Raw genomic sequence first — 68,687 nt, 5'->3', positions numbered from 1 at the left:
AAGTGTCAAGGCTTCCTTTGCTTGAGGAGATAAGGAAAGGTGTTTGGCCTAATATGTGAATACTTTCCAAGGGACATCACGAGGGCGTCTCTCTCACTGTGGGTTCCCAGAATGGGAATCACCTCACCCTGTGGTGATATTTCAGGAGCATGAAGATCACACATGAAGATCAGCCACTTATGAAGGTCTACTGTTACTGCACTGTCAAGGAGAAAGAGGAGATTTCCAATGGATGGTTCATGTGGGTTACACCCTCACACCTCTCTCCCCTCCTCTGGTCAGGGCCTGTTGCAGGCATGTCCTAGGAACCAGCTGGGGATGGTCAGGAACCTTCCTCACTGTCCCAGCCTTCCCAGGATGACAGAAGCAGCCACACTCTGGCTACTTTACCAGCACCCTTGGCTGCCACTTTTCACGTCACATATGAGTGAGAGTCACGTATGACCAATCAGCTCCCTGACACTCCCTCCACAGGTCCTTGGTCTCGAGGCACCCTGCCCCACTCAGCAGTGAGACCACAAGTTTTTGCCTTCCTCTGGCTTCCAACACTCTTGGAAGCCCTTCCTGCCACCCTCTGCATCACCCAAGCAGTGCCCAGCCTGGGGGAAGCTCTGCCCTGTGCGTGAGGAGGGTGGAGGGACGAGGAGCAGGGAAAGCTGGAAGGAGACAGGACAGCTCTGTGAAAGGCCAAGGGGGAAGACATTGCTGAAGGTGGGGCTTGACCCTGGGGGTCATCAGTGTAAGGCTCTTTCAGCTGAGCTCCATCTGTCCCTCCCCAGGAGCCCTTGTCTCGGTGCCAGCCCTGTTTCAGCTCAGAAAGGAGCACAAGAGGTGTGCTCCTCAGGGAGGTACCTGTGACCAGTCCCAGCCCAACCCCACTCCTGGGACCTGTCCTCTCCCTGCCCAGGCCTGGCTGTGCCAAGAGCCCACCCCCGGCCACCCCACCTCAGCCCATTCCTGAAAGGCTTGGGCACAGCCCTCGTTAGGAGCTGGAGCTGCCTTGGCTTTACAGGCAGGCTGGGGGCAAGACGGTGGCATGTGGAGAGGGCACAGCAGTGCTGGGAGCGGGGGCACCGGGGGGGAACAGGGCTGGGACCTATGGCTGCACACAGGGGCGTTGGGGAGCTAGTGCCTCCATGGCCAGACAGGTTATGGGACCGGGGGGATGCCAGCTCAAGGGCAGGAGCACTGGGATTTTCTTGGACTTCCAGTGCAAGCGTGACTGTGGCGAAGGCGAGTGGGCAGGCTCAGGAACAGGCAACTGCAGTGACCAGGCTGGAAAAGAAAGCGTTCTGGCCTCCTGCCTCCCGCTCCACTTCATCCATATAAAAGCCTGGACGGTCCTTGTGTCTCAACCAGGTTATCTTTGAAGATGAAAGAGTTGTCCGAGGCTCCTTTGTCCTCCAGGACAGTTTCCCATGATATCCAGCCCAGGAGCTACCTAAAAAAATTCACACTGACTTACTACACGGCACCCTAAATCAACATATATGTATGGATATATGCCTAATCACCAAACATACAAAGACACACCATCCAAGGAGCCACACACACACCACCCCGGTCTGTAATTGCAAGGACCGGAGTCCTTTCGCAGGGGGCGACTCCATGAGCCGATGGGCGCCCATTTGACTCCTCACACACAGACAGACATGCAGAAATATGTGAATCCAGTGAAATGTAAAGATACCCAGGCTCTTCCTGCCTTGCTGAGAGCCACTCCCAGGTGACCAACAGCCTCCGTAAGAGTGGCTGTAGGGCAGAGGGAAGGGAGGCATGGAGAGTCGCACTGACCTTATGCCAGCAGGAGTTGTTGTCTTTGTATCAACCCTTAGGAAGCCTGACCAAAGCCTCTCCCAGATTCACTGTTGGCAGAAGGATCTCCTCTAGATCCCTGTGGTCTGAGCCTCCTCCTGACCTCAGTCTGCACCCCTGGGCTAGCTGCTCTGCCTGGCACTGGAGGATCAGGCCACTCTCCTAAGCAGAGGCAGAGCTCCCTGGCACACTTCTACACCCAACCATCTCCCCCTCCTGCCCTGTCTCTCTTTGCAAAGAAACACCACTCAGATTTGTAGAGGTGCTTCAGGCCTGCTCGTTGCTGTCACTCGCGCTCCTCTGGGTATCCAGAGAGCCCTGAGCAGTGCTTGGCTCCTCTTTAAGGACAGAACCAGAGTGTCCTCCTTTAAGACATAACCAGAGTGTTCACAGATGTCTCAGGACAACGAGTGACCCCATCCATGCCCCACGCTCACCTGCTGCAGGTGCACACCCTCCTGCCTGGTGGTGATTGGGGTAAGGAGCAACTGTCACTGCCAACTGTACCGCTCAGGGCTGTGGTCACACCATCAGATAACGTAGCTCCAGCTTCCCACCTGGCTCCTGCTTCCTGCATTGCCTTCATTGCAAGGCTGCCACACAGCCTCATGAAGCAAGCACGTATTGCTCAGGCTCCTGAACCCCCCCACAGCGCGCAGGATGCCTTTACGTGAGCTGGGTGAAACAGCTGAGCTCCTGGGATTCAGCAGTCACCTTGAGCTTCAGGCCCCTCTCTTCCTGCTCTTCCAAGTGATCCGCACCATCATCCTGGCTACACACCTCTCCATTAAAACATCCCAACAAAGGAGAAGTCAGGCAAAAAAAGCCAGGAAGCCTGCATGGATGGACGGGGAGCTCCTGGACAAGGTCTAGCAGAAAAAGGAAGCCTACAGAGGGTGGATGCAAGGACAGGGAGCCTGGGAGGAATACAGAGAAACTGTCCCAGTGGCCAGGAACCAAATTAGGGAAGGTAAAGCTCAGGTGAAATCAAATCTGGCCAGAGACATCAAGGGCAACAAGAAAAGCTTCTATAAGTATGTCAGGGATAAAGGGAAGACTAGGGAAGATGCTGGCCCTCTCCAGAGGGAAAGAGGAGACCTGGCCACCCAGGATATGGAGAATGACTTTTTTGCCTTGGTCTTCACCGGCAAGGGCTCTAACGACACCACCCAAGTCACAGAAGGCAAAGCCAGGGGCTTTGAGAATGAAGAACCGGCCACTCTGGGAGAACCATCTAAGTGTGAGACCATCTAAGGAACCTAATGGTGCATATTGCCCCTGAAGGTTCAATTAGATCAGTGATTCCTTCAGCCCGTGTCACAGCAGGTTCACCTGGAGCCCCAGAGACATCTCTGGGAAGCCCAGAGGGGGCAGAGAAAGTCACAGTTTGGGTTTGTGGGAGCCATGGGTGAGAGCTGAGTTCACTTCCAACCCAGGACTACAAACCAGGGATGAGATGCCTCGACTGACAAAGCTGACTCCCTTTGCTCAGCGGGGGCAAGTGAGATCTGTCCCTGTCCAGGTTTCCTGTCTCATCCCAGAAGTGACAAGACATTTCTCACGAGTAACTCCCTGACAGGAGAACTGGCACGGCTGGAAAGAAGTGTCTCTCCAGAGGTGCAAGAGAGACCGCACATTGTCACTTCAGTCTCGTTCCCAGCAGGATCCCCTGGAGGCACAGGGACACCTCGAGGGAGCCCAGAGGGGGCAGAGAAAGTGAGGTCTTGGGCTGTTCCTCTGCTGCTGAGCTGGGCCGGGCTCCTGGGACGGAGGGAGCTCATGGCCATGGGGCAGCGCTGCAGAGAGACAGCTCTGCCCAGGAGCAGCTCCTCTGCCAAGCGCAGCAGGGCTGAGGGCACTGCCTGCAGGCATCGAGGGGAAACGTGTGAGGCCAGGGGAGCTGAAAAGCCTTCAGGAATGGGAGAAAGCTGAGAGCTCTCTGTGGGAGAAACCTTCACAGCCTTTGAGACAGTAAGATTCTGGCTGCAGGGCATTGACTCTGCAGTCGCTGGAGGCATCTCCAGAAGCTGGCACGACCCACAGCCCATGGGATCTGTAAGTACCACTCTCAGAGTTTCTCTAGTGCAGAGGAGAAGGAGAACCTGTGGAGCAGGGCTTCCCTGCTGCCGGGGCAGAGGGACAGGGCACGATGTGATCTCCTCGATGTGCAGTATAATGCAGAGAGGCTTCCTGGAGCAGTCTCCTAAAGCTGGCATAGCCCATGTCTAATGGGATCTGTCAGGAAGGCTCTTGAGGATCAGCTGGTGTTGAGAAGGATGTGTCGAGAGCAGGGCATCCCCACCACATCATCAAAGGGACAGGCCTTCTCCCCAGGATGGCTGCAGGGCTGTGAAGGTGGGTGTTCACCAGGGGTGCCCAGGGCTGTCCTTCAGAGCAGGGTCCCTGTGTCCCAGGGAACTGTGTGCCACGGCAGAGACTCTGCCGCCTGCCAGGGTCGGCTCTCAGCCTGCCCGGGGAGCTGCCCATGGCAGTGCAGGGAGAAGCTGTGGAGGGAAGGAGTGACCCCAGTCAGGGCACAGAAGGGTCCTTCTGCAGTCAAGAGGATGCTGCGGGGGTCAGGTGTGCTCAGAGCTCCACATCACCCCCAGGACATTGGCAGAGGGTCCTTCTGAAGAAGTGCACAGAGGCAGCATTTACATGGAGGAAACAGAGTCTGTGCTTTGAGTTTTCCACTCTTGGTGGGCTGGATGGGTAGTGGGAGATAGGAATTTACACCCCTGTTCTAGAAAAGGCAACGAGACCACAGGTCTAGTGCGAAGGATTTTGAGCTGCTCCTTGGCCCGTGCACACCCAGAGATGCCCCTGGGCAAGAAACAGCCCCCGGCAGGGACAATGCAGGCAGCAGAGACACGGGCAGGGAGTGAGAGGGAGCTGCTACAGGAAAGGTGATGGGAGGGGGGATTCCCGCACCTCCCTGCCGTCCCCTGCAGCGCAGATGTCTTCCCTGGAGCAACTCCCTGGTCTCCCTCTCCCACACAGCAGAGTCCCCAACCCCTTCATATCCCGTGGACTTAGTCCTGAGTTGCCTTCCCAGCAGCCCAACCACCAAAGAGGAGAAATGCTGGAGTGTGTGACTGTGTCTCCCTGTCCTGACTCTCTTGGCAGGAGAATTTTGGCATGTTCCCCCCTTGGCCCTGCTGCCCTTGTTCTTCCCTTTTTTCCCTGTGCTGGAGGGTGAGAATTCAGGTGCAGCTCAGACACTGATGCTGCATGTCCTGTCATGCAGGTGTGTCCATGGAGGAAAAGCATCCAGATGCCCCTAATATCTGGGGCTCTGGGGACTGCAGTGTGTGGGGCTGGGAGTAAGCTGACCCTCCTGTCAGGATACCCCATCTTTAGGATATTTGACTGTTTCCCTGGGGGGTTCTGCTGGGCTTCACGCTGCCCTCCAGAAGGGCACAGCTCTCCGGTGCTGTCTCTGTGTTTTCTAGGAGCCTCACGGAGTAGACATGACAGTGCCAAGGCCACCTAAGTCCTGCTGGAGGTCTGGATGTAGGCATCTGCAATGAGCCTTCTGTGTCCCTGGCTGGGAGGGGAGAGCTGAGATCCTCCTCGTGTCCGGTGAGATGAGGTGAGGGCTTGGGAGAGCTGCACTTGTAAATTGGACTCCTCTGCTCCCACAAGGTTTCCCTGGCAGCCCAGCAGAAATGCCAAGGCGTTCTGCCTTAAAAACTCTCCTCAGGTGTGGTGGGGAAACTAGAACAGAACACACAAATAAAGAAGTGCCCCCAGCTCTGCTCTACAGTGGGGTGAATTGGGAGAGACAAAGCTGGGAAGCCCTTTGATGCCATGAGTGGATTTAATCTGAGATCACTCCATGTTCCTATTGCTGTAGGGCAGGACTGAATCCTGCAGAGCTCCCAGCTCCCTTGTCGACCGTCAGCCAGCACCAACCAGAGTGTACGAGAAGGACCTGCCAAAGGTCTTCCCGAAAGGGGAGAGGCAGTTTGGTGGGTCTCTGAGAGCAACTGAATACTTCTATTTGAGAAAAGTCTGCCCTATCTTCTCACTGACTTTCCTTCCATAAACAGGTCTCCAAGACCAGGGGAAGCAAATGCCCAACAGCAGCTCCATCACTGAGTTCCTCCTCCTGGCATTCGCAGACACACGGGAGCTGCAGCTCTTGCACTTCTGGCTCTTCCTGGGCATCTACCTGGCTGCCCTCCTGGGCAACGGCCTCATCATCACTGCCATAGCCTGTGACCACCGCCTCCACACCCCCATGTACTTCTTCCTCCTCAACCTCTCCGTTCTTGACCTGGGCTCCATCTCCACCACTCTCCCCAAAGCCATGGCTAATTCTCTCTGGGAGACCAGGACTATTTCCTACTGGGGATGTGCTGTACAGCTCTTTCTGTTTTCCTTCTTTATCGTAGCAGAGTTTTGTCTTCTAACAGTCATGGCCTATGACCACTGCATTGCCATCTGCAAACCCCTGCACTACGGGACCCTCCTGGGCAGCAGAGCTTGTGTCCACATGGCAGCAGCTGCCTGGGGCAGTGGGTTTCTCTATGCTCTGATAAACACGACCAATACATTTTCAATACCCCTCTGCCAGGGCAATGGCATAGCCCAGTTCTTCTGTGAATTCCCCCAGATCCTCAAGCTCTCCTGCTCACACTCCTACCTCAGAGAAGCCGGGCTCATTGTGGTCAGTGCCTGTATTGCATTTGGCTGTTTTGTTTTCATCATGCTGTCCTATGTGCAGATCTTCCAGGCTGTGCTGAGGATCCCCTCTGAGCAGGGACGGCACAAAGCCTTTTCCACGTGCCTCCCTCACCTGGCTGCGGTCTCTCTGACTGTCAGCACTGGATTCTTTGCCTACCTGAAGCCCCCCTCCATCTCCTCCCCATCACTTGACCTGCTGTTGGCAGTTCTGTACACGGTGATGCCTCCAGCAGTGAACCCCCTCATCTACAGCATGAGGAACCAGGAGCTCAAGGATGCCATTAGGAGTCTGATTTCATGGATGTTTGTCAAGAGTGAGAAATTTTCCAGCTCTCTTCACCAATGACTCCCACGGTATCTGATTACATCCTTTTTTTTTTTTTATGTTTTGTTTTGATCCATTGTATTTTTTGCTATCTCTTTTTTCATTCTTGTTCATGTTTATTTTATTTCTACAGAAATGTCTGCATTTGCATCACAGCACCTGAGGCATGTACCTACTTGGTGTCACCCGGTTCCCTTATAAAAGTGTTTTTAACAGTGGCTCAGAGCTGGCCTTTCTCCTAGCATCTCTGGAATAAAACGGGATCTCCACAGCGCTGTGCTTTCATACTGGGCTCTTTCTCCACACAGGTTTGAGGAACTGCAAAATGCATCCCTGCAGTTCCTCTTCCTCCATGTGTTCAGGAATGAAAAGCTCAGAGCTTTTAGAGACACAGGAGTGGATTTAGGAGTCACCAGTTCCTGTTTGGGGACAGGTAAAATGGTGAGTGTGAGTGAGGGATGTACCCAGGGCTTTCACCCAGGTGACGTTAAGGCCATCCATCCCCTGGAAGGGGAATGTGGAGCCGTCTGGAGAGCATGGAGCCTTGCTCCTCCTAATAAATCCCCCTTTGCAGCTGGCCTTGCTCATGGAGACCATGCACCACTGGCTCCTATGGTGTCCTTCATCATGCCCAGGCCATTCTTCTCAGGGTCACTGCTCATCCTTTTAGGTTCCCTGATATATGGGTTTATTCTTCCCCTCCCCAACACAGGACTGGCCACTTTTGTAAAATTTAAGAGGTTTCTGTTTCATTCAAGGTACAGGTTAGGGGTTGGTTGACCTGCTGGAAAGCAGCTCTGCAGGGAGGAACCTGGGAGTCCTGGTGGACAACAAGTTGTCCATGAGCCAGCGATGTGCCCTTGTGGCCACGAAGGCCTATAGTCTCCTGGGGTGCATTAAAACGAGTGTGGCCAGCAGGTCGAAGGGGGTTATTCTCCTTCTGTACTCTGCCCTGGTGAGGCCACATCTGGAGCACAGTTCTGGTCTCCCCAGTTCAAGACAGACAAGGAACTACACAAAAGAGTTCAGCAGGAGAGGGCTACAAGGATGATCAGGGGACTGGAGCACCTCTCTGATGAGGAAAGGCTGAAAGACCTGGGTCTCTTTTGCCTGGAGAAGAGAAGACTGAGAGGGGACCTCATCAATGCTTATAACTATCTAAAGGGCAGGTGTCAAGAGGATGGCGTCAGGCTCTTCTCAGTGGAGCCCGGTGACAGGAAAAGGGGCAACAGACACAAGCTGGAACACAGGAAGTTCCATCTGAACATGAAGAAGAGCCCTGGAACAGGCTGCCCAGAGAGGTTTGTGGAGTCTCCTTCTCTGGAGACATTCCTAACCCGCTCGGATGCGTTCCTGTGCAACCTGCTCTGGGTGACCCTGCTCTGGCAGGGGCTTGGACTCGATGTTCTCCAAAGGTCCCTTCCAAACGTTACAATACTGTAATTCTGTGATTCTGTTGGCCCAATCCCAGAGTTTCTCAAGGTCCCTCTGGACTGAAGCTCCATTTGGTCAGTTCTTGTTTTCATGCAGACACCTCACATTGGTTAGAGTGAGCCATCACTACAAGAGAACTACATGAGCAGTTGCAGGATACGGTGTCTAATTAAAGGAGTTGCTAGTTTTGTGCTGACCAGCATAGGATTCAGCACGACAACCCTCTTAGAAACACAATACAAGGGCACAAAACAAGCCAAGGCCAGGCCAGTGGGGAAAGAGCAGAGTTGGGCTGTTTGCGGGGGGAATCTGTGAGGGTGATTAAAGAGAAGAACTTGGGAGGGGGCAAGAGGGAAAAGGAAACCCAAAACTTCAGCTCCAGATATGATGACGCCTGTTTGGGGTGACCTGCCAACCAGCCTTGAGTCACTGACTTGAGTGGGACACAGACATTGCAGATGGGTGAACCAAACTTATGTCTGCTCACTTCTGTGGTCATGGGGAACCTGAGTGCTCTCCCTGACACCATCAAGGGAAGAGCCCTGGTGGAAGGACATGCACAATCACTTATCCTGGAAGGCACCTCGGGAGGTCTCCAGGCCGAAACAATCCACAGTCTGTGGAGAAAGGGAACTGAGGGCTGGGCTGTTTGCACCCTTGGTCACGTTAGTGGGAGATGTTACCTGTACAGATACACAGCACGGATCCGTCCAGGAGCTGGTCTTAGGCCCTCCATCTGTCCAGGAGCTGGCCTTGGGATTCCATCATCCCTCCAGTTCCCCCGTGCACAGACAAGCAGACACACATACAAATGGCCCTCTCCACAGAACCCTTGAGGTTGGAAGGCGCCAGCTTCCACCTTCTCTGTGCTTCCTCTTCTTGCTTGATGTCAGTAAGGAGCTCCTCTCTCATCCATGCCAGCCTCCTGCCGCCTTGGCGTGACTTCCTGCACTTTGGGATGGATCATTGTGGCTCATGAACAGATGATCCTTGACCAACAAAGGGCTCTCTGCAGAACCCACCTGGTCACCACAGACATCCCTTGGGTCAAGGTTATCAAAATTTACCTCCCTAGCTCTTATGCCAATCAGTCTTTAGAGTATGACAATGTATTCATTTTCTGAAGATATGTATCTGTATAGCTCACGTTGTGTCCTGATTTATCGTGCTTGAGTGAGTGAACTAACGGACACCAGCTCATCACAAGGAGCAGAAGAACAGCCCTGCCCTCGAAATAAGGACTTTGCTTCTCAGAATCACAGAGCTGTCCATGAAGGATAAAAGATACCCCCGGAGATCCAAGATACCACCAGTGTCCTGGTCCCTCTAACACATCTTTGAAACTCTCCCAGCATCCAGCATCACAGATCAGTAACTCCCAAGAGACCAACTCCAGGGACGTCTGGAGCAATAGACAAGCAGCGAGAATGCTGATGGATGATGGTGCTGCAGAATTAAAGTTGTTTTGCAAAGTTTTACTGTGATTAGGAATTGGTACTCTTTATGTTAATCAGTGATTAGTCAAATCATGTGGTACCTGAATGCTTGAACGGTGTAAGAGCCCTGCGTAAAACCACATTTGAGGTACCCCAATGTAGCTCGGATACAAAAGAATAAATATTTACCCTTGCAATTCTGTACTTTGTGTCCTTGTCCCTCTCCTCGGGCAGCACAAGCCGGTTTCAGATTTTCATAACACAAGTGACTGATTGGCACTGCAGGGTGGCAAGGTCTCTCCCTTCTCTGTGCAGTAGATGTGGGGCAGTCCAGAACACAAGACACATCACGGTGGGGTCTCCACTCATGTGGAACCTCATCCCAGGACACCTGGACATTCTCCAGGCTCATGGATGTTTCCTGAGCTCCATCCGAGCCTGGAAGTGAAGGAGGAAAAGAGGGCAAGGTCCTTCCTGCCAGATTCCCGGGACAAGCATTCTCCTTGTCTCCTCTGCAAAGCAACATCAACTGCCTTCCCTTTCTGGGTTCTGACACGGTTGTGAGGATTTGCTAAAGCCATCAGCCACCCCTTTGATTCTCTCTGATGTGCCCCGACTCTCTGTCCCAGACCTCCACAGGGGCAATCACTGCTGCTCAAGGCCGCTTAGCCTTCAGAAGAGGCCTTGAGCTTACTGGATCTCCCTGGATCTCCCTGGTCCTTATTAACTATCTTTCCGACTCCCTCCAGAGTTCATGGTGCACTTTCTTGTCCATGACAGGACCTTTATGACCATCATTTATGGAAGCATTGCCTTTTTCTGCTCTTCTGTGCAGATTTGTCCAGAAAAACACTAAGTACATCAAAACAGATGCTGAGTGAAGTGCCAGGAAATACCAGGTGAGAAACACCCACAGCAGTGGCTTCCTTGCAGGGAGTCCTTCCTCAGAGGGGGATCCAGCCTCTGCCCCTCCTGGGAGGGAAATCAGCAGTGGCCACGTCACCTGGGAACACAAAGGGGTGACTTTTGCAGGGCTGCCCTTCATCTGAACCGCTTTAGATACGTACCTTTGGATTGGGCATCATGCTGTGTATTGCAAATACTGATTTAATTGGCATTGCCCAAAGTGGGTACCACAGATGCAGACTGCTCCACTGCAGATACTTGTATTTAGTCAGAATAATGCTGCGTCTGTGGTTGTTGTTGTTGCAGATACTGCTGTTGTTGGGTAAATTCCACAAACACATGAAGGCTAATGGAAGGATGACCATCTTAGTGGCCCTCAGTGAAGAGGCTCCTGTTTGCAAATGTCTCACTGTCCTTGAGCAGGGTCTAAACCTGGGCAAGTATTATGGATGTGGTGTCAAAAGTGCTGAGCAGAGGGGGAGAATCACTTCTTCTGGCTGCGGTCCTGCTCATACAGCCCGGGATGCTCTTGGCCGCATTTTCTGCTAGCTCATGTTTTGTTTCATGAAACTCAAGGACCACCGGAGCCTTTTCCACAGAGCTGCTGCCCAGCCACACAGCCCCTGGCCTCTGTCACTGCAGCCTGTAATTCCCCTGCTTGGACCTTGGGCCTTTTGAGAAGATGCATGCAAGATTTGCCTTTGGCTTTCTCCAGTCATGATGACCTTCCAACAAGTATCAGAGCAGCCCTGGCATTAGCCTGGTCTCTTGACATCCTTGGATTCATCCCGTCGGATCCTCTGGAATACTAAGGGCTGACTTTACCTAAGTAACCCCTGACTTGATCTCCATCCACTGCTGGATTTCACCGGGGGTTCTATCTTGTAGGAACATGGAACTGGAAGACCTTACTGGGAAACACAAAGGCCAAAAGTACGTCACACCCATCTTCACCTACTCTTACTCAATTCAGCACTGGCCACACATTCCCTTCATTTCTTCTTGAACTGTTCGTGAAGTAGTGACAGCTACACATTGTGCCCCTGAACTCCCTTGCAAGTGCCAACTCCATGGGAGCCCCGCCTTTCCTAAAACTAACTATGTTTTTGAATTAGTCCTTTCTTTCAGTCCTTGCATCTATTTCTTGGATACTCCCTTTTTTTTCTGTGGAGCTTCTCCAGGAGTTTCCTGTTTCCCCAAGTTTCTCTCCTGACAGCTCTGTTTGTTTTCCCGACTATGGGAATGCACAATCTCATACTTGAAAGACACTGTCCTTGAAGACCAACTCTACTGAGCTCTGCTGCCCTTCTGTGCTGCTCACATGGGCTCCCCCACTCAAAGTCCCAAGACTTGCCCCAAGTCTGCTCCTCTGAGCTCTGGCATCTGCACTCTTCTATTGTTCTTCCCCTTGGGAGGTGAGACCCCACTATTTCATGGTCATGACAGCCAAGGCTGACACTAGTTTTCACATCCATGTCCAACGCTTCCTTCTTTGGGACAAACAGATGCCGATGAGCGTCCCCATCACTGGCCCATCTGGCAGTTGTGCTCTAAAGACCTGTGTCCCAAGCTGCGTACTAGGTACCCGTGTACCAAGACCCTCCAGAAACCTCCAGGACTGTTTGAATGCTGTTGTGGACCCTTTCCAGTAAATGCCAGGAAACTAAAGTCTGCAGGGGGACTTGAATGGTTTCTTTGTCTCCCACCACAACGTCACCCTTACCAGTCTCTCCTCTCACCCTCACCAACAAGGGCTCATGCAACTTGTTCGTCCCATAGAGGAGCTCCGCGCATCTCAGCAGCTCCTTCACATGGAGGATACCTCCCTCATGATCTTTCTGGCCCATGTCTCCTTGTCATCCTCTACCAACCCATCACAGCACCAATCATGTAAGGTGTCCCAGCATGCCTCAGCTGCTATTCCCCCAAAGTGGAATGAAGAGAGACAAGGGGCTCCAGCTCCTCCTGTCTGTGCCCCAGCCTGAGGGACAGGGTGCACGTCTGGGCTGAAGCACCTCAGCTGTGACCCCAGAGCTGAGAGAAGACTTGCAGTGGGAAAAGCTGCTGCCACACACCCAAGACTCCTGCGTGCAAAGGCTTTGCTTCAGAGCAGGGACATGCTGCAGTGGATGGCAGATGGTCATGTAAAGACATGAGAGTCTCCCAAAGGCAGCACACCCTGCTCTCCCCAAGGCCAGAGAGAAACCGAGCTGGGCAGTGCAGTCCCAGCAGCAGAGAGGTTTGCTGTCTGATGTCTCTTTGCAGTCCCGAGGGCCTGTGGTGAAGGCGAAGCTGATCTCGGGAAGGGAGAGATGATGCTGGAAATGTCCTTTGGTGTGGACACCCTGTGATACAGGGACGCTGCGAAAATCGTTGTGCTGATCCATGATTTCAGTTGCAGGCAGTGACATTGGAAGGAACATATGCTCTCAGTCCACAAGTTTTCAACACCCAGACAGATAAAGCCCCTCGGTGACCCGGTGTGACCCTGCTTGGAGCAGGAAGTTCATTTACATACCACCCTAATTCCCTCCCAATCTGAACGATGCTGTTTTCCCTTCTCCCTCCTATTGCCAACGTTAAGGAATGTCCTCAGGATCTCCTTGACTGTGGAAGTCATTCCCACCCGGTACAAGGCTGCCTCACAGGTACCCCCAGACAGCCCTGATCCCCTGCTTTGCTTCACCTTTCATGTCCTGGTTCCCTCTTACCCTCCTCAAAAGTTCTGTATTTTAACCATCCTCATACCGTCCAAAAAGAACAGCCTAGCCCGTTAACCCTTCCTGCATTGGCTGTTCTCTTCTGGTTTTGTGCCCTCCTTTGTTGTTTCTGATGTGGGTTTGTGATGCTTTCTACCCTGGGCAGCAACTCCAGTCAACAAGCACTGCTTGGTCCGTACCTGTAGTGTCCTGCAATTCCTCACGCTGTTATCCTGGTAGAAGCACAAATGAGGATGAGCCATCTGCAAACATCCCATAAATGCTGGCACAACAGAGCTCCAGTAAAGAAGGACCCAGACACTTGGCAATTTGGCCACCCCCCGAATCCTCCACCCCCTGCCAAATCCTCCCAAAGACAGACAAGGAGAAGGAACAAGCTCTGTACCAGGGACAGAATCCCCCTGTGCAGCCCCGTGGGCTGCGACCTGACTGGGTGAGGAGTGTCCCTGAGAGAAAGGGCCCGGACATGACAATGGATGCCATACAAGCCAGTGGTCTCCCAGTTCTGGAGGAATGGGCAGAAGCTGGAGAGGATCCAGAGAAAGGCAACAAGGATGGTGTTGGGGGCCTAATAACATGAGCAGTGTGGAGACGGTGAGGGAATTGAGCCTCCTTAGCCTGCTGCTGAAGGGGATGCTGAGGAAAACCAACAGCATCCTACATCCACCGGGAGAGATGATGGAAAAAACCTCTCTTCTGCCACGAGAAATGGTGTGGCACAGGCAACAGCCCCAAACGGCCTCTTGGGAGCTTCACACAGGGCAACAGGAAAAGTGATAAAAACCTGGGAGTGAGGTGCTGCTGTGCAGCAGGAACCCCAGAGTGTCTCTGGGAGCCCCGTCCTGGGAGGTTTTCAGGTCTCGGCTCCAAAAAGTGCCCCCAACCTGACCACGGGGTTGGTGGTAGTTACCATTTGGGCAGGAGGTCAGGCTGGAGACCCCCAGCAGTCCCTTACCACCCACACTTCCAGCAGCCTGTGTCTCGCAGCTCATGTCCTAGAAGAAAGGATTCGGCTGAAGGGGAGGGTATCTCTGTCACAGGCTCACGGGAAAATTCAGAGAGGGAAGCAGCTCCAGAGATCTCTAGTCCATTGCGCAGCTCAAAGCAAGGCCAGCTCTGAGGTCAGACCAGGTTGCTCCATAAATTTTCAGGAAATTTATTCAGGAAAAAACTCTCAACAGGAGCCAGGTGTCTGAGCCGCTGCTACAGAATCCAAGACAAGGCATTTGGCCAGCTCCCTGAAGACAGGTCTTGGGAACCCCTCACCTTTTGGTCCTCTGCTGGGTTTGGTTGGCACAGAGTTAATTTTGATCGTAGTAGCTCATATGGTACCATGTTTTGGATTTGTGATGAAAAGAGCCTTGATAACACGATGATGTTTTAGCGATTGCTGAACTCTGCTCACACGGTGTCAAGGCCACTTCTGTTTTCCAGGCTGCCCCACCAATGAGTAGGCTGGGGGGGAAGGTAAGTAGTTTAGAGGGGACACAGCCAAGGCACGTGGGGGAATCTCAACTTAAACGCTGAAAAGAGGTTCTCTGTCGCACATTTAAGTTTTCAGAGAAAAGATCTGAAGAGAACAGGCTTGAACTATCCAAACTTCTACATCTTTTTGCACGTGCTGCCTCAATTCCCTGCTTACAGTCATTGGCAGCCAGAAGCATCGCCATCTTTAATTTTCTCTCCTCTAAAATATGACCAAGCGATGGGAAGAAAGGAAGAAGAAGGAGAGAGGAGGTCATTACCACTTTTTCAGTCCATGTACAGCTGAATTTCACACATAGAATTCAAGTTAATTTTGCTACAAACCTTGATTGTTTGAAAGCTTTCAAGGGCCTCCCCTCCAGCTGCCCACCTCTGGCCCTGGCACGGTGAGCACCTCCAGGGCCCGGCTGTACAAGCACTGCAGTGACGGGGCTGTGCTGGGCCTTTGTGTATCTGCCGGAGTCTGAGACTTGGAGGGACCGGGGGTTGTGCCTTTGTGCATCCAGCGTGGACCAAGCTGGGAAATGAGCCTGCGGGTCAGAACCGTTGGTGAAGATGTAGAAAACACAACTGATGGAGAGGGGAAACACAGGCTGAGCTCGCGCTATAGCCCATGACTCCATTTGGGCAGATGAATCCTTCTATCGGCTGCCCTGAGAATACTGAGGAAGGACACGTTGAGTTGTCCTAAATGTGATCATCTTCTGTCATTTCAGTTGCCCAAAGGGATTCCCCACCAGCGCCCAGGATGATGCCCCCACATGCTGCCCTGTCTCTCACAATCGCTCCCTTAGAGCTTGCAGTTCCCTGCACGTGCCCTGCACCACCTCTGGCACCTCCAATGTCACCAAGGGTTTGCATCGGAAAAGCTCCCCCTGGCCTCTATCTCCATGAGTAACGCAGCAGCTCGGAGAAGGAGCTCCCATCGATATTGTGCAGCTGAGCTGAGGCAAGAGGAATCCCACCCCCTGTGGGTCTGTGGGGGGCACTGGAGAAGCTGGGGATGCCCCTCCGGCCTCAGCAACACTGATGACAGCTGAGATGCCTCCATTGACTTGGCCCAATCCTTGCCCTGCCCGGGTGGAAATGATCCCCTGCCTGTCACTGCCTCCATGCCCTGCCTGACCATGGGAGAGGAACGGGGCTTTCTAGAGGGGAACACTGACACCTCCTGTAGATCCGCACACCCTGGTAGAGCAATTGCCACTGCAGGGATCCGTCTGCCCAGTGCTTAGAGGGGGACAGTTGGTGATTGCTTCAGTTGACTTTGAATTCCGTTCCCCGGGAGAGACCCTGCTGCCTTTGAGGAGCTCTCAGCCCTGGAGGCCCAGGGACAACTCCAGGGACCCAGGGGAGGCAGGGAGGAGGCACAGAGAGTTACTCCGGTCTTGTGCTGCCCAGCTGGGCTGGGCTGCTGGGATGGAGTGAGCTCATGGGAAGTGGGCAGCGCTGATGAGAGGAAAGAGGAACAGCTCCTCTGCAAAACACAGCAGGGCTGAGGGCACTGTCTGCAGGCACCGAGGGGAGAGGAGTGGGGCGGAGAGAGGTTAAAGGATGTCTGGAGAGGGAGGATGCTGAGAGTTAATGGGGGGAAGAAATCTTCACAAGGAAAGCAGCTGTAGTTCCTGAAGAGATCTCCAAAAGCTGGCACATCCCACAGCCTGTGGGCTCTTTCGGGAGGACTCTCACAACTCCTCTGATGTGGAGTAGGAGGACATGCTGGTGAGCTGGGCTTTCCTGTGGAACCATCAAAGGCACAGGGCATGACGGCTGCCTTCTTCCATGACCCCAGGGCTGTGAAGGTGAGAGTGCAGCCAGGGTTGGCCAGGGCTGTCCTTCAGAGCAGGGTCCCTGCACCCCGGTGGCTTTGTGTGCTGGGGCAGGGACTCTGCCGCCTGCCAGGGTCAGCTCTCAGGCTGCCCGGGGAGAAGCTGTGGGTGGAAGGAGTAACCTCTGGTAGGGGAGGCTCCTGCTGTTGGGAGGTCGCTGTGTGTGTTGGAGCTGCTCACAGCTCCAGATCACCTCCGGGTGTTCCTGAGGGGACTTTCCAAAATGGAGTTCCCTGGAAGCAAAGTGTCTCTCTTTTGATACCTCTCACCTTGGTTGGCTGTGTGAGCAGTGGCACATTTTCAAGGGGATTTTTCAATTGAAAGGCCAAAGGAAGGGTTCTGCATAGATTAGGAGCTTTCCTGAGTCTGTGTTTAGTTTCCATTTTTACGTTTTTTTCTGGGAACTACAGACAGCACCAGCATCCCCTTTCCAGTCTCATCAGGGTTTGTGGGACCTGCTCTTTAGCCCCCGCACACACGGAGAGGCTGCAGGGCAGAGCTGGGCACACAGGGGCTGGGCTGGGGTCTGTGAGCCCTGGCAGGGAAGAGACACGGGGCCAGAGAAACAGCTGCTGGCAGGGAGAGCTCCAGGCAGCAGAGACCGGTAGAGATGGGCAGGGAAGGAGGGAACTGTCACTGGAAACCCTGCTGCAGGGGAGACGTGGGCACCTCCCGGCCACCCCTGCAGTGCAGATGCCTTCCCTGAGAAACCCAGCCCAGCCCTTGGCCCTCACGGCCATGGGGTCTCGGGCAGGAGTCAGCTCCGTGTCCAGCAGAGCAGCAGAAGAGGCAAAGGGCATCCCTCCTGCCACGAGCCCATTTCTGGTGACCAGCAATGGGGTTGAGGGCATCTGTCCTGCTTTATCCCTGTCTGGGAGGTGACAGGCACAGCTGGGTGAGGGTAACGCTGTGCTGAGTGTCCGGCTGCCTCTCTCCTTCCCTCTCTCAGACAGACCCTCACTGCATTTTCACTTGTTTCTCCACGTGTCTGTTTTAAAGTTCTCTTTTCGTTGCTGTCAGACACCCCGGGGAGGAGAATCTCAGCTGCAGAGTCACACGCTGATCCTGTTCATCCATTCCTGCAGGTGGGTCCGTGGGAACAAGGGTCCCAGCATTCCTCTAAGCTGTGGGGCTGTGGGCATCTCCCTGGTCATCTGCCCAAGCTGTGAGCTGTCCTCCAGGATGCAAACCTGTCCCACAGCAGCACTGTGTTATCTGAAAGCCCCACGGAGACACACAGAGACTCTGTGATGGAGGAAATGCTGATGGGTTGGTGAAATGAGCCCTGTGTGTCCTTGGCTGGAAGTGGGGTGCTGAGACCTTGAGGAAGGGTGAGACATTTAGTGGTCGGAGGTGGGTCCCTCTGCTCTCAGCACTGTCTGCTTGACCCACATCAGAGTGTGATCGCTCTCCATCTCATGAAGGCGCAAGCTCTTGTCAGTCAGGTGGGAACAAGGCAGAGGGACAAAGCAGCTCCCCCAAGCCCCAGGCATTCCTCTTGCCTCGCAGGACTCGCTCTGCTCTCCCTGAGTGCAGCAGAAATGCTGAGAGCTTCTGACATCCAAGAACACTCTCCAGGTGAGATGGGGGGAGCTGTGAGCAACCCCAAACCTCCTGACATTGCCTTCTGCCACCTCAGTTCCTTTGCATGGGGAGTGCAGATGCTGACAAGCCCTTTTGCATTAGGGACAACTTCATCCAACAAAGTCAACCACCAGGACTGACCCCTGCCCTCACTGTTCCCATGACCCCACTGCTGCAGAGCAGCGCTGGCTCCTCAGCAGCCGGCACGCAGGGACCCTGCTCCTCACGACACACTCGGCCAGCACCAACCAGAGCTCATGGAATGGAGCTGAGGAAGGTCTCCTGGAAGAAGAAAAAGGGGGTGTTCATCAGGGGCAGAGTCCTTGGGACATGGGTTGACATTGCTTGGAGAAGTCTCCACTCGCTCACTCACTGTATTTTTGTCTTTGAGCAGGTCCCCATTCCCAGAGGCAGCAAATGTCCAACGGCAGCTCCATCAGTGAGTTCCTCCTCCTGGCATTCCCAGACACACGGGAGCTGCAGCTCTTGCACTTCGGGCTCTTCCTGGGCATCTACCTGGCTGCCCTCCTGGGAAACGGGCTCATCATCACTGCCATAGTCTGTGACCACCGCCTCCACACCCCCATGTACTTCTTCCTCCTCAACCTCTCTGTTCTTGACCTGGGCTCCATCTCCACCACTCTCCCCAAAGCCATGGCCAATTCTCTTTGCGACACCAGAGCCATCTCCTTCTCAGGCTGTGCTGCCCAGGTTTTTTTCTTTGCCTTCTTGATCTCAGCAGAGTTTTATCTTCTGACAGTCATGTCCTATGACCGCTACATTGCCATCTGCAAACCCCTGCACTACGGGACCCTCCTGGGCAGCAGAGCTTGTGTCCACATGGCAGCAGCTGCCTGGGGCAGTGGGTTTCTCAATGCTCTCCTGCACACGGCCAGTACATTTTCAATAAATCTCTGCCAGGGCAATGTCCTGGACCAATTCTTCTGTGAAATCCCCCAGATCCTCAAGCTCTCCTGCTCAGACATGGACTACCTCAGAGAAATTGGGCTTCTTGTGGTCAGTGGCTGTTTAGTCTTTGGATGCTTTGTTTTCATTGTGGTGTCCTATGTGCAGATCTTCAGGGCCGTGCTGAGGATCCCCTCTGAGCAGGGACGGCACAAAGCCTTTTCCACATGCCTCCCTCACCTGGCCGTGGTCTCCCTGTTTGTCAGTACTGGCATATTTGCCCATCTGAAGCCCCCCTCCATCTCCTCCCCATTTCTAGACCTAGTGGTTTCAGTTCTGTACTCGGTGGTGCCTCCAGCAGTGAACCCCCTCATCTACAGCATGAGGAACCAGGAGCTCAAGGATGCCCTATGGAAAGTGGCCCAGTGGATGCTCTTTCACTGACAATAACCTGCCTCTGCTTCTCTGCACATTTCCCAGAGTTCATCTTAGGCCATGAGTCTGCTTGTTTCTCTTCTGATAATCCTACTTACTGGTAATTTTCTGGAATTATGCTACTTGTCCTGAGGCTTGATCCTATTGTGTCTGACTGTTGCACAACACTGTGTCAGATCTGGCCCTTCAGATAACAGCTCTTCAATAACACAGCATCTCCCAGGTTTTTATGGCTCATCTTTTGCCGGCAACTAGGACAACAGAATCTTAGTGGTTGGAAGGGACCTTTGAGATCATCGAGTCCAACCACATTAAAAAAAAAAACAAAAAAAAAAAAAAAAAAAAAAAAAAACAAAAAAAACCCACAAAAACACACAAACAAACAAAAAAACACAACACAAAACCAAACAAACAACAACACCCCCCCCAAAAAAAAAAAAAAAAAAAAAAGCAAGCAGCATCCATCAACTAAACCCCACACACAACACCCCACCACAAACCAACAATCCCGGGCACTAGAGCATGCCCTGAAGAGCCACGTCTACACGTTTCTTAAATACCTCCAGGGATGGTGACTCCACCACCTCCCTGGGCAGGCTGTTCCAGTGCTTGACCACTCTCTCAGTAAAGTAATTCTTCCTAATATCTAATCTAAACCTCCCCTGCCGCAACTTCAGACCATTTCCTCTGGTCCTGTCGTTATTCCCTTGGGAGAAGAGGCCAACCCCCGCCTCTCTACAGTTTCCTTTCAGGTAGTTGTAGAGGGCAATGAGGTCTCCCCTCAGCCTCCTCTTCTCCAAACTAAACATGCCCAGTTCCCTCAGCCTCTCCTCATAGGACTTGTTCTCCAGACCCCTCACCAGCTTGGTGGCTCTCCTCTGGACATGCTCCAGCACTTCAATGTCTTTCCTGTAGTGAGGGGCCCAAAACTGAACACAGTACTCTAGGTGAGGCCTCACCAGTGCCGAGTACAGAGGCACGATGACTTCCCTGCTCCTGCTGGCCACGCTATTCCTGATACAGGCCAGGATGCCGTTGGCCTTCTTGGCTGCCTGGGCACACTGCTGGCTCATGTTAAGCCGGCTGTCCACTAACACTCCCAGGTCCTTTTCTGCCAGGCAGCTTTCCAGCCACTCTTCCCCAAGCCTGTAGCATTGCCTGGGGTTGTTGTGGCCGAAATGCAGAACCCGGCACTTGGCCTTATTAAACCTCATCCCATTGGCCTTGGCCCATTGGTCCAACCTGTCCAGGTCCCTCTGTAGAGCCTGCCGACCCTCAAGCAGATCAACACTCCCACCTAGTTTGGTGTCATCCGCAAACTTACTGAGGGTGCACTCAATCCCCTTATCTAGATCATCAATGAAGATGCCACACAGCCCTTCACTCGCTCCTCACCCCCCTGCTCCACAGTAGCATAGGGGGAAGAGGCAGAAAAATTAAAAAAAACCTCATAGGTTGAGATAAAACAGATTAATAGAATCATAATGGAAAATGATGATGATGATGATAATAATAACGGCAAAAGAATATAGAAAATAATAGATGCAACACAAACTGCTCTCACCACCCAATGATCGATTGCCCAGCCTGTCCTGAGCTGCGATCGTGGATCCCCATCCCCCAGCCAACCCCCATTTCGATACTGAGCATGATGTCTATGGTATGGAGTATTCCTTTGGCCAGCTTGTCCTGTCTGTGCTCTCTCTCAGCTTCTTCGGGAAGCAGAAAAAAGTCCTTGACTTATTACAGATATTACTTAGCAACAACAATCTATCATCAACATCAACAATCTATCATCAACTGAGCAGCCATTAGGAAGAAAATTAACTCTATCCCAGCTGAAACCAGGACAGCACCCACCCCTTATCCTATACCATCTACATCATGCTCAGGTCTTACAACTTTCAATAAATCATATATACACACACAGAGCTATCACTCCCTTAGTCTATCGGCCCTCCCTCCGAAATGCCCATTGAGTTCATTTAGTCCATGGCTTTGGGCTTCATCGGTCAGAACAGTCTTTCAGGGCAGGAGAGATGGGCTGTGGTGCAGAATTGTTGCACGCTGCATTGGGAGCTCACGGGTGGTATATCTGGCACGGCCCATGCTCATGGTCTGTGGGTTGAACATGTCAATCTCGAGAAATCTCAGTTTCATCAAAGTCCATTGCTCATAAATTTAGGCAATTCTCACTATTTTATTCCCTTTCTCAAAAACTTCTTCTGCTGTTTTGACCCTTACTATGATGTCATCAATGTGCATCCGGAACTGCAGATGTTCCGGAGCTTCACCCTGTCCCAGTGCAGTCTGGATCAGGCCATGGCAAACGGTGGGGCTGTTTCCAACCCTGGGACAGTCGGTTCCAGGTGCACTGGACGCCCCTCCAAGTGAAAGCAAACTGTGGCCTGCACTCTGCTGCCAAAGGGACTGAAGAAAACACAGTAGCAATTCTCCACAGACGCAATGAGGGGGGAAAGAGAGACTTTCTTCATATCGCTGGAGTTGGCACCACCTCATCCACCGTTGGCCCCTCTTCGCCTATCCACTCCATCACTGCCAACAAGTTGGCTTATGACGATGGTGCGTTCCATACAAACTTCTGCCACGTGGGCCTTGGGCAGTGGACGTCATCGGGATCTGTGGGAAACTGTGCATTGTCCGGGTCATAATAAATCATCTCCCGCACGGCTAATTCTCTCAGGTAGTGGATACCTCTCTCCATGGTGGTCCACTTGCTTGGATGACATACAACATCTTCACTGAAGGGGCACTTTCCCTCACACCTGACAGGAGTTGCCTCCAGAGGCTGAGGGTTTGTGTCTTTTTCCCAATTGCCTTGTCAATGCCCCCTTCCCGAGACAGGGATCCCAGCTACCTGGCTTCCCTACCCTCTAATTCCAGGTCCGTTGTGGGACGAGGCCTGAAGAGCAGAACCCCGAGTGCTGCTCAGTTGGCAAGCCGGGACATGTTGGAACTTGTAGGCCATAAACTGAGGGTGGTCCTGACCATAAAGGGTTAGACAAGAACCTGAAAACAGGTACTTGACAAATGTTGCCACACTGAGATGGACAGCATTGAGATGGGCAAGATTCCTGGCGCCTACCTAAAAAGGCCTTAAGGACTGAGTCGTTAAGTTAAGTCCTCAAGATAAGCTATGGTTGTTGGTATGATAATATATCACTGACCAATCAGATGCAGCTGTGCGAGCAGTGTGTGTTCAAAAAGACCAATCAGTTTAAAACACGCAGCCAAAGTAAGCATATATAAAGAAATGATGTTATACAATAAATGAACATTTTGCTTGCATCAAGCTGTGTCCCGTCTCTCAATCGCCGCAGTCCGTATCCCAGTATCAGAGACCCTGGGTGACAATGTGCTCACCCAGAAGTCGGCTGAATTCCTTTCGTATCTCCCACAGCTCAGTTGGCGATAGGGATGGGGTGATTACCTCCGGTTCTGCCTCCTCCTCCTGCTCTGGTGATGGCCCTGGTTCATCGTCATCCCTCACTGAGACAACTGATTTCTTGGTGTATTTCATCTTCTATAAAAGGGCCAACTGATACAGGAACGGTTGGATTTCTAGTTCAGCTGCAGTGTCTGCCACCAGGATTGGAGTAGCCACAGCAGGGGTTGGAGTAGCCACATTGACTTTCACTGGGGTTGGAGTAGCCTCAGTGTCTGTCGCACGGGTGGCAGTAGTTGCAGTGTCTGTCCATCTGGTTTCCCCCTCTTTCTCCTGAGGATGCTGCACAATATCAAGCAGTGTCTGGTAGATACTGGCCAGGGCCCAGCACAGTGCGGTGAGTTGTGCCTCTCTGGAACAGCCACAGCGTTTTCCTTTCAAATATTCTATCACTTTTTCAGGGTCCTGTAGTTTTTCAGGAGTGAAGTCCCAAACTTCACTCCCAAGCTCTCTAGATACCTGCCCATATTCTCCCACGTGCCATGCCACCAATGACTATCCACCCTCGGGAGGGATGTCTGGGTGATAGTCTTAAATAGTTGTTTAACACTAAACAAGACCTGGAACACCTTCAGGAGACATAATGATAGGACCAGGCTGGTTTGAACGTCCCAAGGATGTTCAAAATTCTCAAAAGCTGTCATACCTGGCCGAAAGGAGAAAAGGGAGGTGAAAGAGCTGGGGAAAGTATCTCCCCCTGCTTCCCCCATAGATTGGGTATAATTATTAATAAATTGCAAGAGACAGCGCCCAAGGTACAGGAAGGACAACACCCCCCCCATAACCATCTGAACAGTGATATCATCATATCATCAGCTGATATCACACAGGACAGCAAAATGATAACCCTGATCCCTCTCCCAGAGGTGATAAACATCATCGCGGGGAGGACACAGAGCACATAAGGATTTACATAGCAGAGCCACGAGAACAAACAAATGGTGACTGGAGGCTATTTAACTCATACAATAAAGTTACACGACAAATTTGTTTTAAGAATCTCTGGTTGGGTTTGTGTTATCTCAACCCATCGAGCCCCACGTTGGGCACCAAAAAGGACTGTAGTGGCTTAGCCTCAGATGGCAACAAAGAACCAGGCGGCCGCTCTCTCAACCCCCCACCGCTGTGGGCAGAATGGGAAGAAAAAGGCAAAACTCATGGGTTGAGACAAAAGCAGTTTGACAGAAGAGCAAAGGGAACAGGAAAACAACAGCAGTAACACTGACAGAGGGATGTACAAACACAATGACAGTAGCATGCTCACCGACCGGACCCAGGACACCCCAGCCCCCTCCCAAGCGGAGATGTCCCCTGGCCCGCTGCCCCCTGGCCCTCAGCCCCCTCCCCTGGCCAGCTCTGGCTATAGACTGGCCATGGCTGACATGGGATGGAATACCTGTGTCCCTGCCAGAGCCTGGGGAGAATTAACCCTGTCCCTGATGGAACCAGGACAGGGCGATATCACAGCAATGCTCCTCCCAGTCCATTTTGTTTCTCTTAATGCTCCATCTAAAGCTCCCAAGAGGCAGTTTGTGGCTGTTGCCTCTCTCATATCATTCACCACTGCAGAAGAGAGCTTGGCTCTGTCACCTCTCCAGGTAGGTGTAGGCTCTTCTATAGGTCACCCCAGGCCACCACTTCAGCAGGCTAGAGAGGCCCAGCTCCCTCAGACTCTCCTCACAGCTCAGGCTTTAGGGTCCTCACCCTCTTGTCAGACCTCCCCGGACCCTCTCCTGTCTCTCCAGTTTTCTTTTGAAACGCAAAGCCCACTGGCTCATAGGGCCGTTATTGTGACTCAAAGGCCCGTCTCCTCAGGGCACTCCTTGGATGGTGTGGTCACTGCCCGCGCTGCTGCATGGAGCTGCTGTGCACCCATTCCTTCTAAACCTTCAGGTTTATGTTGGCCAATTCCCCAGGTGTGTCAAGGTCCCTCTGGACATAAGCTCCAGCAGTCAAGCCTTGAAAGTACATGTGCTGATGTTCATCCTGAGTCATGGTGCCTCTAGCAAGAGAATAACTGAAGTAGCTGCAGGACACTACAGATAACAAAAGAGTACTAGTGCAATGGAGTTGCTAATCAAGGTAGAAAGCACTGTGATACCATCTCAGAAACACCAAAGGTGGGTACAAAGTGAGGAAACTCAGCACCAGTGGGGAAGTGGTGAAAAGGGGTTGACTTTTTGCGAGGGAGAGGATAAAGTTGGTTAAAGAGTAAGACTTGAGAGGTGGGAAAATAGTGAAATGGGAATGAAAGGTTCAGCAAAAGAAATGATCAGGGCTGTTTGGGGATACCTGTCAAGTAGCCCTGCACCTGAGCAACCCTGCCTGGAGCAGGACAAGAAAGCTGCAGCTGGTCTGACTGTACCAACATCTGACTGACTTCCATGGACACCAGAAATGTGAGAGCTTTCCCTACTGCCACCACTTCCTTACTGAGGCATGACTTACCCTTGGCAAGTCCATGCTGACTGCTTTTGGAAACATTCTTCTCTTTCAGGTGTCCAGAAATGTCACCCAGAGGACTGTAATTGATGGCACACTAATCACCACAGTGAGCTTGTACAGCCTGTGGGTCCCTGGGCTGGGCCTCTTTCAACGATGGTGCAACCTTGGCTTGTCCTCACTCACAAGAGAGCTCTGCCAATCCTGTGACCATTCAAAGGTGATATTCCAAAGAAATCTCAGTCTTCCCTTGGAACTGCACTACAACTATTTATTCTGTTGTATGGTGTATTTAGTTTCTCTAATCTTTCATATATCTATAATTCTCGTGATACAATGACCATTTGCAAAGTCATCTTTGCAGATGCAGACTGTTGAGGCAAAGGCCCTTTCCATTATTCTCCAGTTTTCTTCTCCCTTTACTCTTTGTTCATTCAGATACTTGTGTTGTTGCTTTCACCTTCAAAGAGTAAAACCTTGCCGGTCTTTCAATAATCTAATTGTCTCCTGAGACAGCTCTTTAATTATATTTATATCTATCTTTTTAAATCTACCTCCCTAAAACTTTTCTCCTCAGATTATCACTAGTAGAAAGGCAATCTCATTAGTGGTAGCTTTTACTGAGCATATGATGACAGAGTGTGTTTTATTGTGTATAAAAACTGATTATTATGTTACTTTTCTTTTCTTAGAAACAGGCAGAATCCCCCTGTGCCTGTGAGCAGCCAGGTCTCTGAGGAGAGCAGGAGGGAGATGGTGCAATGGAGCTGTAACACCCAGACTTCAGTGGAGAAGTCTGATGCAAGGGGCAGTGATGGAAGTCCCAGGTGGGCAATGTCAGACACGGTGGGCTTGGGGAGGTGAGGAGCAAAGCTGTCCCTACAGTGATGGACATCAAGGTACTGCTTTTCCTTCCTGTCCACACCTCCTGAGGAGACACCCTGCCTCAATATCACTTGGAGAATGCTTCTATCACCTCTTTTCTAACTTAACAGTAATAAAATACATCCTTTAAAACCAAGAAATCCTTTTCATTAGGTGCACTTTGAAATCTTCCTCCTTAACTACATCAAAAAACCCTCACTCATTAGCTGTACAAGTCTTGAAGACCTGAAGAAAATGACAAAAAGATAAATACCTTGTGAAGGCTTTCTGTCTTTTAACGAGCCCCACGGGGTATTTGATGCTGAGTCCATGAAGCTCAGATACTGAGAGAAGATTGAAGAAAGCACTCAAGAAATCAGAAGCCAAACTCCAAGTACCTGGAAGCATTAATGAGCCCCACTGAGGGAAGCTACTGACAAAGGCTCCCCAGGGACTCATTAGAGCAGAGAATTGGAGGCTGTGATTGCAGGTTGGCAAAGGCAGAGTGCAGGTGGCTGTAATGCTGAGGAACCCCTGGCTTTGTTTGATGAAGCAGAAAGGCCAAGCCCTCACCCCCAGGCCCTGCCAAGGCAGATCCTGTCCCTCACTCCTGGCTCTGGGCTCTTCCTGGGGGCAGTGGGATGTGAAGGGGACCTGTGCCCAGGGTAGGAAAGTTTTATGACACCTCCTGGCCTCACCGAAGAAGGGGCGAGGATGAAACAAAGTCCTGGGCCTCAAAAGAGTCATAGACTCATAGAAGCATTCAGGTTGGAAAGGACCTTGAAGATCATTGAGTCCAACTGTGAACCTCGCACTGCCAAGCCCACCACTAAACCACATCACTATGTGCAACCCTTCAAGTCTTTTAAACACCTCCCATGATGGTGAGTCAACCACTTCCCTGGGCAGCCTATTCCAGTGCTTGGCAAACCTTTCAGTGAGGACATTTTCCTACTATCCAATCTACATCTCCCCTGGTGCAACTTGCAGCCATTTCCTCTTGTCCTATCACTCCTTACTTGGGAGAGGAGACTCACACCAACCTCGCTATAACCTCCTTTCAGTAGTTGTAGAGAGCGACCAGAACAACCCCAGTTCCCTCAGCCACTCCTCACAAGGCTTGTTCTCTTAGACCCCTCACCAGCTTTGTTGATCTTCATTTGGACACGCTCCAGGACCAGAATGTCTTTCTTGTAGTGAGGGGCTCAAAACTGGACACAGCACTCGAGGTAGGGCCTCAGCAGTGCCAAGTACAGGGGGACGGTCATTGCCCCAGTCTTGCTGGACACACTCTTCCTGATACAGGCCAGGATGACGTTGGCCTTCTTGGCCACCTGGGCACACTGCTGGCTCCTATTCAGGTGGCTGTTGACAAACAACCCCCAGGTCATGTTCTGCCGGGCAGCTCCAGCCACTCTTCCCCGAGCCTGTAGCATTCATGGGGTCGGTGTGACTCAGGGGCAGGACCCAACACTTGGTCTTGTTGAACTTCATCCCATTGGCCTCAGCCCATCGATCCAACCTCTCCAGATCCCTCTGTAGAGAATTCCTACCCTCAAGTAGATCAACCCTCCCACCCAACTTGGTGTCATCTGTGAACTTACTGAGGGTGCAATCAATCCCCTCGTCCAGGACATTGATGAAGACATTAAAAGGAACCAGCCCCAGTACCAAGCCCTGGGGACCACCACTTGTGACTGGCCGCTAATTGGATTTAACTCCTTTCACCACCACTCTCTGGGCCCAGCCTCCAGCCAGTTTTTTCCCCAGCAAAGAGTACACCCATCCAAGCCATGGGCAGCCAGTTGCTCTGAGAGTGCTGTAGGAAATGGTGTCAAAGGCTTTACTAAAGTCCAGGTAAACAACATCAACAGCCTTTCCCTCATCCACTAAACAAGTCACCTTCTCACAGAAGGAGATCAGTTTGTGAAGCAGGATTTGCCTTTCATAAACTCATGCTGGATGGGCCTGATCACCTGGTTGTCCTGTATGTGTGGTGGGATGCCACAGGATCACTCAGGATGATCAGTTCTGTAATCTTCCCTGGCACTGAGGTCAGACAGACTGCCCTGTAGTTCCCTGAATCCTCTTTCTGGCCCTTCTTGCAGATGAGCGTCTCATTTGCTAATTTGCAGTTCACTTGAGAAACTCTGGGATTTGGCCAGTGGAAGTCACTTGAAGTTTTTCAAGGAGAAGTGGCCAGTCCTGCATCGATGGGTGGCAGGGAGGAAGGGGGAGAATAACCCCCTACATCAGGACAGGCTGGGACCTGACCAGAGCAGTGACTCTGAGGAGAAGGCCTGGGCTCTACGAGGGATGCCCTACGAGCCAGCAGAGTACGGACACTAGGAACAAGGCCAGCTGCATATGGGGCTGCATGAGGAGGAGCGTTGGCCACCTAGACAACCTGAGTTCTCATCCCCCTCAACTCAGCACTGCTGTGGCCCCTCACGCATTGATGTGTCCCAGAGTGTTGTTCCCATTTTGGAGAAGCAGTGATAGACTAGAGAGTGTCCAGTGGAGGTCTGCCAAGATGAGGTTTGGGACCTCACATGAGCTGTGTGGGGTGGCTGAGGGACCTGGAGTTCTTTGCCCCAGCAGTGTGTGGACTCCAGTCAGTACAGGAGTAGCCTGAGAGTGCTTGAAGGCTGATTTTCAGAGATGATGAAGCTTTTCATTACGCTAAGATCCAGCGTGAGAAAGAACTAAAGCCACAAAGTGCAGCTGAGGAGGCCCAGACTGGACACAAAGCAATGTCCCTCACAGTGCAGTGCTGTGGGAGGGAGACGGGATCAGCCCAAGGCTTTGCGTTTCCAGGAACTGCCCGGGAGGAAGGAGAGATGTCAGCAAAGGAAGGAAGATGCTCAGGTGGGAGCAAGGTGTGGTAGCAGGGGGGATGTCTACAGCCTGCCGGGAAGGAGGTGCAGGTGTGGGACCCGGCAGGACAGCCTATGGTGGAACTGACAGAGGGATGAAGGAAGTCTAAAAAACACCAACAGAGATGAGCTCTGTCTCCCCTCGGCTCTGGCTGTTGTCTCTGCCACTGATGCCTACGAGGAAGCACCTTATCCTTACAGCGCCAGGGACTCATTGCCTCCCATTCCCCACCCGAGAGCCTGGGAGGTATCGGACCATAGTCCTGCCCTTGACGTTGCAGATCCCCACATCACACTGCCCCAGGAAGAGCCCTGAGCAACGTGGGAGGGACAGCATCTCCCTTCCCAGGGGCTGGGGGTCACGGCTTGGCCCTTTGGCTGAATGCAACACATCCAGGTTTCCTCAGCTCTGTTCCACCTTTACACTCCCTTTGTCTACCTGTCATCTCTGCCTCCAGTTTTCTGCTCTAAGCAGCCACTGGGGAGGCTTTGTCAGTAATGGTCCTCAGTGGGACCCATTAGCCCTCCAGGAATCTTTGGACTTTGAATCTGACTTGAACTTCTTGAAAGTCATCTTCAACTTGCTCTCAGTGTTTGAGGGTCATGGACTCTGAACCAAACCCACCAGAGGGGTCATTAAACTGCCTTGGGCTGTTCCTCTGCTGCTGAGCTGGGCTGGGCTCCTGGGACGGAGGGAGCTCATGGCCACGGGGCAGCACTGCAGAGAGACAGCTCTGCCCAGGAGCAGCTCCTCTGCCAAGCGCAGCAGGGCTGAGGGCACTGCCTGCAGGTACGGAGGGGAGAGGAGTGAGGCCAGGAGAGGTTAAAGGCAGTCTGGGGTGGGAGGATGGAGAGTGCTCAAAAGAAGAGAAATCTTTGCAGTCCTTGGCACAGTAAGTCTCTGGGTGGAGGGCAATGAAGCTGCAGTTCCTGAAGGGATCTTCTGAAGCTGGCATAACCCACAGCCTGTGGGGTCTCTCTCTTCTGTAGAGGTGGAGGACATGCTCCGGAGCAGGGCTTCCCTGCTGCACCATCAGAGGGACAGGGCAGGACAGGGATGGCTGCCGGGGTCTGAACCTGAGTGCGCAGTCAGGGGTGTCCTTCAGAACAGGGTCCCTGCGCTGCAGTGAGCTATAGTCAGGGCAGGGACTCTGCTGCCGTCCAGGGTCAGCTCTCAGCCTGCCCGGGGAGCTCCCCACGGCGCTGTTGGGAGAATCTGTGGGTGGAAGGAGCAACTACTGTCAGGGCAGGGTCCTTTTGCTGTCAAGAAATTGCCGTGTGGGTCGGGGCTGCTCACAGCTCCAGGTCACAGCCAGGACACTGGCAGAGGCAGCATCTCAAGAGGAATGTCAAGGCAGGGGCTACCTTAAAGATGAAGATCTTTCCAGGCTCTGTGATCTCAGCTTGCTTCTAAGAGAAAGGGGAAAGGGGCTGTGGAGGTTAATTAAGTCACCAGGAGTCCTGTACCATTACACTGAGGGATCAGTAGATCTGCCAGAAGCCTCCTAAGTGCCTTCACCCACTCCTCTCCCTACAGACAGCACCAGCATCACCTTTGCCCGCAGTGCCAGCCCTTACCTGACCTCCTCCTGAGGACCTGCATCCAGGGAGATGCCTCTGGGCAGTGCCCTGCTGCCAGGAGGGGTCTGCAGGGCAGAGCTGAGCTCAGAGCAGGTGGGATGGGGTCTGTGAGTGCTGACAGGGAGGAGACTTGGGGACAGAGAAAGAGCTCCCAGCAGGGATGCCTCCAGGCAGCAGAGAGCCAGATCACCCCTCTGCATCCCTCTCTGCTCAGCTGCATGGGGAAAGAGAGAAGAGTTTGGAGAAATGGACTTTGAAACAGGGCTCTTCTGTGCTCACAAAAATCCATTCAAGCGTGTTTCTAGTGAGAACATCCCCTAACGGAGAGACGTGTAAGCACAGGGCACCTGCATGGTGACCAGAAGGTAACTCGTGGGCAGAGCAGCTCTCCCGACCCTGCATTAGGGCACAGGGACCCTTTTGTCCCTCAGAGCTCACCAGTGGTCAGGCTGAGAGCAATGGGGGGTTGGAAATCAGTGATCTTTAAGGTTCCTTCCAACCCGAACCCTTCTCTGATTCTACTGTGAAAGATGAGGATTTCTGCCCTTTCCAAGACAGTGCCCTCACTCAGCAGCACAAACCTGAGGTCACAAAAATGAAACGAATGAAGTTCCCTCAAAGAAAGAGAAGTAATTTTGAGGACTTTTTTTGGGAAATAGCATGGGATTGAGTCAAAGAAGTCTGCCCTAACTAGTCAATGTCTTCTCCTCTTTCAGGAGGCCCCCATGCCCAGAGTGAGCAAATGTCCAACGGCAGCTCCATCACTGAGTTCCTCCTCCTGGCATTCGCAGACACACGGGAGCTGCAGCTCTTGCACTTCTGGCTCTTCCTGGGCATCTACCTGGCTGCCCTCCTGGGAAACGGCCTCATCATCACTGCCATAGCCTGTGACCACCGCCTCCACGCCCCCATGTACTTCTTCCTCCTCAACCTCTCCGTTCTTGACCTGGGCTCCATCTCCACCACTCTCCCCAAAGCCATGGCCAATTCCCTCTGGGACACAAGGCACATCTCCTATGTGGGATGTGCTGCCCAGGTCTTTCTATTTCTATTTTTGATGTCATCAGAATATTATCTTCTCACCATCATGGCCTATGACCGCTACGTGGCCATCTGCAAACCCCTGCACTACGGGACCCTCCTGGGCAGCAGAGCTTGTGTCCACATGGCAGCAGCTGCCTGGGGCAGTGGGTTTCTCAATGCTCTCCTGCACACGGCCAGTACATTTTCAATACCCCTCTGCCAGGGCAATGGCATAGACCAGTTCTTCTGTGAAATCCCCCAGATCCTCAAGCTCTCCTGCTCACACTCCTACCTCAGAGAAGCCGGGCTCATTGTGGTCAGTGCTTTTTTTTCTTCTGTGTGTTTTGTTTTCATTGTGGTGTCCTATGTGCAGATCTTTAGGGCCGTGCTGAGGATCCCCTCTGAGCAGGGACGGCACAAAGCCTTTTCCACATGTCTCCCTCACCTGGCCGTGGTGTCCCTGTTCATCAGCACTGCCCTGGTTGCCTATCTGAAGCCCCCCTCCATCTCCTCCTCATTCCTGGATCTAGTGGTTTCATTTCTGTACTCGGTGGTGCCTCCAGCAGTGAACCCCCTCATCTACAGCATGAGGAACCAGGAGCTCAAGGATGCCCTGAGGAAACTATTGCAATATGCTGTATTTCGGCATCAATGAAATAACTGTCTCCTATGAATCCCAGGATTGTCTCTTGTTCATAAGCTTGTTTCTTTTCTGTCCGTCCTTCCTTCCTTCCTTCCTTCCTTCCTTCCTTCCTTCCTTTTTTCCTTTCTCTATTTCTCTCTTTCTTTCCCTCTTAATTTTTGTTTTCTGATGTTCTCGTCTTCTTTCTCTCTTTGTCTCTTTCTCAGACCTGTGGCAATTTTATTCCTAATTTCATTTCCTAAGCATTTAGGTGTTGTTACTTGCCCAATGCTCTGATGTACATGACAATCCAGGTTCCCTCTGTAATTGAAACAAAACAAAGGCAGCAGCAGAACATCAAGTTTTTCAGCTCCTCTTCCTGAAAACTGTCCCGGAGCTGAGGGTGAAGCTCCTCTGACTCTGCCATCCCAGGAGGGGCTGTTTGCAAGCAGAGGCCAAGGGATGTATCACTGGGCAGTGAGTCATGATACCCTGTTGTTCTGGTTTTTGGTGGGATGGAGTTAAATGTTTTCACAGTAGCTCACAGGGGGCTGTGTTTTGGGTTTGTGATGAAAACAGTGCTGATAACACAGGGATGTTTTAGTTATTGCTGACCAGGGCTCACACAGCATCAAGGCTTTTTCCACTCCTCACGCTCCCCTGCAGTGTAAAGGCTGGGGGTACACCAGAAGTTGGGAGGGGACAGAGCTGGGACAGCTGACCCCAACTGACCACAGGGATATTCCATACCATATGATGTCATGCTCAGCAATAAAAGCTGGGGGAAGAAGAAGGATGCTTGGAATTATGGCATTTGTCTTCCAGAGTAACCATTATGCAAAATTAAGCCCTGCTTCCCTGGAGATGAACACCTGCCTGATGCTTGGAAGGAGTGAATGAATCCTTTGTTTTGCTTTTCTTACACACGCAGCTTTTGCTTTACCGATTAAACTTTCTCTCCACCCTCGATTTTTCTCAATTTTTCCCATCCAGTTCTCTCCCCCATCCCACCCAGGGGACAGTCAGCGAGTGCCTCTGTGGTTCTTGGCTTCCCACTGGGGTTAAACCATGACACCGGTTTGAAACGCCACAGCCCAGACTTAGTGCAGCACTCAAATGCAGAGGCACTGGAAATGCCCCATGGTCCTACCAAGCCCCTTCCTTGGCCAGAGGCCCATCAGGAAGTGGAAGATGGAAAGGGGCTCATGCACAGTGATCCCTGTCCATCTGAGTCTGCTTCCCACCCTCACCATCTCCGCCAGGGCAGGGTCACCCCATAGCCCCAGGGCACCACAGTCCTCTCCCTCTGAAGAGCAGCACTTTCAGCTCCGGGCCCTGTGGGGAGCATGGGCAGGGGGGCAGGAACAGCCGGCCAGGCCAGCACGGACACACTCACATGGGGAAAGGCTCTCTGTGGGTGGGGAGGTCCCAGGAGAAGAGCAGGACACCCCGTGTGTGGAGGGGACAGACAAAAAGAGCCACCCATTGCCGTGTGTCCCACTGGGGCGGCTGCTGTGCTGCTGGGGCCACAGGAGCTGCCAGAGGAGCCCCAGGGCAAGGACCCTCGGGCTGTCCTGGGGAGCAGGGCTGGCACAGGGGGGCTGCAGGCTGCTGCTGGAGGGCATCTCCTGGGCATGACAGCAGGAGAGGCTCTGTCACAGACCTCTGTTTCATCCTTCCATGTCCAGCCTCCAGCCCTGGGACTGATGGACAGGCTGAGACCCCTCTCTCTGCTCCCCAAGGGCTGCTGTGGGGTGAGTGCCCTGAGCTCTGCAGCACCTCGAGGCAGGCACTGCTGGGGGGCCAGGCCAGACTTGGGGGCTCTGCTGGGATGGGAAGATGGCAGGGGAGGTGGGGAGAGCCGGGGAGGGCCTGGGCTGAGCTGGAAAGTGCTCAGGAGAGGAAAATGCCAGTGCAGAGCTCAGCTCTGGGAGTGTGAAGGCTGGGTGCACACAGCAGTGTTCTCACACAGCCAGCCATGGGAGAGACATGAAGGACCAGGAGAGCAGGACCTGCTCTGGGCCATGGTCCCTGGACACCCCGGGGAAGCTGCCCCAGGGTCATGGTCACCAACCAGCCTCTCACAGCTGCCCCTGCCAGCAACAGCCCCTCACCTCAGCTCAGAGAGGTGGTTTGTCCCCAAGGAAAACGTCCTTAAAGAGCCACCAGCTCTGTTCAGCTCCTTGGTCTTTGAGGGCAGTTTCCCAGGGGGTCCATCCACTAAGTCCTTAACCCCTGAAAGCTTGCTCTCCTAAAATTCATGGTCCTGATGCTTCTCTTCACCAGGCCCATATCCCTGAGGACTGGGAATTCCACCAGGGCATGGTCACTGCAGCCCAAGATGCTGTCAGTCCTGACCTCTCTCATTAGTTCTTCCATGGCGGTGAGCAGCAGGTCCAGTGACGCTTCTCTTCTGGCCAGGCTGTCTGTCACCTCGATTAAGAAACTCTTCTGGCCAGGCTGTCTGTCACCTCGATTAAGAAACTCTCCTGGACTCTCTCAGGGAGTCTCCTGGACTGCTTACACCATGCTCTGCTGCTTTTCCAGCATGTGTCAGGAGGAATGAAGTCTCCCGGCAGGATCAGACCCCACGAGCATGATGCTTCCTGGAGCTGAAGTAGGAAGGCTTTGTCAACAGGCTCCCCTTGGCTGGGTGCCCTGTAGAAAACACTCAAGGCTCAAGGTGTCCTTCGTTTGCTTGGCCACAAATTTTCACCCATGAGCTCTCGACCTGTTCATTGCTGGTTTCCAAAGGCCTCTCTGTGCAGTCGATCCATTCTTTTACATCGAGGTCAACCCCCCACCCCTCCTTCCTTGCCTGTCCCTTCTGAGCAGTTTATAGTCACCGATGGCAGCTCCACTCCTGTGACTCATCCCACCCCATTTCAGTGACAGCAATCACATCACAGCTTTCTTGGTATATGTGGCTCCCAGCTCCTCCAGTTTGTCACCCATCATGCATGTATGGGTACAGAGACATTTCAGCTGTGCTATGGATCATGTCACCTCTTCAGAGGAACATGCCCTAACTCCTTTGGGGCGTTTCACAGGTGGTTTCCCTGTTGGTTCCTCAAATATCAGCAGCCCCTGGCTCTTCTCTGTGGCCAGAAACTCCATCCCCTTACCCTGCTAAGTCGAGTTTAAAGCTGTCCTCGTGAGCTTGTTGGTGAAGACCCCCTTGCCCCACATGGTCAGGTGAATCCCATCAGCTCCCAAAAGATCCAGCTGCTCAAAGACCATGCCATGATCACAGAAGCCCAGACCTTGGGTATGACACCAGCCAGTTTGTCTCCCCCTTCTGAATCCCCTTCCTCTGACTGGGGGAACAGAGGAGAACACCACCTGTGCTGAAGGAAACGGGGCTTGTTCTGAAGCTTCCCAACAACCTGGGCGATTGCTTGGTTCCTCCTTGTCTCTGCCCAGTGACTGCTGCTCGACGGCTCCTTTCTTTGGCTGCCCTTCCTCCTGCAGGGTTTCCCGGTGCAGGGAACAGCCCTGTTCCCAGGAGATCCTTCCCTCTCGCGGTCACCCCGAGAGCGGGTCTGTGGTGGGACACCAACCCCGGGAGCTGCGCGTCGGTGCGTGGTGCCCGCTCAGGCCCATCTCTGCAGCAGGGTGCTCTGCGGCGCTGGTGGGAGCTTGGCTCTGGAGCAGCTGCAGGAGTCTCTAGAGTTGTATTCCTTGGCCGGCAGGACTGTCCGTCCATCCGTCCCCATGTCCCCGGGGGCACGGCACAAAGGACGCCCCTGTCGCTGCCCACAGGGAGGCTGCCACTGCTGACAGCCTCATTCCCCACCTCTTTTCATCCTGCATTGTGATTGGCTGACAGCCATTTCCGGGTACCTTCATGCCCACGTGTTCCCAGGCAGCCCCGCGATTGGCTGCCCCCTCCTTCGGTGGAGGAAGGGCTGAGATATAAAAATATATACCTTCATGTAATATATAGAAATATTTATAAATGCAAATAAATACGAATATATATTTTATTTATTTATAAATAGGTAAGTATTTGTACATCTATACTTCTATATATCTGTTTTTGCATAGATTTTTATATATATGTAAACATTTATAAAGCTACGGAAACAAATATAGACCAAGAAAACCACAGGTATGAACGGGATACAGCCTTTTTTCATGGGAGCTCACGGAGTGATCAATTAAAGTTTAAATGTGAGCAGAAGCCAAGGGAAAGGCCGGGTGGGGGTCCCCCACTTCTCCAGCTGCAGAACAAGCCCTGACAGGGCGGGCTGGGGGGGATTCCGGAGGGCGGAGGGTGCCTGGAAGGTGGTGGGGCAGGGACAAGCGGGAACATGCCCGGGGCTACGGCCCCTTCTGGGGCGGGGGGGAGCAAGTGAGCGAGAGGGGGTTTAGCTCCTGTCTGGGGTCACCCCAAAAGAGGAGCACACAGCAAAGGGGCTGGTATGTGCTTGTGAGGTCACTGCTGCTGAGTAGCCAACAGGCCAAGAGGAGGCTTCTGGTTGGGGTAGGAGCTTTTGAGATCACTCGTTGCCTGGTCTCTCCCAGGGGGCAGAGAGCAAAGAGGGGCAGATGTGGTGGTCAGGTTTCTGGTGCCTGAGTAGCTGATAGAGCAGTAGCAAGGGCAGGGCTCTTGTAGGGGCTGGTGAGGGCACTGGTGCTGGTGTCCATGACAGACCAGAGGGAGACACGTGGCTGGGGGTTGTCCTTGGGATGTCACTCTTGGCTGAGGAGCTGATAAGCCAGGAGCAGGTCCACAGCTTGTGTAGGGGCTTGGGAGGTCACTGCAGCCTGAGCACCTCACCGGCAAGTTCATGGCAAATGGGCAGAGAGGTACTTGTGAGGTCACTCTCAGCGAGAGGCCATGAGCCCACCCATGGCTGGTGTAGCTTTTGTGACGTCACTCATGTCTGAACACCTGACGGGCCAGGAGCAGGCCCGTGTCCTGTGTCTGTGCTTCTGAGGTCACTCCTGCCTGAGGAGCCAGTGGGCCAGGAACAGGCCTATGGATTGTGTAGGGGCTGGTGGGGTCACTGGTGCCTGCGCAGATGATGGGCCAGGAGCTGGAACCTGGCTGGTGGGTGTCTTTGTGCTGTCACTGGTACCTGAGGAGGCCGGGAGAAACATGTCCGGTGTGGGAGAGTTTGAGGCCACTCGTGTAGGTGTTTCAAGGTCACTTGTGACCGCTCAGCTGATGGGCCTCGAAGAGGCCTATGGGTTGTGTAGGTGCTGGTGGAGTCACTGCTACCCTAACACCTGAGAGGGCAGGAGCAGGGCCATGGGCTGTGTAGGGTGTTGTGGTGTCAGGGGTGCCTGAGGAGATGATGGGTCAGGAGCCAAACCATGGCTTCTGTAGGTGTTTGTGAGGCCATTGGTGCCTGAATCAGGCCAGGAGCAGGAGCAGGGCTTGTGACTGTCGAGCTTGTGCTGTCACCGCTGATGTCACCGTGGAGCTTTTAGGCAAGGAGCGGGCATGTGGCTTGTGTGGGTGCTTCTGACGTCATTAGAGTCATATGGAGACCCCACCAAATAGGGCTTCTTGGGAGAACCATCATCAGCATGATTCAGAGAATGAATGGTTAAACGTAGTTAGTGTAGATTTAGTACAGCTTGGCAAAGAACAGAGCTCGGAGCCCAGGAGCCCAGCATTCCAAGACAAGGAACTGGCCTTGTGTATAAGATAGCAGGAACAGCCTGCATGCTAAGGAGGAACCCAATTGTCTGGGGGAAGTGTCCATCTGGTCGGGACCAGTTTCGCGGTTTGGGGTCCAGCCAGCCCAGCATTCTAGGACAAAGGTAAAAGTACATGGTGAAGAAGACTGCGAGCCTTCCTCCAGAAGACCCCGGCCCACGACCACCAGGCGACAGTACGCATGTGGCAAGGGGAGGAGACTTATGATAATGAGTTCCTAGAAATAATTAGAATAGTAATGCCTTTTCTTAGAATTAATTATAATAACCCAGCCCACATTAATGAATATGTATGCTTTTTATCATAAATAGATGCTTGTTTTACAAGCCAGTGTGCAAGTTAGGAGGAGCAATCCCCCTTGCACCCGGTGCTGCAATAAACATGCCTGCTTTATAACTCTCTGCAAGTTGTAGAGTCTGTTTCCACACCTCAAGTAGAAACCCGTACCCAACACACACACAGGTGTGACAGTGTGACTCCTGAGCAGCCAGGGGTGGCAGCAGGAGGGTGTGAGGTCACTGTCACTATCACCCCTGAGCACATGGGGGTGGCAGCAGGAGGGATGTGAGGTGACGTCCCCGGTGTCCCCCCGTGGCCGTGGGGTCGGTGCATCAGAGGGGCATGGCAGGGGCCGGGAGCTGCCCGTCCCTGTGTCTGCGAGGCCGAAGGAGCAGCCCCTGCAGCCCCAGCTGGAGCAGTCGGGGTGGGGGTGGCTCGGGGGCACCGCAGGGATGTGCCTGGGCCCGGCGCCAGGAGGAAACCACAGACTTCCTGCCCGGGCGCTGCGGGGGGAGCGGGGGGAGCGCGGTGAGGCCACAGGGGCTGTGGGTTGTGCACCTGCAGGCTCCGGCTCCCCATGCGCCCGCGGGGAATAACGGCCCCCGGGTGACACGCTGAGAGTCAGGGAGACGTCTGAGCCTCTGGGCTGCCTGTCTGCTGCCAGGGCAGGGACGTGTTCCAGCTCCGGCTCCTGCCAGGGACTCACCGTGGGGCTCTCCAGGGAGGGACGGACAAGCCAACGCTCCTGGCATGGAGCTCTTCCCCTGGCCAAGGAGCTCTCCCAGCACAGCCAGCTCCGGAGCAGGGGCAGGGGCTCTTTCCTCCCCATCCTGACACAGGATCTGGTGCAGTCCCCGCTCCAGGCTGGACGTGGCTTAGGGGCAGCTGGACACTTGCCTCGTGGCTTCTTGGGCCAGCCCAGCGCGGGAGATGCTCAGCGCTCCCAGCCCCCACAGCGGGGTGCAAGGGCTGACCCACCCCTTTCCCCTCCACACCCGCCTTCTCCCGTCACGATCCCCCACCCCAGCCACCATGACACCCGCCGTGGGACATCCGTGTCCCTCATATATGGTCATGAGCGGCGCTGGAGAAGTTCATTGGAGGGCTGGGCTGTGTCGGAGGGGAGATGGCTCCCGATAACCTCTAAAAAGGTGCTGCTGCTTCGATTGGCTCCTTCTGCAGCTGGGTTGGCGTCTGCAGAGATATATCACCCTCCCATCGTCGTTGTCCCTGTCAGGAGCCATGAGAGGGAGTGGGGTGCAGCAGGGCCGTGCCAGCGGGGCAGGAGGCTGAGGATGGGAATGGAGGGACTCCTGTCCCCTCGCGTGCTGTGGCTGCTCCTCTGGGTGCAGCTCTGCAGAGGTAAGTGCTGGCTGCCTTTTCCCATAGCCCGGGGCCATCGGGTACCAGTGGGGTCATCAAGATGCCTTCGGGAACAGGGTTTCTTTCCAAGGGCCACTGAGATGAGGGTCAGAAGGTGCTCGAGTCCATGGACCTTGGCCCTTTGCCTGTGTCCATCTGGGTTAGAGATGGTGTCTCCACTTCCAGGGCCCCAGTATTTAGGGTAGCCCATGTTTGGTTGTGTTTATAGACACCCCATCTTCAGGTACCCTTTTGGGTACCCAGGTGGTGTGCAAAGGGAGCTTCAGGCTTGGGGGACATGGTGCTGTTAAGGGGTGCTGGGCTGGGGAGGAGCAGATGGCCTGTGCGGGGCCTGGGATACAGGTTTTGGGTGGACATGGGCCCACCTTTGAGGTGGGAGGAGGCGCTGAGGGCTGTGGGGCAGCAAATGGCCCAGCGGGTCTGGAGTTGGCACCCCCAGCCTGCACAGCCCATGGGGAGGGGAGGGACACCCACCCTTCCCCAGGGAGAGCCTGGAGGGGAGAGGGCTCCATCCTGGTGCCTGTGACGGGCAGGGGGGACCCCAGACCTGCAGTCTGTGGCTCGGTGCTCTCCTGACCAGTCCCATGTTGGTGTTTGAAGGGGCTGCAGAGGTGAGGCTGGAGGATGGCGGTGGGCGCTGCGCTGGGAGAGTGGAGGTGAAACACCAGGACCAGTGGGGGACCGTGTGTGATGACTCCTGGGACATTCATGATGCTGCAGTGGTTTGTAAGCAGCTGGGCTGTGGGGCTGCTCTTGGAGCTCCTCGATATGGACACTTTGGGCTAGGATCTGGCCCCATTTGGATGGATGATGTTGGGTGCGATGGCACCGAGTCTGCGCTGTCCGACTGTAAACACCGTGGATGGGGTCAAAGCAACTGTGATCATTCTGAAGATGCTGGAGTGACATGTTCAGGTAAGGAGCCACCATTCCCCACCTTTGGGACCGGGATGGGGGAAGGGACCTGGCTGTGCCCTCGGGGAGCAATGAAGGGATGCCAGAGCAGGGTCCTGTGTTGCTGGTCCCACTGCCCAGCTGGGACTGTCGTTGCTGGTATCCCTGGTCCCTGAGGAAAGTTCAGTGGGTTCCACCCTGGGTGTCCACCCACTGCCGGGCCCCAAGATGGTTCTGCCCACCCTCAGTTGGTGCCTGGGGTTGGGAGATGAATCCCCCTCCTTGCCCCAGGGTTTTTGTTGGTTCTCATCTTTCTCCTCCAAGTCAGCCAGGACCTGTCTGGCATTGCTGAGGGCCAGGTTCCCCTGTGCCAGAGGCACCGAGAGCTGCTCACGTGGACACTCACAGCCCCAGAGAAGGGCACAGAGTGTCCAGGGGCTTTTGGGTTGTTCCTCCTGGCAGACACGAGTTCCTCAGCCAAAGCAAAGGGGCCGCTCAAAGGGAAGCAGCCCCACCTTGGGCAGAGGAGCCGGGTGGCACCCGGCACCCCATTCCTCTCCCAGGTTCACCCCGTGAGAGCCAACCCATGGGGACATGGCCCTGCTCTGTCAGTGCTGAGCCACCTTCCCCAGCCCCCGCCTCCCTGTGCCCAGGGGCTTTGCCAGCACTTTCTGGCTCTCCCGGGTGCCTGTCCTTGCCCTGGGAGCTGGTGTCATCCCAGGGCTGCTCCTCTGCCCGCTCCCCTGCCCTCTGCCCGGCCGTCGGTGGGGATGTGCGTGCCTGGCAGTGCCCTCTGGCCCTGGCTGAGTACCCCCTCCCCGGGCAGGTGCCGTAGTGGGGGGCTGGCGCAGACACCGGCTGCAGGTACAGCCGTGCCACACCTGTACCCTGTGACACCTCCCATCTAACAGCAGTGTCCCAGCAGCCTGAGACCGCCCTGAAAGAGGGGTGTGTTTCTGGCCATTCCAAGGGGTTCCTCAGCCTGGCCCCGAGCTCGGTGGGCAGAGGAGGGGGCAGCAGCCGACAGGGCCTGGGCCAGTCTCCCTGGGCCCCCCGTGCTCTGGGTGCTGCCAGGAAGCCCCGGTGCTCCAAAAGGGCAGCAGTTTGTCTGAGCCGAGCCTATGGCTGGGGCTTTGGGAGAGAAGCAAGACCACAAGCGCTGTGCTGACGTCTGAGGAGCAGCAGGGGGTCCCCGGTGTATTTGTGCCACCAGCACCCACTGGGAGCTGCTGGGAGGGTCCTGGGCTCTTTGCCTGTGGCCACCTTACTGGCCAGGTGGGACAAGGGCATGTAGCAGTGGGAGGGCTCCGGGAACTCACAGGAGCCTTTGGTTACTCCAGGATTTGTCCGGCTGTTTGGAGGGGACAGTCCCTGCTCAGGACGAGTGGAGATACGTGACGGGAACGAGTGGAAATCTGTCTGTGACTCCGACTTTGGTCCCAAAGCCGCCGCCGTGGTCTGTAGGGATCTGCAGTGCAGCACCGCCCTGCCTGTCCCTGGGGCAGCGCACTTTGGAGAAGGGGTTGGTCCCCTGTGGGATAGGGAGCTGCAGTGTGTGGGGAATGAATCCCTTCTGGTCTCCTGCCCCACAGGGTCCCCCAGGGACCAGCCCTGCACCCACGCCAGTGCTGCCGCTGTCACCTGCACACGTAAGGACTCATGTTTGGGTGTTAAACACCAAGGGCTTTGCTGGGGATGGGGAGAAAGGCAGGGACCATGCTGTGCTGGGTGTGAGAACAGAAAGGGTGACGTGGTTGTCTGCAGCCCAAAGTCATGCAGAAGGAGGAGGATGGCAGGGTCTTCTCCATTTGGCCTCTCCTCCGTCCCCAGATGGAGTGAGAACACAACTCTGCCCCGACTCATCCTTCTCTCTCCCTGAGTTCACAGGGTTCCGGCTGGTGAACCAGCATGGCATGTGAGGGGAGGGTGGAGGTCGAGGTGCAGGGAACCTGGGGCACCCTCTGTGCCTCCTGCTGGGATCTCTTGGACACCCACGTTCTCTGCCGTCACCTCAACTGCGGGTTTGCCGAGTCCATTCCCAGGGGAGGGCATTTTGGGAGAGGAACCGGCCCTGTCTGGAGAGACTCGTTCCACTGCGATGGGACTGAGGAACACCTGGGGCAGTGCCCAGTGACTGCCCTGGGGGCCTCGCCGTGCTCCCCTGGGAACAACGCTGCTGTCATATGCTCGGGTGAGTGCTGGGAAAACACTCCATTAACTCTGTTTTCCGCTTCCGTGCTCCCAAAGCAGGGACCCTGTGGCTGTGCAAGGCTTCCCCAGGAGTGATCTGGAGCCCTTTGCCTGCTCAGAAGGACTTCTCTGCGGTGGGAGGGCAGAGGACTGAAGAAGGGGAGGGTGTCTTTGCCCCTTGGGGCAGCAGCTCAAGCCCTGGGGCCATCATGAGGCCCATACTCTCTACCCTCTCACAAAAGGGTGTGCCAGAGACATGGCTATGGAGCTTGTCTCTATCTCTCTGGTTGCAGACAGCCCTTTCCAAGCCCCACAGAGAGTCCACAAAGCCCAATCCCACACTCACAGGGGCTGCCTGGTTATACCCAGCAGAAGAGAAGTTGGGGTGAGCTGCAGAGCGGGGCTGGCTTCTGGTCACCCACAAGACCCAAACATATCCTGTTTGGTTGGAAAGGCCCTCCTGGCTCTGGCTCCCACTGCCCCATCCCCAGGGATGCAGATGGGCAGAGACGTGTGGGCTCTTTCCCGTGTCTCTTCACCGGCCACTTCTGGCCGCTGCCCCTGCTGCGGGATCTGCCCCAAGTGCCCTGGCAGGGACCTGCTCTGTGGCTCTGCCCCGCCAAGAGCAAAGCTGGCGTCTCACTGGGGAAGGCTCAGGGAGTGGGAAACCAGCCCCGGGGAGCCCTGGCCAAGGAGCTCCCCACAGAGGTGGGAGTTCGGGCAGGCGAGCTCCAAGGCCCTCCTGCAAGGGTGCCCGAGCCTGGGGACGTGCTGCCGGGCTCCCCGATGCCGCCGAGGGCTGGGGCATGGCTGCTTTCCCCAGGCCCAGATGGCTCCGGCTCCCTGCGGCTGGTGGGTGGAGGAAGCCGGTGCGACGGGTGAGTGGAGATCTTCCAGCGCGAGACGTGGGGCAGAGTCCTGGAAGAGCAGTGGGAGCTGCCTGAGGCCAGCGTGGTGTGCCGGCAGCTGCAGTGCGGAGAGGCAGAGAGAGCCTACAACCCCCCCGAAGGCTCGGAGAGGGACGGGTCCCGTGGGGCTGCGAGGGGTGCAGTGTGCAGGGCACGAGGCCAGGCTGAGCCTCTGCAACACCTCCCTGGGCGAGAGTGTGCTGGAAGCAGGGATTGCCGAGGACGTGGGGGTGGCTTGCTGGGGTGAGTGGCATGGCAGGGGCCCCCCCAGGCTGTGGGCTGGGTGGGCAAGCAGCCCTTGATGGCAGCTGGGCTTTCCTCCTGCTCCAGGGAGCCGTCAGCTGCGGCTGGGGAAGGGGCCTGGGCGCTGCGCTAGGAGAGTGGAGATCTACTACCAGGGCAGCTGGGGGACCGTCTGCGATGACGGCTGGGACCTGTCTGACGCTGCCGTCGTTTGCCACCAGCTGGGCTGCGGAGGGGTGGTGGAGGTGGTGGGCTCCGCTGGCTTTGGGGAAGGCTCCGGTCCCATCTGGCTGGAGAGCGTGAACTGCTCCAGGGCCGAAGCTGCTCTCTGGGACTGCCCGGCAGGCTCCTGGGGGCAGCACGACTGCGGGCACAAAGAGGATGCAGGAGTCGTCTGCTCAGGTCTGTGCCAGGAGCTGTGCTGGGAGCCCGGTGCCCAGGCACTAGGGCCGGGATGAGGGGAGAGCCGGCAACGGCCGAGGCTGTTCCTGGCCACCTCTGAGCCCCTGGCAAAGGCCACCCTGGGGACACCCGCGCACAGGTCCCCTCAGTGCCAGCAGGGGTCTCTGGGGAGCTCAGCTGTCCCTGAGGGTCAGCGGGGAGGGCAGGGGTGCCTGTCCCTCAGGGACATTTCCCTGCCCAGGGGTGCAAGGGGGACTGTCTGGCCATGCCTTTGCCTGGCTGAGGGCCCCTGGGGGGTGCAGGGGTGTCCCTGCTCCCACAGCCCCACACCAGCCTCTTCCCCCTCGGTGCCTTTCCTCCCAGAGTTCGTGGCCCTGAGGCTGGAGAACAGCAGCAACTGCTCCGGGCACCTGCAGGTTTTCTACAATGGGACGTGGGGGAGCGTTTGCTCCAACTCGATGACACTTGAAACGGTGTCACTGGCGTGCAAGGAGCTGGGCTGCTGGGACAGAGTGTCCCTGGAAATACAACGCCCCTCCGGCAGGCTGTCTGGCCCTGCCTGGCTGGATCGTGTGGAGCGTTGGGAGAGAAACAGCTCCTTCTGGCAGTGTCCCTCTGCTCCCTGGGACCCACGGTCGTGCGATGACCTGCAAGAGGAGACCCACATCACCTGCACTGGTAATTCTGAGCTCCCTGGGCACCGGCACCCCCTCCCTTCCTGCTCCCGAATGGGCACGGTCAAGTGCCTGGCCCTGCAGGGACTTTTCCTTTCCATGCCAGAGGCTTCTGCTGGTGGTAGCACAAATGGGACTCCAGCTCTCGGAGCCCCACAGTTGCTAGCCGGGCTCCCAGCTTCGCCTGGGCGCCCAGGAGGTTTCTGGAGGCAAGGTCTGAGAAGGGAACAGGCAGAGCTCAGAGGAGTGTCCCTTCCGTGGACACCCTCCTGCTGCTCTGTGATGCAGGGTCCCTTTGGGGCTGAGCAGGCAGGGTCCCCCCCACGGCCGTGCATGTCCCCTGAACGAGCAGGGTTCAGCTGCTGCCGTGAGTGAGGTGGCAGGAGCAGAGCTGAGCCCCGCTCTCTGCAGCACGACCCCCCTGCAGCAGCCCCTTCCCCACAGCGTTTCCTTCTGCAGGGAGTCAGCCAGAAGCGCCCCCGGCCCCAAGGGCTGCGTGCCCCAGCCCCACCAGCTGCACAGGTAGCTGCTCCTCTGCGTGCCCCTCTCTCCTGGCAGGGCTCTGCCCGCTGTCCCGCTGCCCTGGGAGGTCTCTGCCTTCTCCAGACAGGGAGAAGATTCGTGCCGTGGGAGGCGAGAAGGGCTGCTCTGGCCGAGTGGAGGTCTGGCACCGCGGCTCCTGGGGGACGGTATGTGACAACTCGTAGGACATGCAGGATGCCCAGGCGGCCTGCAGGCAGCTGGGCTGTGGCCCTCCAGTGTCTGCCCTGGTCGAGGCTGCGTTTGGGGAGGGCACCGGCCCCATCTGGCTGGAGCAGGTGGAGTGCCGGGGCACAGAGCCATCTCTGCAGGACTGCTGGGCCTGGCCTGGGGACAACGGTGCCTGCCGCCATAAGGAGGACGCTGCCGTCAACTGCTCAGGTGAGCGGCAGGGCTGGGACACCTCACAAGGAGCCGCTGTCTGCTTTGGGTCCCATCGTGGCTCCAGAGCTCCTGGATGTTTGGGTGGGATGTGTCAGGGATGTCTGCACGTGCCCCCGTGCACACACACATGGTGTGTCAGAGAGGAGGCTCCCTGGTACCTGCACCCCCACCCTCTCAGCCCAATTCTCCTTCTCCTCCTCTGCAGATGCACCCAGGACGGCAGCACCAACCCCTGGAGCAGGTAACCCGTCCTCCCCACCAGCGCTGGGTCTTCCTGGGGCCAGGCTGTGACCCACAGCCGGAGGGAAGGGCTCCTTGCTGGGCTGTGGAACTCCCAGAAGAAGACACTGGGGTAGCGGAGGGGCGAGGAGAGGTTGGGGAGGGCTGTCTCTTACCCAGGAAGGTGGGTGGGAGCTTCCCCATCACCCATCCCCTGAACCCCCGTATGAAATGGGGATCAGGTCTGGGGTGTCCTGGTCCCCCACCTCTCCCAGTCCTGGTGCTGCCCTGTCTGTGTTCCTGCCATGCAGATCCCACCCGGGGCCATCCAACTGGCAGCAGGAGAGTCTCCTTGCCCGTCATCATCTGCATCATCCTGGGAGCCCTTCTCTGCCTGCTCCTGGCCCTCCTGGCTGGGCAAGTGCGAAGCGCCAGGGCTGGCCGCAGAGGTGGGTCCCTTCCCAGGGGAAGATGCCTCCTGGCAAGGCCAGGGGTGCCCTGGGGTGTCAGGGAGTGGTACAGGCAGAGCCGGGGGGACAGGAGTGTGAGCTCTCTGGGGGATCCCATCCTCTCTCTGACCATCCCTGGGCCAGCCCTGCCTCTGTCCACAGGCTCTGAGAGAGCTCAGGAGCCCTTCCCGGAGGCCATGTACGAGGAGATCGGTTACAGCCCAGCGTGGGAGAAGCAGGCAAGGTTCAGCGGCTCAGGTTGGTGTGTGTCCCTCATGGAGGACACATCTAGAGTGCTCTTGGCCTGGCTCCCACCCAGGGTTGGTCCCTCCATCCCCCTGGCCCATGGTCCGTGTGGTGCTGGGGCTGTGGGGTGTGTGGGGGGAGCAGCCGGGCCCTGGGCCCAGGAGAGAAGCTTTCTCTGCCCCAGCTCTGCCCGTCCCAGGTGGGGACAGCCCCTCTCTGCTGGCCCCTGCACCCTGGGGGACCCCTGAGGGGTGAGGGCAGGGTCTGTGCCAGGGCAGCCCCGGGAGGCCCTTGGAGATGGGGTTTGTTCCAGGGGAGCAGGGTGAGTCCTGAGCCCTCGTCCCCATGCAGCCGTGGCTCTGCGGGTCCCCCGTCCCCAGCAGCGCTGAGCACAAGCTGGGTCAGCAGAGCGCACTCCCCTAACACCCGCTGGGCCTCTCTCCAGGCTCCTATTCAGAGGGGTCCCTGACCAAGCTGCAGTCCTACCCCGGGGACAGCGAGGAGGAGGAGGGTGCGGGGTCAGCACCAGGTACCGGGGGGCGGGAAGGGGTGGATCTCTCCTCCCTGCAGACGTGTACAGCAGTGTCACGGGGGGTCACCGTCAGAATTGGGGAGGACATGGGGGATCTCCTGTGGGGCTGCCAACGCCAATGTCTGAGCCCCATGTCCCTGCGCATCCTCCCATCCTCTGCTCTGCAGAACGCATCTGCTCCCTGTCACCAGCTCCCCTCTCCTTTCAGACGTCCCTGTCCTGCCCGGAGGTGACCCAGCAGATGGCTATGATGATGCCAGGGAGGTTTCTGACCCTGGGCAGGATCCTGCCCCTGGGAGGGAAGCCTGGGAAATGCCCAGGGTGCCAGAGGAAGGAGCAGGGCCCAGGGATGCAGCTGGAGGTGAGAGGGAAAGAGCGAGCGGCCGGTTCCTGGGGTGCCATCCCTGGTGCTGGATGAATCGCTGCCACCCTGAGAGCCCAAGCTGCTGGGATGGGGGAACGTGCCCCAGGAGTGTTCCTTGGGGGCACCGTGGGTGGGAGAGGGAGCTGACCCTCTCAGGAGTGGTGAGGAGGAGGGAGGAAGGTGATGCACAGAGCAGGAGGGGCACCCCATGGGCTGAGCGTGCCATGGCCTGCCTTGCTGCTCTCTGGGGCAAAGCTGCTCTCCCAGAGAAGTGCTGGGGCCCCCGGAGCAAAGGGGGATGGCTGGTCCCTGTCCCCAGAGAGCACGGGCTATGACGACGCTGCAGAGGTGTCTCTGGCACAACCCCCTGAGGACACAGAGGCTGTGACAGCGGAGCTCAGAGCACAAGAGTCCCTGAGCCCCGGGCCAGGAGAGCCCGTCCCTGCAGTGCAGCTGGGTGCAGCCAGGAGGGAGGAGAGGTCTGTGCAGCTGGGAGAGCCCTGAGCACCAGGGAACCCTCTCCCTTTTCCCAGGGGCAGCACAAACTGCCAGAGGGTTCCTCCATTTGTATTCCCCTGTTTTCACCCCCTGCCCCCAGATTGGTTCTTATTAAAAGCCTTTGAGCCAGAGCTGTGCTTGCCTGCCCGGGTGCTTGAGTGTCTCCCTGAGGAGCACTGGAGGAAACCAGAGCACAAAGATGTGGCAGTGGGGAAGGGGCATGTCTCGGGGACAGCGGGCTCGGGGTCAGGCCGTGGGGCTGTGAGAGCCCACAGTCCCTGGGAGCTATTTCTGCTGACAGAGACATTTCCATCCTGCCAGCCCCATTTTCCAGCCAAAATGGTTCTCTGCAAGGTCCCGTGATGGACCTCAGCCCATCTCCTCACCCCGGGGTTCCCCAGTTGTTCTTTCCCTCAGGCTCTGCCTGGGCCACGCTGGTCCCATGGCGCAGAGGTGATGACAGAGCTGCTGTGTTGGGGTGAGCCCTGGGCTGTCGCCCCACAGAAGGGAGCCCTCGGGTGTCTGCAGTGCCCTGAACACCCCAGCCAGCCCCAGGGGGTTCCCAGCCCATGGATCACCTCCCACCGTGGGGAGGAGGCAGCTCTGCTCCCACTGCCCTGGCACAGGGTGCGGAGCCACTTGCTGGGGCACACGGGGCTGGGATTGCCCCTTCCCTGGCTCTGCCAGCACCCCAGTCTCCATGGGCTGGTCACAGAATCACAGAATCGCAGAAGGATATGGGGTTGGAAAGGACGCTCTGGAGATCATCTAGTCCAACCCCCCTGCCAAAGCAGCTCCACCCAGAGCAGGTTTCACAGGAATGTGTCCAGGTGGGTTTGGACCGTGCCGGGTCAGCACACTCTGACAAAATTTAGGGCAAGAAAGACATCTGGGGGGGCAGCGTGTTCCCAGGAGAGCACCATCTGGGAAGCTGCATCAGAACTGCTGGGTGCAGAGCTCACGGGTGCCGTGGTTCTTCTTCCCAGTGGACACCGTTGTTTCCTGGCGAGTTGGCCGTCTCTCAGTGCTCTCCGGTGCAAAGTGCCGTGCAAACTGCTGCGCCCTGACTGTCTTGCCATGCCCCGTTCGCCCGCCCAGGGAGCCCGTCCTTGCCATGGTGCTCCCAGGGGACGCCCTGGGTGATGCCCACTCGCTGCTTCCTTGCTCAGCCCTAAAAAAGGGCTTCTTTTATGAGGGGGAAAGTGGCCTCACCGTTTATGCCTCATTTAGATCTGCCACCGGTGGTGCTGGCTCCATCCACACCACCTCAGCAGCCGCCCACAACCTGCTGGTTCCCAGCACAGGCCACTTTCCTCAGCTTCGAGAAGCCCCCAAAAGAGCCCTTTGCTGGCCCTTTTCGCCGCAATTCCCTTCCCCAGTGAGGACTCACCTGCACTGGAGCTGGGCTCCTCAGCGAGAGGAGACCAGTCCTTCCCTGGTCACAAACAGCAGGTCCAGCTCCTTCCCTCCTTGGCTCCCTCACCAGCGACACACACCACCCCACACCACCCCACCAGTGGCCAGCACAGGTCCTTGATGGGGATCCCCACTGACCTCCTGGTCCCCAGTGAGGGGACCCCAACACTGCTGGGGGGCAGAGGCTGCAGTTTGCCCACACGATGCCAGACTGCGGTGCCCAGCGCATCCGTGCTCCCCTTTTATAGTGGGGCAGGGAGACACGTCCCCCTTTGTGACATCACGGTGCAGTCAGAGCCCCCCCTTTGTGACATCACGGGGCCTCATGAGAGGCTGGGACATTGTCACGTCCCACTCAGGAAAGAGGGGGGTGAGTGACTCAGATTCACAAATGCCCAGCGGCGCGGACTCAGGTGAGACAAAGCTCAAGGTCCGAATACAAACATTTATTACGTCAGGGACCAGGTCTTAACAAGGTCCATGATAATTGGTTTGGTAAATAACAAGTTACAACAAGCGGTAAGGTATGTATTGTGTTAATTAGCAACGGGTATACAACAAATTATGGCGAGCGGTACTGAATAACAGACATAGAATGAGTCATGGGAAGTGGTACGGTTTGCCTTGCATTACTTCTTTGAACTCAGCATCGTTCAGGCATTTAGACACCTCAGGAGGTCTCTGCTCATACCTCCTGCTCACCACAGGCTCAGCAATGGGATCGGGTCGCTCAAGACTTGATCCAGGAAGGAATTAAAAATACTGAAGGATGAAGACAGTACAGCCCCTCTGGGCAACCTGCTCCAGCCTTGGTCTGCCCCGATGGGGGAAAAAAGCTTTCCTTATCTCCAGCCTGGAGCTTTCTTACTTCAACATCATCTAGACTTTTGTCTGCTCTTGTCCTGCAAATCACCACGGTGAAGAATTTAGACACATTTTGGTCAAAACCTCTCCGCAGGGACTGGCAGGCTGCTCTGAGGGTCCCAAAGCCCTCCCATTCCAGAGAATGACAGTGCCCTGTCCTGCAGCTTCTCCTGGCTGCGAAGTGCTCCAGGTCAAGGGCACCTTTGTGGGTCTCTGCTGATCTTGCTCCCAGTTCTTAACCTCTGCCTTGTACTGGGAGCCCAAAAGCTGACCCTGTGTTCTGATGTGCTCTAATGAGTGATGAGTCGGGGGAGATAATCACTTCCCTCCATCTCTGGGCGAGGCTCCTGCTCATACAGCCCTGGACGCTTCTTCCCTACCCAGCACATGCTAATGGAAGGTGTTTTGCCTTTTTTCCCCTGAGAACAACAGGGTATGTTCCAGAGAACTGCACCCCAGTCAGATGATCCCCAGCCCCTATCACTGGAGGGGGCTGCTCTATCCCAGGTTCAGGACCCATTGGTAGTTCTTGTTGGATTTCAGGAGGTTTGTGGCAAAGTGTCCCTCCCACCTGCCAGGGTTTTGCTGAATGGCATCTTGAAGGCACAGGAACATGCCTGAACATGGCCCCGTCCCCATCAGGAAGGTGGCCGGCAGCCTGGGCAGGATGGTGGAGCTGCAGCAGGCCTCCAGGCAGGATGAGTTTCTCATGAAGAGGTACATGGGGGTGGGGAGGTGCCTGTCAGCCACCACCAGCACAACAGTGGAGATGTTTGCAGCCATGGCCATGGGGCAGAGTATCAGGAATAGCAGGAAGAGAGGAACCCGCAGCTCAGGGTGACTGCTGAGTTGCCAGATGGTGACCTTCGTGATGATGAGAGATTCCTGCAGGCTGAAGTATCCATGGAGGCCTCCTTGACAGGCTGAGACAGTTGGGGTTTTTCATCCTGGAGGAGAAAAAACTCCAGGGAGACTATGTATTGGCCCTCCAATACCCAAAGGGGGCTACAGGAGAGATGGGGAGGGCCTCTTTATCAGGGAGTGGAGTAATGGGACGAGGGGTAATGGTTTTAAACTGAAAGAGGGGAGATATAGATTAGATATTAGGAAGAAATTCTTTCCTGTGAGGGTGGTGAGACCCTGGCCCAGGTTGCCCAGAGAAGCTGTGGCTGCCCCATCCCTTGAGGGGTTTTAAGGCCAGGCTGGATGGGGCTTGGAGCAACCAGGTTTGGTGGGAGGTGTCCCTGCCCAGGGCAGGGAGGTTTGAACTTGATGATCTTTAAGGTCCCTTCAGACCTGAACCGTTCTCTGATTCTATGATTCTATGGAAGTGAGCAGGTCTGGGAAGACCAAAGTGCTGGTGCTCCTTGTCAGGGCTGCTGTGCCGGGACTCTTTCCCCTCCCCCTCTGCAGACAGGATCTGCCCCTGCAGCTCCAGAGAAGGTCTCAGAGGAAGCATCTCAGACAAACAAGTTGTTGGAAGGTCTTTTATTTTGTTTAAACACAGAGAGCACGGCTCTGCACTTACACAGTCTGTGTGTCACAGAGAACGTGGATTGATATATATTTACAAAAGGCACAGATAATGCCATTGAGTGTGGACGAGATTATAAGAAGTAAAACAAAGCAAAAAACCCCAAACTCTCGGCCAAAAGGAACAAATACAACCAAAGACTGTGTGGGCCTGTGATGAGTTACACTAGGTTTTATTTGCAGCAGAAAGAGGGCAGTTTAATGCTTCTGAAAATCACTCAGTTCTCAATTTCCACAAGGCATCCTTGAGCTCCTTATTCCTCATGCTGTAAATGAGGGGGTTCACTACTGGAGGCACCACGGAGTAAAGAACTGCCATCAACAGATCCAGGGATGGGGAGGAGATGGAGGGGGGCTTCAGGTAGGCAAAGAATCCAGTGCTGACAGTCAGAGAGACCGCAGCCAGGTGAGGGAGGCACGTGGAAAAGGCTTTGTGCCGTCCCTGCTCAGAGGGGATCCTCAGCACGGCCCTGAAGATCTGCATGTAGGACACCACAATGAAAACAAAACAACCAGAGCCTAGACAGACACTGACCACAAGAAGCCCAACTTCCCTGAGGTAGGAGTGTGAGCAGGAGAGCTTGAGGATCTGGGGGATTTCACAGAAGAATTGGTCTATGTCATTGCCCTGGCAGAGGGGTATTGAAAATGTATTGGCTGTGTGTATCAGAGCATGGAGAAAGACACTGCCCCAGGCAGCTGCTGCCATGTGGACACAAGCTCTGCTGCCCAGGAGGGTCCCGTAGTGCAGGGGTTTGCAGATGGCCACGTAGCGGTCATAGGACATGACAGTCAGAAGACAAAACTCTGCTACGATAAAGAAGGAAAACAGAAAGAGCTGTGCAGCACATCCCCAGTAGGAAATAGTCCTGGTGTCCCAGAGAGAATTGGCCATGGCTTTGGGGAGAGTGGTGGAGATGGAGCCCAGGTCAAGAACAGAGAGGTTGAGGAGGAAGAAGTACATGGGGGTGTGGAGGCGGTGGTCACAGGCTATGGCAGTGATGATGAGGCCGTTGCCCAGGAGGGCAGCCAGGTAGATGCCCAGGAAGAGCCAGAAGTGCAAGAGCTGCAGCTCCCGTGTGTCTGCGAACGCCAGGAGGAGGAACACAGTGATGGAGCTGCTGTTGGACATTTGCTTCCCCTGGTCTTGGAGACCTGTTTATGGAAGGAAAGTCAGTGAGAAGATAGGGCAGACTTTTCTCAAATAGAGTATTCAATTGCTCTCAGAGACCCACCAAACTGCCTCTCCCCTTTTGGGAAGACCTTTGGCAGGTCCTTCTCGTACACTCTGGTTGGTGCTGGCTGACAGTCGACAAGGGAGCTGGGGGCTCTGCAGGATTCAGTCCTGCCCTACAGCGATAGGAACATAGAGCGATCTCAGATTAAATCCACTCATGGCATCAAAGGGCTTTACAGCTTTGTCTCTCCCAATTCACCCCACTGCAGAGCAGAGCTGGGGGCACTTCTTTATTTGTGTGTTCTGTTCTAGTTTCCCCACCACACCTGAGGAGTGTTTTTAAAGCAGAAAGCCTTGGCATTTTTGCTGCGCTGCCAGGGAAACCTTGTGGGAGCAGAGGAGTCCAATTTACAAGTGCAGCTCTCCCAAGCCCTCACCTCATCTCACCGGACACGAGGAGGATCTCAGCTCTCCCCTCCCAGCCAGGGACACAGAGGGCTCATTGCAGATGCCTACATCCAGCCCCCCAGCAGGACTTAGGTGGCCTTGGCACTGTCATGTCTACTCCGTGGGGCTCCTAGGAAACACAGGGATGCCACCGGAGAGCTGTGCCCTTCTGGAGGGCAGCGTGAAGCCCAGCAGAACCCCCCAGGGAAACAGTCAAATATCCTAAAGATGGGGTATCCTGACAGGAGGGTCAGCTTACTCCCAGCCCCACACACTGCAGTCCCCAGAGCCCCAGATATTAGGGGCATCTGGATGCTTTTCCTCCATGGACACACCTGCATGACAGGGCATGCAGCATCAGTGTCTGAGCTGCACCTGAATCCTCACCCCCCACCACAGCCAAAAGAAGGGGAAGAACAAGGGCAGCAGGGCCAAGGGGGGAACATGCCAAAATTCTCCTGCCAAGAGAGTCAGGACAGGGAGACACAGTCACACACTCCAGCATTTCTTCTCTTGGGTGGTTGGGCTGCTGGGAAGGCAACTCAGGACTAAGTCCACGGGATATGAAGGGGTTGGGGACTCTGCTGTGTGGGAGAGGGAGACCAGGGAGTTGCTCCAGGGAAGACATCTGCGCTGCAGGGGACGGCAGGGAGGTGCGGGAATCCCCCCTCCCATCACCTTTCCTGTAGCAGCTCCCTCTCACTCCCTGCCCGTGTCTCTGCTGCCTGCACTGTCCCTGCCGGGGGCTGTTTCTTGCCCAGGGGCATCTCTGGGTGTGCACGGGCCAAGGAGCAGCTCAAAATCCTTCCCACTAGACCTGTGGTCTCGTTGCCTTTTCTAGAACAGGGGTGTAAATTCCTATCTCCCACTACCCATCCGGCCCACCAAGAGTGGAAAACTCAAGGCACAGACTCTGTTTCCTTCATGTAAATGCTGCCTCTCTGCACTTCTTCAGAAGGACCCTCTGCCAATGTCCTGGGGGTGATGTGGAGCTCTGAGCACACCTGACCCCCGCAGCATCCTCTTGACTGCAGAAGGACCCTTCTGTGCCCAGACTGGGGTCACTCGTTCCCTCCACAGCTTCTCCCCGCACTGCCATGGGCAGCTCCCCGGGCAGGCTGAGAGCCGACCCTGGCAGGCGGCAGAGTCCCTGCCGCGGCACACAGTTCCCTGGGACACAGGGACCCTGCTCTGAAGGACAGCCCTGGGCACCCCTGGTGAACACCCACCTTCACAGCCCTGCAGCCATCCCGGGGAGAAGGCCTGTCCCTTTGATGATGTGGTGGGGATGCCCTGCTCTCGACACATCCTTCTCAACACCAGCTGATCCTCGAGAGCCTTCCTGACAGATCCCATTAGACATGGGTTATGCCAGCTTTAGGAGACTGCTCCAGGAAGCCTCTCTGCATTATACTGCACATCGAGGAGATCACATCGTGCCCTGTCCCTCTGCCCCGGCAGCAGGGAAGCCCTGCTCCACAGGTTCTCCTTCTCCTCTGCACTAGAGAAACTCTGAGAGTGGTACTTACAGATCCCATGGGCTGTGGGTCGTGCCAGCTTCTGGAGATGCCTCCAGTGACTGCAGAGTCAATGCCCTGCAGCCAGAATCTTACTGTCTCAAAGGCTGTGAAGGTTTCTCCCACAGAGAGCTCTCAGCTTTCTCCCATTCCTGAAGGCTTTTAAGCTCCCCTGGCCTCACACGTTTCCCCTCGGTGCCTGCAGGCAGTGCCCTCAGCCCTGCTGCGCTTGGCAGAGGAGCTGCTCCTGGGCAGAGCTGTCTCTCTGCCGCGCTGCCCCATGGCCATGAGCTCCCTCCGTCCCAGGAGCCCGGCCCAGCTCAGCAGCAGAGGAACAGCCCAAGATGTCACTTTCTCTGCCCCCTCTGGGCTCCCTCGAGGTGTCCCTGTGCCTCCAGGAGATCCTGCTGGGAACGAGACTGAAGTGACAATGTGCGGTCTCTCTTGCACCTCTGGAGAGACACTTCTTTCCAGCCATGCCATTTCTCCTGTCAGAGAGTTACTCGTGAGAAAGGTCTTGTCACTTCTGGGATGAGACAGGAAACCTGGACAGGGACAGATCTCACTTGCCCCCGCTGAGCAAAGGGAGTCAGCTTTGTCAGTCGAGGCATCTCATCCCTGGTTTGTAGTCCTGGGTTGGAAGTGAACTCAGCTCTCACCCATGGCTCCCACAAACCCAAACTGTGACTTTCTCTGCCCCCTCTGGGCTTCCCAGAGATGTCTCTGGGGCTCCAGGTGAACCTGCTGTGACACGGGCTGAAGGAATCACTGATCTTCCCTCAGTGCGGGAGAGATTAATTTCCAGCAGGGTCATTTCTCCTGTCAGGAAAAGAGTTGGGTGTGAGAACCATGAGAATCACGAATCGCCTTTCCTTATCCTACCATTAGGCACCACAGGGAAGGTGACAGGGCAGAATCTAATTGAACCTTCAGGGGCAATATGCACCATTAGGTTCCTTAGATGGTCTCACACTTAGATGGTTCTCCCAGAGTGGCCGGTTCTTCATTCTCAAAGCCCCTGGCTTTGCCTTCTGTGACTTGGGTGGTGTCGTTAGAGCCCTTGCCGGTGAAGACCAAGGCAAAAAAGTCATTCTCCATATCCTGGGTGGCCAGGTCTCCTCTTTCCCTCTGGAGAGGGCCAGCATCTTCCCTAGTCTTCCCTTTATCCCTGACATACTTATAGAAGCTTTTCTTGTTGCCCTTGATGTCTCCGGCCAGATTTGATTTCACCTGGGCTTTAGCTTCCCTAATTTGGTTCCTGGCCACTGGGACAGTTTCTGTCTATTCCTCCCAGGCTCCCTGTCCTTGCATCCACCCTCTGTAGGCTTCCTTTTTCTGCTTGACCTTGTCCAGGAGCTCCCTGTCCATCCATGCAGGCCTCCTGGCTTTTTTGCCTGACTTCTCCTTTGTTGGGATACATCGCTCCTGAGCTTGGAGGAGGTGATCCTTGAATACTAACCAGCTTCCTTGGGCCCCTCTGTCCTCCAGTGCTTTATCCCATGGTACCCTATCAAGCAGATCCCACAAGAGGCCAAAGTCTGCTCTCCGGGGCACTGAGCCTGATGCGCACCCTCCTCGCTGCCCTAAGGATCTTGAACTCTTCCATTTCATGGTCACTGCAGCCAAGGCTGCCCTTGAGCTTGACATTCCCCACCAGCCCCTCCTTGTACTAAGATCATGGTCCACCATAGCTCCTCTCCTCATTGGCTCCTCTACCACTTGGAGAAGGAAGTTGTCATTGACGCATTCCAAGAACTTCCTGGGTTGCTTGTTGCCCTGCTGTTGTTGTCCCTCCAACAGACACTGGGGTGGTTTAAGTTCCCCCTGAGAACCAGGGCCTGTGAACGTGATCCAGCTCCTATCTGTCTATAGATGGCCTCTTCTGCTCACTCTTCCTGGTCAGGTGGCCTGTAGCAGGCCCCCACTGTAATGTCACCTGCCCCTGCATTCCCTTGAATCCTGACCCATAAGCTCTCCATTGGCTCTTCATCCATCCCCAGGTGGAGCTCCATGCGCTCCAGCTGGCCCTTGACATAGAGGGCAACACCCCCTCCTTGTCCCCCCTGCCTGTCCTTCCTGAAGAGCCTGTATCCCTCCATTCCAGCACCCAATGGAGAGGTTTGTAATGGACAGGTGTGTAGCCAGGATGATGGTGCGGATCACTGGGAAGAGCAGGAAGAGAGGGCCTGAAGCCCAAGTGACTGCTGAATCCCAGGAGCTCAGCTGTTTCACCCAGCTCACGTAAAGGCATCCTGTGCGCTGTGGGGGGGCTCAGGAGCCTGAGCAATACGTGCTCGCTCCATGAGGCTGTGTGGCAGCCTTGCAATGAAGGCAATGCAGGAAGCAGGAGCCTGGTGGGAAGCTGGAGCTACGTTATCTGATGGTGTGACCACAGCCCTGAGCGGTACAGTTGGCAGTGACAGTTGCTCCTTACCCCAATCACCACCAGGCAGGAGGGTGTGCACCTGCAGCAGGTGAGCGTGGGGCATGGATGGGGTCACTCGTTGTCCTGAGACATCTGTGAACACTCTGGTTATGTCTTAAAGGAGGACATTCTGGTTCTGTCCTTAAAGAGGAGCCAAGCACTGCTCAGGGCTCTCTGGATACCCAGAGGAGCGCGAGTGACAGCAACGAGCAGGCCTGAAGCACCTCTACAAATCTGAGTGGTGTTTCTTTGCAAAGAGAGACAGGGCAGGAGGGGGGAGATGGTTGGGTGTAGAAGTGTGCCAGGGAGCTCTGCCTCTGCTTAGGAGAGCGGCCTGATCCTCCAGTGCCAGGCAGAGCATCTAGCCCAGGGGTGCAGACGTCAGGAGGAGGCTCAGACCACAGGGATCTAGAGGAGATCCTCCTGCCAACAGTGAATCTGGGAGAGGCTTTGGTCGGGCTTCCTAAGGGCTGATACAAAGACAACAACTCCTGCTGGCATAAGGTCAGTGCGACTCTCCATGCCTCCCTTCCCTCTGCCCTACAGCCACTCTTACGGAGGCTGTTGGTCACCTGGGAGTGGCTCTCAGCAAGGCAGGAAGAGCCTGGGTATCTTTACATTTCACTGGATTCACACGTTTCTGCCTGTCTGTCTGTGTGTGAGGAGTCAAATGGGCGCCCATCGGCTCATGGAGTCGCCCCCTGCGAAAGGACTCCGCTCCTTGCAGTTACAGACCGGGGTGGTGTGTGTGCGGCTCCTTGGACGGTGTGTCTTTGTATGTTTGGTGATTAGGCATATATCCATACATATATGTTGATTTAGGGTGCCGTGTAGTAAGTCAGTGTGAATCTTGTTATTCTCAAATCTGTAATTAAGTCGCTGTTTTAATTATAACATATTCTACTAAATCGCCTTGTTAATCTTTAAATTGGTTAATGATTAAGTGCACTTAAAATTCAACTTTTTGATCAACCTCAAACCATTAATAAATCTTGAATTTCTGCTAAATCATAACCCTGTCAAATATTTCTTCCTTGACACTGTTTTAGGTAGCTCTTGGGCTGGATTTCATGGGAAACTGTCCTGGAGGACAAAGGAGCCTCGGACAACTCTTTCATCTTCAAAGATAACCTGGTTGAGACACAAGGACCGTCCAGGCTTTTATATGGATGAAGTGGAGCGGGAGGCAGGAGGCCAGAACGCTTCCTTTTCCAGTTGCCTGTTCCTGAGCCTGCCCACTCGCCTTCGCCACAGTCACGCTTGCACTGGAAGTCCAAGAAAATCCCAGTGCTCCTACCCTTGAGCTGGCATCCCCCCGGTCCCATAACCTGTCTGGCCATGGAGGCACTAGCTCCCCAATGCCCCTGTGTGCAGCCATAGGTCCCAGCCCTGTTCCCCCCCGGTGCCCCCGCTCCCAGCACTGCTGTGCCCTCCCCACATGCCACCGTCTTGCCCCCAGCCTGCCTGTAAAGCCAAGGCAGCTCCAGCTCCTAACGAGGGCTGTGCCCAAGCCTTTCAGGAATGGGCTGAGGTGGGGTGGCCGGGGGTGGGCTCTTGGCACAGCCAGGCCTGGGCAGGGAGAGGACAGGTCCCAGGAGTGGGGTTGGGCTGGGACTGGTCACAGGTACCTCCCTGAGGAGCACACCTCTTGTGCTCCTTTCTGAGCTGAAACAGGGCTGGCACCGAGACAAGGGCTCCTGGGGAGGGACAGATGGAGCTCAGCTGAAAGAGCCTTACACTGATGACCCCCAGGGTCAAGCCCCAGCTTCAGCAATGTCTTCCCCCTTGGCCTTTCACAGAGCTGTCCTGTCTCCTTCCAGCTTTCCCTGCTCCTCATCCCGCCACCCTCCTCACGCACAGGGCAGAGCTTCCCCCAGGCTGGGCACTGCTTGGGTGATGCAGAGGGTGGCAGGAAGGGCTTCCAAGAGTGTTGGCAGCCAGAGGAAGGCAAAAACTTGTGGTCTCGCTGCTGAGTGGGGCAGGGTGCCTCGAGACCAAGGACCTGTGGAGGGAGTGTCAGGGAGCTGATTGGTCATACGTGACTCTCACTCATACGTGATTTGAAAAGTGGCAGCCAAGGGTGCTGGTAAAGTAGCCAGTGTGTGGCTGCTTCTGTCATCCTGGAAAGGCTGGGACAGTCAGGAAGGTTCCTGACCATCCCCAGCTGGTTCCTAGGACATGCCTGCAACAGGCCCTGATCAGAGGAGGGGAGAGAGGTGTGAGGGTGTAACCCACATGAACCATCCATTGGAAATCTCCTCTTTCTCCTTGACAGTGCAGTAACAGTAGACCTTCATAAGTGGCTGATCTTCATGTGTGATCTTCATGCTCCTGAAATATCACCACAGGGTGAGGTGATTCCCATTCTGGGAACCCACAGTGAGAGAGACGCCCTCGTGATGTCCCTTGGAAAGTATTCACATATTAGGCCAAACACCTTTCCTTATCTCCTCAAGCAAAGGAAGCCTTGACACTTCAACAGTTCCCACATGTAAGACCACCAAGGTGTTTATTATGAAGTTAAAAACAAACATTATCAACATTGTTTTTTCAACCCGGATATTTCCAAAGATCTCTTCCCCTGCTACTGCACAAGTTTTCTCAGTGGCAAGCACTTCTGAAGAGCCATCTGGTAGCCAGAGCTTCCAAAGGAACTAGAAGTGTCTTTTGCCTCTATCACCAAGGGAGCATGAGCTCTGGGTGAGGCCAGGGCTTTCCTCATCATTTTCCTGATGGCCTCCCTGACCTCCCTGTTCCGCAGGCTGTAGATGAGGGGGTTGACCAAGGGAGTGAGGATGGTGTAGAAAAAGGAGAACACTTTGTGAAGCTGCCTCAGAGGGGCTCTTCTAGGCAGTGTGTAGACAACAAAAAGGGTGCCATAGAAAATGGTGACAAGAGTGAGGTGAGAGGAGCAAGTGGAGAAGGCCTTTTGTCTGCCTGTGCTGGATGGGATCCTCAGGATGGCAGCTATGATGCACACGTAGGAGGCCAGCGTGAAAAGGAAGGGAAAAACTACATCCAAGATACCAAATATGAAAGAAACCATTGTGACTGCTCTGGTGTCACTGCAGGCAAGCTCCAGCAATGGGGTAAAGTCACAGAAGAAGTGGTCAATGGCCTTGGGGCCACAGAACTGCAACTGGGATAAGAAGACCGTGACTACCACCAGCAGCAGGGAACCCAACAGCCAAGAGGCAGCTGCCAGATGTATGGAGACCTTCCAGGTCATGAGCCTTGCATAGAGCAAAGGCTGGCATATGGCCAGGTACCGGTCACAGGACATGGCCGCCAGCAGGTAACACTCGGTAGTCACAAAGGAACCAAAGGAGTAGAACTGAGCCATGCAGCCGTGCACAGAGATGGTGCTGTCCCCTGTCAAGAAGCTGACCAGCAACCGAGGCAGGATGGTGGAGCTGTAGCAGGTCTCCAAGGAGGAGAGATTGCCCAGGAAGAAGTACATGGGGGTGTGCAGCTGCCGGTCTGCCACCACCAGCACAACAATGAGGATGTTCCCGACCATGGTGACTGAGTAGATCATAAGCAAGAGGAGAAAGAGCAGGTTCTGGTGGGTGGGGACATCACTTATTCCCAGCAGCACAAAATCCATGGATGATGTCCTGTTGTCCCTTTCCCCTTCCTCCATGTTGTTTTTCTTTCATTTCCTCAGTTTCCACAAAGAGGAACTATGAGAAAGAAACACATTTCAGTGTTGAACTTCAACATTTTTTTTTCTGTAGGACATTGCTCTCTTCACATTAGCTTTCTGCGTTTCATTGCTCATAAAAGCAGGAAAAAAATAATGTTCTTCCTCCAAAGCAAGGGATGGGCACACCACAGAGTGAGTGGTCACAGCTCCCTGAAACACTCACAGAAGGAGGAAATTATTTCTATCCCACTGCTTCCCACCACCCAAAAGGCCAATCTCTGCCATTGAGAAAGGGCAGGTCAGGAATTACAGCCTCAAAAGAACAGGGAACTGTGCTCTGGGACCGCCAGAAAGCATGCTGGAAAATCACACTGTAGGTCAAAACGTAGCATAAAAAGTGACAAGGAAGCAATCAAAAAATAAATAGCTAGTCAACCAAGCCACAGCCATGTGGGAGAGGTTGTGCAGGGAGGAAGGATGGGAGAGACAAAGGAGACAACTCCAGACCCTCTTCAGTGGTGCCATGAAGAAAGGACACACTGAAATCCAGGGAATTCCATTTAAAGAAAGGGTGGCCAAACACTGGAAACAGGTTGCCCAGAGAGCTTACGGGGGCTCCATCCTTGTGGACATTCCAAACTGGACCAGACATGGTCCTGAGCCACCTGCTCCAGCTGGCCCTGCTGTCAGGAGGGGAGGCTTGGACAGGATGACATCCTGAGGTGGTTTCCAAGCCCAGCTACTCTGTCATTCTGTGAATGAAAGCTGCTGGGCAGAGCCATTTGCTTCTCATGGCACAGCCGACTGCGTTCTGGGGCTCCGTGAGAGAGCGGGACACTGAGGGGGGTGTCCCCAGGGTGCCTGGGGGAGAGGAGGGACAGGATGAGGGCCAGGGGCATGGGCAATGCCAGGGACATGCCTCAGCGCAGGGTTGGAGAAAGCTCATGCCCGAGATGCACAGCTCTCTCTAACAGCAGTGCCCTCCAAGTGTCTCACACCCACCTCTTGGGCTGGAATCCATGTCTTCCAGCAGTGATAATCACAGGGAGAGTTTGCCAAAAGCTATAAAATCGATTGATGCCCCCAGCCCTCTCCACTGCATGGGAGCGAGATGGCTGAGAGCTGGAGGACATAATCATGATGTCGACAAACAGCAGCAAAACAGAGAAAGAAAACAAGCGGGAGATGAAATAGCCCTGTGAAGGATGAAGGGACGGGCACGGGCAATGTGGCCCCACACAGCCTGCCCGAAGGCTCCCCCCACCCAGCCAAGGTGGGAGAGTGTCCCGGGGCAGTCCCTGGGATCTCACTGTGCGGTGCCAGGGGCTCGGGGGGGTCTGGGAGAAGGGAGGAGCTGGGCTGGGACGACAGGCAGGAAAGGACAAGGGTGAGACTCGGGACTCTATGCTCTCATCTCTTCTGCTCAAAGACCCAGCAGCCTGACTAATAACACTCAGCCTTCCCTCACCCGCAGCACATCAGGCCCAGCCCTGCAGTCCTCCTCATGGAGCAGAGACATCTGCTCTGATGGATCATGGCAATGAAGTCCCAGCTCAGGGTCTCACCTTCTGCCTCTTCCCTACCATGTCCTTCACTTCTTGGACCTCGCTGCAAGCCCTGAACCAGGGCTCGTTCCTTGCTCTGCCCTTGCCCTCTTCTCCCAGCACATCCAAAGGTGAGTCTCCAGCAGCACCTGAAGACTCCCTGCTCTCGGAAGTGTCCCAGGGTTTATAGCAGGAAGGAGACTCTGAAGGTTCCTGCTGCAGCGTGTCCCTCCAGAGGATTTGCAGAGAGTAAAAACAACAGACTTGACTCCCTGGTGGGATGGAAGCTCTGAGGTGGTGGAGACTGCGTCAGCAGCTCCAGGCAGTGCTGACCCCCCAGAAACATGATGTAAACTGAGGCCGGGCAACCGAACCAGGGACATCTCTGAATTGTGTGAGCAGGACAAGAAAATCCCCCGAGATCTCATGCCCCTCAGCTCCCTTCAGATGACTCACAGCATCAGAAAGCCTCAGACCTGCTGAGGCAGAGGGGCCTGCCTTGTTGGGAGCTGAAGGCAGCAGAGCAATGGCTATGTCCTTCCAGGTAGGATTCCTCTCTCCAGCGTGGGAGGGGCATAGGACCCCTTACTCCTTGGCTAGCCAAGGGGAGCGAGTGGCCATGACTCCTTCCAGTCCTGTTGGGCTTCCACTTTGGGAGAACCATCTCCTCAGCCTCTGCCCTGGCTGGGAAGGCAGGAGAGGGAGGCCCAGAGGCTACTTGGTGCTTGGTGCAGACCCTCCCTGGGCCACATTGCCATGTCGGGAGCAGCCAACATTGTCTTCTTGTCTTGGTCACAAGCGCAGGACTGGGATGATCTGGCACTTTCTTATCTTGGTTGCAGGGGCAGTGAGTTTGGACAATCGGGGGCTTTCTTGTCCCAGTCACAAGTCCAGTGAGTCGGGCACTCTCTGACCGTACCTGGAACTCCTGTGACCCGGGAATTGTCCCTGGAACTCCTGCTGCCTGGGTCGTAGCCCACTCGGGAAGGCACCACAATTATCTGACAATAGTGATGAAAGTTTTGTCTCCCAGACCCTGTGAGTGAGACCCTTTGTGCTCTCCTGGATGACAGTGGGTTGTGACCAGCATCTCCCCTGAGCTGGGACACCTCTCAGGCGCAGGCTCCTTGAGGTTTAATGACCGCCTGCCGACAGAGCCAACAAAGGGCCAGAGGGAAGTCAAACTTCTCCAGGCTCAATTATCGCCTGCTGAGGAATGCCGATGCACGGGGAGTGTTTAGACTCGAGAAGGGTGGGATCTGAACTACAGGCCAACCTCTTCCATCCACCTCTGTGGAGGGAACTGTAATGACTCAGGAGATGAGTGGTTTTCACAAGGCCCTCAGATATTCAGGCAAGGAAATCAGCTTTTGGACACAGCTCTGAGGAACAGCTCAGGCACGGTGGGAAGTTCCCTGCTCTGCCCATCTGATAGCAGTAGGTGCAACAGAATTTTTGGATCCTCCTTGCAAACTTTGGCTTGCCCATCTCGGCCATCGAGATAGAGTAGATCATTGAGATAGAGTAGACCATCTCGGGTAGAGTGAAGCTGCCTCCAACTACAGCCCATTACAGGTTTGCGACCTTCTCTGGGAAATTTCAGTCAACCCAAGATACTTCTGGTGGCAACGTTTTGACCTTCCCACACCACTTCAGGCTTCAGAGTTCCAGCCCACAGCGTCTAACAAACACCTGAACAGCAAGATGTCTCCATTTCCAGACATCTCCTCTGCAACAGGATGACCCTGTTCCATTATTACATGTCTTCTTGGGTCACATCTACAAACCCCTGTGCATCTCTGAGGGAGTCCAGAGCATTTAGGGGACAGCAGGCAGCATGAAGTACAACCAGGCCAAATGCAAGCTCCTGCACACGGGACATGGAAATTCCAGGTGCAAATACAGGATGGGTGGAGAATGGATGGAGAGCAGCCCTGAGGAGAAGGACTGGGGGATGTTGGTGGACGAGAAGCCCAACATGAGCCAGCAGCATGTGCTGGCAGCCCAGAGAGCCCCCCGCATCCTGGGCTGCATCAAAAGAAGTGTGGCCAGCAGGGCGAGGGAGGTGATTCTGCCCCTCTGCTCCGCTTCAGCAGAGGCCCCTCATCAACTTCGTAGCCCTTTGCTGTACTTTCTCCAGTAGTTCCCTGTCCTTCTGGAAATGGGGGACCCAGAACTGGACCCAGTGCTCCAGATGGGGCCTCACCAGTGCAGAGGGGCAGGATGACCTCCCTCCACTTTCTGGTCACGCTCTTCTTGATGCACCCCAGGATGCCATTGGCCTTCTCGGCCACAAGGGCCCATTTCTGTCTCATGGTCATCCTGTTGTCCACCAGGACTCCCAGGTCTTTCTCCTCAGAGTTGTTCTTCAGCAGGTCAGCCCCAACCTGTACTGGTGCAGGGGGTTATTCCTCCCCATGTGCAGCACCCTACATTTGCCTTTGATGAAGTTCATCAGATTCCTCTCTGCCCAACTCTCCAGCCTGTCCAGGTCTCACTAAATGGTGGCCCAGCCTTCTGACTGTCAGCCACCCCTCCCAGTTTTGTGTCATCAGATAACTTGCTGAGGGTACACTCTGTCCCCTCATCCTGGTCATGGAAGAATATATTGAACATGACCAGACCCAGTACTGACCCCTGGGGAACACCACTAATTGCAGGCCTCCGACTGGACTCTGAGCCACTGATCACAACCCTCTGATGCCCAGTACAAGCTGTTCCACCATCTTTCCAGGGATGCAGGTGAGGCTGACTGGCCTGTATTTCCCTGGGTCTTTCTTCTTCCCTTTTTTAAAGACTGGAGTGACATTGGCTTTCCTCCAGACCTCAGGCACCTCTCCGGTTCTCCAGGACCTTTCCAAGAGGATGGAGAGTGGCCCTGCAATGACTTATGTCACCTCCCGCAGCACTCGTGGGTGCATTCCATCAGGGCCCATCGATTTGTGGATATCCAGTTTACTTAATGGATCTCTAACTTGATCCTCCTCAGCCAAGGGGAAGTCTTCCTTTGTCCAGACTTTCTCAGTTACCTCCAAAGTCTGGGACTCCTGAGGGCTGGCCTGAGCTGCAGAGACTGAAGCAAAGAAGGCATTCAGCAACTCCACCTTCTCTGCATCCTCTGTCACCAGGGCCCCTGTGTCATTCAACAGTGGGCCCACATCTGCTCTAGTTTTCCTTTTACCTTTGATAGATTTGAAGAAACCCTTCCTGTTGACCTTGACATCCCTTGCCAGGTTTAATTCCAAGGAGGCCTTGGCTTTCCTCGTTTCATGCCTGCATACTGTGACGGCATTCTTGTAATCTGCCCAAGTGGTCAGTCCCTTCTTCCACGCACTCTAAACTTCCTTCTTCCACTTGAGCTTTTCCAGAAGCTCCCTGCTCAACTACGAAGGTCTCCTGCTTCCCTTGCCTCTTTTCCTCTTCTTAGGGATGCACCCATCCTGAGCTTGGAGAAAGCGGGATTTGAATATCAACCAGCTCTCTTGAGCCCCCCGACCTTCCAGAGCCCTAACCCGTGGGATTTCTCCAAGCAGTTTCTTGAAGAGATCAAAGTGAGCCCTCCTGAAGTCCAAGGCTGCAATGCTACTTCTTGTTTTGCATGTATCACTCATGATCCTGAACTCTATCTCTTCATGATATCATGTTCATCTGCTTGGTGGTCGGAAGGCTCTAAAGAGGGATCTGGACAGGTTGGATCAATGGGCCAAGGCCAATGGGATGAGGTTCAATAAGGCCAAGTGCCGGGTCCTGCATTTCAGTCACAACAACCCCAGGCAACGCTACAGACTGAGGGAAGAGTGGCTGGAAAGCTGCCCATCAGAAAAGGACCTGGGGGTGTTGGTGGACAGCCGGCTTAACATGAGCCAGCAGTGTGCCCAGGTGGCCACGAAGACCAACGGCATCATGGCCTGTATCAGGAACAGCATGGTCAGCAGGAGCACGGAAGTGATGGTGCCTCTGTACTCGGCACTGGAGAGCCCTCACCTCAAGTGCTGTGTTCAGTTCTGGGCCCTTCACTACAGGAAGGACATTGAGCTGCTGGAGCGTGTCCAGAGGAGAGCCACCAAGCTGGTGAGGGGTCTGGAGAACAAGTCATATGAGCAGAGGCTGAGGGAACTGGGCATGTTTAGTTTGGAGAAGAGGAGGCTGAGGGGAGACCTCATTGCCCTCTACAGCTGCCTGAAAGGAGGGTGTAGAGAGATGGGTGTTGGCCTCTTCTCCCAAGGGAATAATGACAGGACCAGAGGAAATGGTCTGAAGTTGCGGCAGGGGAGGTTTAGATCAGATATTAAGAAGAATTACTTTACTGAGAGAGTGGTCAGGCACTGGAACAGCCTGCCCAGGGAGGTGGTGGAGTCACCATCCCCGGAGGTATTTAAGACACGTGTAGACGTGGCACTTCAGGGCATGCTCTAGCGCCCGAGATTGTTGGTTTGTGTCTGTTTGTGGGTGGGTGTGGGGTGTGGTGTTGGGTGTTTGTTTTGTGTTTTTTGTTTTTTTGCTTTTTGTTTTTTGGGTTTTTTTTTGTGGTTGGACTGGATGATCTCAAAGGTCCCTTCCAACCAAGAAGATTCTGTGATTCTGTGATGGGGAGGCAGCAGCCCTCCCTGTGCAGCGGCTCCGGTCCGTGTATGGGGCCTTCTGCTCCCTTCAGGAGCCAGTCGCCTGTGGCAGTGACCCATCTTTTATCCTTTACTGCGGAGGGTTTGATGAGGGGGGTGGTCCGACTAGACCTCGAGGACACCTCCAAGCTGGAAGGACCGTCATCCTCATGGCTGTCCCGTTGCCCTTGCAGAGCACTGTCCCTGCTGTGCAACGGCATCTGGGAAGGTGGGGTAGTGGCTGGGCAGGAACCTCTTGCCATTGCCCCCTCTCCTCCAAGTCAGCACATTCCGTGGGGCGGAGAGAGGAGAGGGAGTTCTCTGGAGCAGGGGCTCTGTCTGCCTGCTGGGTTTCTATCCCGGGAGGCCGGCTGCGACTCCAGGGATCCGTCTCTCTCTCACATCCCCTGATGGCCCTCAACCTGCTCCCCTCCTCCCTGAGCTCCTTCCCTAAGTGGAGGAGCTCCTTTCCCGGGACACAGCTCCCACAGCCACCCACAACCTGCTGGTTCCTGGCACAGACCACTTTCCCTGGCTTTGAAAAGCCCCCCAAAGAGCCCCTTGCCAGCCCTTTTCGCCACAATTCCCTTCCCCAGTGGGGACTCACCTGCACTGGAGCTGAGCTCCTCAGCAAGAGGAGACCAGTCCTTCCCTGGTCATAAACAGCAGGTCCAGCTCCTTCCCTCCTTGGCTCCCTCACCAGCGACACACACCACCCCATACCACACCACCAGTGGCCAGCACAGGCCCGTGATGGGGATCCCCAGTGACCTCCGGGGTCCCCAGTGAGGGGACCCCAACACTGCTGGGGGGCAGAGGCTGCAGTTTGCCCGCATGATGCCAGACTGCGGTGCCCAGCGCATCTGTGCTCCCCTTATATAGTGGGGCAGGGAGACACGTCCCCCCTTTGTGACATCACGGTGCAGTCAGAGCCCCCCTTTGTGACATCACGGGGCCTCATGAGAGGCTGGGACATTGTCACGTCCCACTCAGTGCCTGTCAGCCACCACCAGCACAACAGTGGAGATGTTTGCAGCCATGGCCATGGGGCAGAGTATCAGGAATAGCAGGAAGAGAGGAACCCGCAGCTCAGGGTGACTGCTCAGTCCCAGGATGGTGACCTCCATGATGGGTGAGAGCTTCCTGCAGGCTGAAGTCTCCATGGAGGGCTCTAAAGGAATGAATAACACCACCCAAGGGCAG

General features: G+C 55.1%; 6 protein-coding genes across 6 annotated transcripts; 4 read left to right on the top strand and 2 right to left on the bottom strand.

Moving 5' to 3' along the window:
* Window positions 1-5,821: 5,821 nt before the first annotated feature.
* LOC141476538 (olfactory receptor 14C36-like) lies at window positions 5,822-6,850 on the top strand. The gene has a single exon (XM_074165220.1). The coding sequence runs from the start codon at window positions 5,891-5,893 to the stop codon at window positions 6,848-6,850; it is 960 nt and encodes a 319-aa protein (XP_074021321.1). The 5' UTR covers window positions 5,822-5,890.
* An 11,790-nt stretch (window positions 6,851-18,640) lies between these two features.
* LOC141476542 (olfactory receptor 14A16-like) lies at window positions 18,641-19,573 on the top strand. Its single transcript, XM_074165223.1, has one exon. The coding sequence runs from the start codon at window positions 18,641-18,643 to the stop codon at window positions 19,571-19,573; it is 933 nt and encodes a 310-aa protein (XP_074021324.1).
* An 11,962-nt stretch (window positions 19,574-31,535) lies between these two features.
* Window positions 31,536-32,471, top strand: LOC141476541 (olfactory receptor 14J1-like). Its single transcript, XM_074165222.1, has one exon. The coding sequence runs from the start codon at window positions 31,536-31,538 to the stop codon at window positions 32,469-32,471; it is 936 nt and encodes a 311-aa protein (XP_074021323.1).
* An 8,207-nt stretch (window positions 32,472-40,678) lies between these two features.
* On the top strand, window positions 40,679-49,696 carry LOC141476535 (scavenger receptor cysteine-rich type 1 protein M130-like). Its single transcript, XM_074165216.1, is given in 17 exon segments — window positions 40,679-40,686; window positions 41,492-41,529; window positions 42,006-42,314; window positions 42,544-42,568; window positions 42,570-42,856; window positions 43,679-43,854; window positions 43,856-44,006; window positions 44,094-44,408; window positions 44,772-45,086; window positions 45,542-45,604; window positions 45,689-46,003; window positions 46,212-46,247; window positions 46,537-46,674; window positions 46,837-46,932; window positions 47,366-47,449; window positions 47,661-47,813; window positions 49,545-49,696. Coding segments are annotated over 17 exon segments (2,661 nt in total).
* Window positions 49,697-52,341: 2,645 nt separating this feature from the next.
* Window positions 52,342-53,259, bottom strand: LOC141476544 (olfactory receptor 14C36-like). Its single transcript, XM_074165224.1, has one exon. It carries the CDS (start codon window positions 53,257-53,259, stop codon window positions 52,342-52,344), a length of 918 nt encoding a protein of 305 aa, XP_074021325.1.
* Window positions 53,260-60,277: 7,018 nt separating this feature from the next.
* On the bottom strand, window positions 60,278-61,336 carry LOC141476545 (olfactory receptor 5AP2-like). Its single transcript, XM_074165225.1, has one exon. The coding sequence runs from the start codon at window positions 61,334-61,336 to the stop codon at window positions 60,278-60,280; it is 1,059 nt and encodes a 352-aa protein (XP_074021326.1).
* Window positions 61,337-68,687: the final 7,351 nt, after the last annotated feature.

Source organism: Numenius arquata, chromosome 39 (assembly GCF_964106895.1).
Source record: "Numenius arquata chromosome 39, bNumArq3.hap1.1, whole genome shotgun sequence".
Classification (NCBI taxonomy): domain Eukaryota; kingdom Metazoa; phylum Chordata; class Aves; order Charadriiformes; family Scolopacidae; genus Numenius; species Numenius arquata.
Note: the sequence above shows the minus strand (reverse complement) of the source record. Positions and strands in the feature narration are given on the sequence as shown.

Coding starts and splice junctions, on each gene's coding strand:
- LOC141476538 (XM_074165220.1), top strand. CDS start 5,891: ATGCCCAACAGCAGCTCCATCACTGAGTTCCTCCTCCTGGCATTCGCA.
- LOC141476542 (XM_074165223.1), top strand. CDS start 18,641: ATGTCCAACGGCAGCTCCATCAGTGAGTTCCTCCTCCTGGCATTCCCA.
- LOC141476541 (XM_074165222.1), top strand. CDS start 31,536: ATGTCCAACGGCAGCTCCATCACTGAGTTCCTCCTCCTGGCATTCGCA.
- LOC141476544 (XM_074165224.1), bottom strand. CDS start 53,259: ATGTCCAACAGCAGCTCCATCACTGTGTTCCTCCTCCTGGCGTTCGCA.
- LOC141476545 (XM_074165225.1), bottom strand. CDS start 61,336: ATGGAGGAAGGGGAAAGGGACAACAGGACATCATCCATGGATTTTGTG.